General features: G+C 37.8%; 2 protein-coding genes across 4 annotated transcripts; one reads left to right on the plus strand and one right to left on the minus strand.

The window, feature by feature from the left end:
• The first annotated feature begins 4,715 nt into the window (after window positions 1-4,715).
• TDO2 (tryptophan 2,3-dioxygenase) lies at window positions 4,716-23,737 on the plus strand. The gene is made up of 12 exons (XM_072773755.1): window positions 4,716-4,827; window positions 5,053-5,158; window positions 6,457-6,547; window positions 8,464-8,534; window positions 9,878-10,005; window positions 11,663-11,849; window positions 13,121-13,228; window positions 16,265-16,376; window positions 17,637-17,694; window positions 19,104-19,183; window positions 20,236-20,326; window positions 22,486-23,737. The coding sequence occupies exons 1-12, from the start codon at window positions 4,793-4,795 to the stop codon at window positions 22,637-22,639; spliced, it is 1,221 nt and encodes a 406-aa protein (XP_072629856.1). The 5' UTR covers window positions 4,716-4,792; the 3' UTR covers window positions 22,640-23,737.
• Window positions 23,738-25,877: 2,140 nt separating this feature from the next.
• Window positions 25,878-49,585, minus strand: CTSO (cathepsin O). Of its 3 annotated transcripts, none has more exons than XM_072773756.1 (8): window positions 49,442-49,585; window positions 41,127-41,235; window positions 40,405-40,544; window positions 37,834-38,001; window positions 36,537-36,658; window positions 30,405-30,568; window positions 29,722-29,814; window positions 25,878-27,484 (listed from the first exon to the last, which is right to left on the minus strand). In XM_072773756.1, exons 1-8 carry the CDS (start codon window positions 49,571-49,573, stop codon window positions 27,450-27,452), a joined length of 963 nt encoding a protein of 320 aa, XP_072629857.1. In that variant the 5' UTR covers window positions 49,574-49,585; the 3' UTR covers window positions 25,878-27,449. The 3 variants fall into 3 exon arrangements, with proteins under 3 accessions (XP_072629857.1, XP_072629859.1, XP_072629860.1); XM_072773758.1 differs by having other exon boundaries at window positions 40,495-40,544; window positions 49,442-49,583; XM_072773759.1 differs by lacking the exon at window positions 29,722-29,814 and having other exon boundaries at window positions 49,442-49,583.
• Between the last annotated feature and the right edge of the window lie 22,504 nt (window positions 49,586-72,089).

Below are 72,089 nucleotides of genomic sequence, written 5' to 3' on the forward strand. Positions count from 1 at the left end.
TGTGGGAGGAGAACTTTCCCTGGTTTGTGCCAGGGAAAGTTTGGGTTTGTCCTTTCCAGAGGAAGCAGAGGGTTGCCCCACTTCTGTCTATTGCAGAGCCCCGGTGTGGAGGGCCTTCACCCTATTGAGTGTGTACCCACTCCGCCTCTCCCAGATGCAAGTGGGAGGTTGCTGCATTCCGGTCCTTTGCAGGGACCCAGCACAGATAGGGGTGCCCAATTCCTCTGAGGTTTGTGGTTTCTGGCCCACCAAGTGGAGCCTTCTCCCAGGCTTGCTGATCTAAACCCATTTCCTCAATCCAGTGCTTGGTAACTTTGCTGGTTCAGGTGCCCCTGTTCTTTCTGTGCCTCCAGGAATATTGAGACCTCATTGTCCCTCCTGCATTTCTACCCTATTTCACCACTGAACACTTTTTAAGTAGGGAAGACTCTCTCAGGAGCAGATTGTAAAGGTCCTTATTTGGAGTTCCGGGGTTGTATCACTTTTCTGCAGCTGGCTTACAATGGCTCCTTCCCCTCGATGTTTATCTTCCTATATATCCTCCATTTCTCTTCTCCACACTCCTGCCTTCCAGGAAGTGGTCACTTTTCTATTTGTAGCATTCCAGTTATTGTTTATATCTCAGGTTGAATTCATAGGTGTTCAGGATGGTTTGAAAGTTACCCAGCTAAGCTGGGGCGACCAGATGAAACGAGCACCCCTATTCCTCTGCCATCTTGCCTAATCCTTCTATTAACTTTTATAATGAAAAACATTAATTTTGTGACAAATTTTAAATGACAATATATCAAATTTGACCTGGGGGCAAGAATAAATGTTAAAATGTCAATTGGAGTTTTATAGCAAATTACATCAATAATGGACAAAAGCAGTTTTTATGATCTTGTATTTGAAACCTGCTACGATTTACATTGGATATATTAAAGGAATTATTTTTTCTAATATCCATGGTTTTTAAGAAATGATGAAATAAAATATGAGTTTATCACTTAGTTTTTGGCTCCTTTCTGATACTTTTGCTGTGTGAGACATAAGAGTTATATTTACACAATGGCTTAAAGCCGCCTTACATAGACACATCTCCCAATAAATTTTTCCCTTGGAAACTCGTCATCTTAAATCCATACAAGGGAACAAAATAATCTCTTAATTGATCCATAATTAGTATCATGAGTATCCCTTTCCTTGAAATCAGTGTCCTAATAGTTTCTTGTCTGCTTTTTCTTGGGTCTTTCATAACAAAAACTGAGCAAATATTACTTATGGATGACCATTCCCCAGTTTTACCAGCTTTACTTTGAAAAGCTTCTACTGTATAAGTAAGTTCAAATCCTAGCTAAGGGATTTAACTTTCTTTAGATTGCCATCTTGAGAATCAAACAAAACATTAATGACAACAACAGAATAACATCAACAACAAATGACTATTTTATATATCAAATGGTATTTCCCTATATCAACCAAATGAATGGATTTTTGAATGGCTGATATGTTCACAGAACCTCCTTTGCTGAGAAAGGAAAAATATTTTGAAAAACAAAAAAGCAGCTATTTAGTTCCTAAATGTATTAGATCTCATGATAAGTAAGAGATCTGTATATTAGTTTGGCTTTCTCCAAAGCAGAGCCTGAGACAAGGACTTGAGTAGAGGGAACTTATCTGGGAGACATTCCCAGGAATAATAGTGGGAGAGCAGGGGGTGTGAGATAGGAAGGGAAAGAAAAAAAAACCAAAGGATTCATTAATGAGGTCAATCCTGTGATTAATAGCATTAATAACTGGGATTAATAACTGGGATACCTCCAGTATATTTGGAGAAGGGTGCAGAGTGCCTTCAGAACTATCCTTGAAAAATAAGATGCTGGAGCATTTATCCATGAGAACTCCCTTCTTGACTTAGTGTTTCTGTGTCTGCCACAACCTTTAACTGTTGACTAAGAAAAATGTGAACAGTTGGGTTATAGAGCAGGGGTGGAAGTTTCAAGAATTCTAAGCTTTGAAGGTTATGGGAAAGAAGATAATGTTACATTCTACAACTGGTTATTTGTAGCCTTTTTTTTTGAAACCAATATCATGATGGTTGAAGGAATAAAGAAAATTCCTATTCACTTTCAAAGTTTATCCCAACACCTGATAGTGCTAATTCTTGTCTTTGTTTCATCTCCCAGACTCACTTCTCTATATTCTAATCTTAAAAATCACAAGGAAAGAACCAGAGATGTAGTCTTTGGTTTTAGTAGTCTTATTTATTTTTTATATTCTTTTATGACATATATGAGAAAAAAAGTCCTTTTTTAAGAGAGAGACATACAGGGGAGGGAGTGAGAGAGAGGGAGAGAGAGAGTCTTAAAAAAGCTCCATGGAGCCCAGCTGGGGTACAATTCCATGACCCTGAGATCATGATCTGAGCCAAAATCAAGAGTTGGATGCTTAACCAACTGAGCCACCGAGGTGCCTCTCAGGTTTTTGGTATTCTTACTTCTAAAACAGATTCAGTGGTTTCTAGAGTTTCTCCTAGGTCTAGAATTGGTCTTGATTTGTATCTTCTAAGTAGACTTATCAGTCAATCCTATCTTTAGCATATTCTTTCTGTAATTAATGTATACACAGAATTAAATGTATATGGATATACAATGGGTTTAGAAGTCACCACAAATCATTGTCTTATACTCATGTTCTCCTCTATTTACTTGGTATAATGCCTGAGGCTCTCATCCTTAAATTTGATTCTTTAAGTGAAAGTGTGTTTCTAGGCATGTTGCCTCATGTTGAGGCATTGCTATTATATTTACTGTCCTGGCTAAAGGCAATAAGTTTTTCTTAGATTAGTTCATAATTTCTCTAATGCACTAAATTTAACTTTGAAAAATCAGTTCCTGTGTTGCTAAGGTTAACCACTGAAATGAAACTACTTAGAAAATCTAAATGGAGTCCTATTTCTGAAGGAGAAGGAGAAAGAAAAGGAGGAGGAGGAGGAGGAGGAGGAGGAGAAGAAGAAGAAGAAGAAGAAGAAGAAGAAGAAGAAGAAGAAGAAGAAGAAGATGACTATGTTGCTTCAAAATACCTAATTTTTCCAATTTGTATTGAAAAGAACATTTCCTCATTTTTTTTTCACTAGTATATTCATCAATAAGGGAAGAACACTTCTTAGCCCAAAAATCTTACAGGCAGTAGAGTAAATTATATAGCTGTATTCTTTGTAAACACTACTTAGTTGAACAACCATGTGGGAAAAAAGGAGCTAGTAATCATCTGGTCCCAAACACCATGGGTGAGAGCAATAAGGACAAGTGACTCTGCCTCGCTTGCAAACCCCCTTACTCATTGCATGAGCAATGCCAGAGTCACCAGTAAAAACCCAAAGGGAATACAAGGGGTCTAGGGTATGGTTTTGATGATTTCCCAGTTCTCTTATAACATGGCACTTCCATGTTGTCTATCTTTCTGTAAAATTGCATTAAACATGATAATTTGGGATCCCTGGGTGGCGCAGCGGTTTGGCGCCTGCCTTTGGCCCAGGGCGCGATCCTGGAGACCCGGGATTGAATCCCACATCTGGCTCCCGGTGCATGGAGCCTGCTTCTCCCTCTGCCTGTGTCTCTGCCTCTCTCTCTCTCTCTCTCTGTGACTATCATAAAAAAATAAAAAAAAAAAATAAAAAAAATAAACATGATAATTTATTAAGAATCATAAAATCAGGATTTTATGTTGGATCAAACTAGTTATGACCTGTTTTGAACACTTTCATTTCTTTTGAGAGAGTAGTTGATACCGATAGAATTTAAATCACTTTTCCCTGTAGCACACAATTCCTCAGTGGTGGAGCCATGACTAGAAATGAAGTTTCTGACATCTAATTACTTTGGTAAATTAAACCTCAATTGACCTTTTTAGATAATTCAATTGATGAGAAATACTGACTCTACATGTAGTGGTTAGTGCGTAGCCGTGGTTGTACAAAGGACAGGGTGATGGAGCTCCTGGCCTGGTTCAATAGTTATCAAAGTAACAATTGAGAAGTTAAACTAATAAATAATGTGTTCTAGGAAAAATATTTTATCACTGACATTATTTGGAATTGTGGGCTCTTTATTATTATTTTTACATTCTGTACAAAGTACCCAGTGAGGATGATTCCCATTGTCCCATAATTGCTTACAGGTAAACAGTAAACTAATAATGTCCATTTAGGTTCCAATACAATACAGCAGGCCACCTGCTGCTAATTATTAGATGAGATTTAGACCAGAAAAACAGTAAAAACGAGATGGAAATGGGGTATGAGCATGTACCCTGCCTCTGTCACACTCAAGTTCAGCTTTTGGCTGAATAGTAGTAAGAATAGCCAAATCTGAGACTGAGAGAATAAATATTTGTTTTTTACAAGCTCATTATATTATATATCCTAACATTGTGCCAAATGTGTCCTTGGAATAAAATAATTAAATGTCATTTTTTTTCTTTTTTTTTTTTTTTTCTAGCCTCCATTGATTTTTTTTGACTTTTGTTGTTTTGGATATAAAAACAGAACTTAGCTAGTCAAATGATTTGGTCTGGCAGAAATCTTGCTTTTTTAGCAAACAAACAGTCCCCAACACAAATGCTCTCCAAAGTTTACTGAGTTCAGCTTCTGGACAGACTGAAATGAGAGCCTACCTCAGAGCACACAGAGAGGGCTGATTGGCTGGTTCAGGGAGGGCAGGATATATAAGAGGCAGCTGTAGAACATCTGGGAAGGTCAATGATATCCTCTGTCTAGAGTCCAACCTCAGCTCTCCTCAGTGCTCTCACCATGAGTGGGTGCCCATTTTTAGGCAACAACTTTGGGTGAGTATTTACCTCTATTTTAAGTATGGCCAAGCTCTTCTTAGAAATGCCAATTAAGAATGCTTTGATTCTGAGTTTTAAAAGCATTCAAAATTATCATCCCTATTCTTGCATTAAAAATCTCCTTTAAAATCAATTAGCCAGAGAATTTTGATCACTCGTCTTATTAGTTACTATGCTTTCTCAAGATCTCCTATTTTTTTTCCTCACTTACGTAACCTGTAGCTGTGCTTTTAAAAAATTATCTGTAGAAGACAATGAAGAAGACAAATCACAAACTGGTGTGAATAGAGCCAGCAAAGGAGGACTTATCTATGGAAACTACCTGCATGTAAGTGGTAGAGGCCTTGCAGTGTTTAGCTTCCACGGTTAGGAGCTAAATTCTGCGAAGTGACATTTTCGTGTTTTGGTTTGTTTGTATGTTTGTTTGTTTGTTTGTTTTCTCAGTCATCAAAAAGTTTTCTGGACATAAATATGCAAATGTATGCTTTTTCAACTTTTGTTAGAACAATTCAGGAGACTTGTATGTGAAAATTCACTTCTCTGACAGAGGTACAGTACACGGCAGAGTGCATAATCTAGAGCAGAAGAGTAGACATGAGAAGATGAAGTGTAGATAACTGGCAGGCATTGCACAACTTGTGTAAATAAGACATGGTCACTAAATCCCAGCCTAGATCATTGCAAATGTGTCCAGAAAAATGTATTTTTAAAATCGCTTATCATAAAGTAGAAATGTTGGAGATACAGGTTTTCTTGAAATTATTAGTAAATGAAAGAGGAATATTACAAGTGAAGTATTTGGAGATAATTCTGGGGTAAATTCCATTCTATTTGTCTTCTACATTTTTTAAGAAGTGAATTGTTTGAGCCTTTGATACTTTCAATGATGGGTTTCTAAGGATGAGCTGATAAAAAATGTTACGATCTTTTTAGAATAGGCTCTTTGGGTAGTAAAAGAGCGGGAGGTAAACAGTGAGCTAAATTACCAAGCTTTTATCACACTAGTTTCAAGAGATAGGAAGGATATGGTTACTCATTGAGTGCAATTGTATTTGTAATGATAGAATCCTACCCAATGTAAGTTCTTCTGGAAAGAATAAAAATCATAAATTTAACTCATTCTTTATGATTAAGACTCATGATTTGTTAAAAAGACATAGAATGCTTCCCGAGAATTTGGGTATTCTTTTTTTTTTAGCATTGTATTCTACTTCTTATTTATTTATTTTTTCTTTTTCTCTACTTCTTATTTAAATTGATAAAAAAAAAAGTTTTACAACTTCAAAATTAATCTTTCTTTTTAAAAATCTTTTTTTAGCTTTATTGAGACATAATTAATGTATAATAGTGTGTAAATTTAAGGTATATAACATGTTAATTTGACAAACTTCTATATTGCAAAATGATTACCACCATAACATTAGCTAACATCTGCATTATTTCACATAATTACCATTTCTTTTTTTTTGTGGTGAGGACACTTAAGACCTATTCTCTTAGCAACTTTCAAGTATATAATACAGTTGATTAACTATGATCACTATGCTATATATTAGATCCTCATTACTTATCCATCTTATACGTGGAAGTTTATACAAAATTAGTCTTTTTATTTTTTGTTTAAAGTTGGAAAAGGTTTTGAATGCACAGGAACTTCAAAGTGAAATAAAAGGAAATAAAATCCATGATGAACATCTTTTTATCATAACTCATCAAGGTAAGTTGCACAAAAGGTTGGATAGTCATTATTCCACAAGCATTTCCCAACAATAATGAGAGCCACAATTCTTTAAGATGGAGAAAGATGAAGGAATCACCTCCCTTAGAAATGCTTGAAAATATTTTGCTGCCAGATAAATTCTCATAAGGCATCCTTTTAGAATTTTGTAACAGTCTTTTTTATGTAACTTCATTGCTAACTGAATCATGTAGGACTTTAGCTTTTTCCTAAACCCAAGGGAACATTCTATATCTTGGAATTCACAAAGAATTTGCAAGATAAGATGTTACTGCTTTTCAACCTGGAACTTTAAAAAACTAATTTCAAGGGGTGCCTGGGTGATTCAGTTGGTTGAGTGACTGACTCTTGATTTCAGGGCAGGTCATGATCTTATCAGGGTTGTGGTTGAAGCCCCACATCAGGCTACTTACTCAGGGGGAGTCTGCTGGAGAGTCTCTATCCCCCTTTCTCTGCCCCTCCCCTTCACTCTCTCTTCCTCTCTCTGTAAAAATAATAAATAAATCTTAAAAATAAATAAAATAAAATAAAATAAAATAAAATAAAATAAAATAAAAAACTATTTTCAAGAAATAGACACTAAAATTTATTGTGACTTTACATAATCATAATCTGGTACAAAACAGAAATGTAAAATTTGTCTAAAGTGTGCGTTTATTCTCCTCAGGCTTCTTACCTCTGGACAGTGGTTTTTAACATAGGAATCTGTGACTTTGGGAGTTTAGAAAGTCCCTGAACTCATTGAAATTGTGCACAAAATTTCTTGAATATATGTCTTAAAGAGGTCTGTGATCTCAGAATATTAAAATTGACTCTAAGATTGTTGGTGCCGTAATATAGTCCTTTGTCTGACAAGGTCCAATGACTCATGCTAGTCAGTGGTCCATTTCTAGATGTGCTTTCTTTCCCTATCTGTTCTTCATGTCTTTTTCTCAAATGGTTGTTTGCTTCACTAACTGGTTAAAATGATCAACACCTTAGAGTAAAAAAATAAGATAGAAAATAATTGACTTGATATGTTACCTCTCCTGTTTTCATGCTTACATTTTTATTACATTTATTGTCTTAGCCAAGACAAAATTAATAGAAGTATCATGGCAGGGTAGCCCAGATTTGGAATCAGAAAACTGTTCAGAATCCCATCTGTACCATTACAAATTGTGTGACTTTGGTCAGGTTTTTTGACCAAGAATTCTATTTCTCCACCTGCAAAATGGAGACAATTATTTTATCTTCTTATTCATAGCGTCCTTGTGAAGATGAAATAAACTAATGTGCATTGAGCACTTACCCCAAGGTGTAGCATGTGATAAGCATACAAGAAATGGGAGCTATCATGATTTGGTAGGAAGACTTGTCCTTCCAGCCTTCAGTTATGATATGTGGTCAGTGGGGTTATGGAACTAGCCACACAAAGTTAAACTTGAAAAAAAGATATAGAAACTGAGAAATAAACATTTGATTTGCTTTTAGTCCAAATATGAAAATTAGATCCCTTGGAAGTCTTCTTAAATGTAATTTAAAATTATATTTGATTCCTCTACTTAGTACAGAAACATAACCTTACCCATACAATAGCACCAAATTAGAATGCACCAGGAATCTCTAAGATTTTTGATATTTTATGCTCATCTAATGACTACATTGGTTATTTAGTTCCTTTGTTCGTAAAATAATCACCTATTATTTATTTCATGCTAAGCACTGTGCTTGGTACTAAGAGAGGTAGATGATGAAGATTTAGACTCTTCACATAAATGTAAGACTATATTGGTATTTGTTGCTTTAAAATTACATTTTATTTTTTTCAATGTGTTAATCCTGTCTTTCAGAGAATTATGGTCAAAAAAAAGCTCCCATAACTTTACAATTGACAATGATTTTTCTCGTTGCAGCTTATGAACTCTGGTTTAAGCAAATCCTCTGGGAATTAGATTCTGTTCGAGAGATCTTTCAGAATGGCCATGTAAGTTAATTTTGTCACAATATTGGGTTTATACTTTTTTTGAGCACGTAGAAAAATATTGTTTATTAGAAAAACTTAACACCAAATGATGGAATTATTAATGGAAACATTTTAAAAACCTTTCTGAATGGACAAGAGTGGAATTATACTTTCAGTGCCGTTGCTATGGATTGCTTTAAGGTTCCTTTCAAATTTCAATTTCAGGCCTCTTGTTTAGAACTTTTTTTTTTTTTGCCCTTAAAGAAGTTGTTGTATATGACGGTAGATTGCCAAAATAGCTAATATAGATCCTTTAACTAACAAGTACCAGAATTGTGTTTCTTTCTTTTGTGTGTGTGTGTGTTTTCTTCAAAGATTTTTTCTAATGAATATTTGATATGGGATGATAGGAACAATGATGAGGAAAGTGAAAACAAGAAGAGAGAGGCGGGAGGAAGGGAGTAGTAGAAGAAAGAAAAAGAGGACACCTCAGTGGGTCAGCTGGTTAAGCTGCTTTTGGCTCAGGTCATGATCCCAGGGTCCTGGGATGGAGGTGGGAGAGGAGAGGCTCCCTACTTAGCGGGGAGTCTGCTTTTCCCCCAATGCACACCCCAATTCTCTCTCTCACTGTATCTTTCTCTTTCTCTCTCTCTCGAATAAATAAAATTTTGAAAAAAACTTAAAAGAAAAAGAAGAAGAAGGAAAAAGAAAAAAGAGAATAGGAAAGGAATACCGAGGGAAAGCCTGGGTAGGATCAAGAGTGGGCGGAGAGCAGGGTAGAGCTTGAGGTGATTGCAGAAGTCTGAATTACCCTCTCCACCCGGAGCTCTGCCCCCTGCTCCTCCTACACACCTTCCCCAAGCAGGACACAACCTAGTCCCTGCAGCCTCTGAGCCCCTGCTCCAAGACAACTCTGCGCACACAATACTCCTCTTATACATGTCAATACAATTCCCATTTATGTTAATGGACACTTAACATAAAAACAGGTGTTGTTTAGTCCTCAGCCAGAAGTTACTCTGTTTCCTTGACCTTTACTCCTTGAAGAAAACTAAGAGAGAAATTGACTTTGAAATCAGTGGCTGTTGGGTCTCAAAACTGACTTCTTAGTTACTTCCACATAATTTTCTATTTTTAAAGAAAAATGATTCCAAATTTGCAGACAGTCTTTGCACACAACTTCTAGTCGCTATTAATTCTATATATATATATATATATATATATATATATATATGGCAAATTTTAATCCCAATGTTCCTCTTTAAAACAGAGAAAGTTACTAGGAGTACATTATTGTTTGTAGTCCATTTTGTATTCCTAGAAATCAGGATTGATTACTCTGTGTTCCATTTCTTAACCATCAGGTCAGGGATGAAAGGAACATGCTCAAGGTTGTCACTCGGATGCACCGAGTGGCCGTGATCCTTAAACTACTGGTGCAGCAGTTTTCCGTTCTGGAAACGATGACAGCTTTGGACTTCAACGACTTCAGGTGTGTATCTGTGGCTTGTAAGAATGCGGTGGGATTTGCCTTTTCATTTGGGTGGGGTAGAAGGGGAACATGTGTGCTGAGTAAGGCTCCTGTCCTACCGACACTGAGTCACTACAAACATGTGGGAGTCTTGATCACAAAGCATTTGAAAAGTTTTAAAAAATATGCCCTCATTCACTTTTACAGATGAACCTAATATGATCAATTAACTTCAATTCATTGTTGTGTGTCTTGTTTTTATCTAAAAAGAATTTCACACTTGATTTTAGCCAAAAGGCAGAGAAGCCACTGAAAGGTATTTTGGACAGGCCATGTGGGCAGCTCAGTCAGTGAAGCATCTGCCTTCAGCTCAGGTCATGATCTTTGGGTCCTGGGATCAAGCACCACATTGCATCTGGATCCCCACTCAGTGGGGAGCCTGCTTCTCCCTCTCCCTCTGCCCCTCCCCCTGCGTGTGCTCTCTCTCTCTCTCTCTCAAATAAATAAAATCTTTTGAAAAAAGGAATTTTGGACAACTTATCAAAATGGCTAACATGACTGACACAATGCATATAACTACATTTTTAAAAATAGCAAAACTAAAAATACAAGAGAAACAAGAGTTGACAGGAAGCCTGTCAGCAAAAGTATCAGTTTAAGTTATGGATTGAACTATAAGCATCAGCTCTGCATTTCCAGGCAGCCAAAGCCATATATATTTTTTTAAAAAAAAGCTTTTTCATACTAAAATTGGAGAAGAGATTTTCTTAAGAACATCAGGTGCATTTAAGGATATCACAGGCAGCGTCTCCAACATGTGTGATGGTCAAGTAAAATTTCTTTGTGGTGGTTTTTAAAAATTGAAGTCTTACAATCAATTAGGTGAAGGAAGCTTAGAAGAATAGACGAGTTAGAAGGATGTAGGATGGGAATTATAACATTTTTTGATTGCCTATTTTGTGCAAGGTGATATCTCATTTGTTTTACTGGTAGTATCTCATTGGTGCTCATAATAATACTAGGTAGTGAGGTCAATGATGACATCCGAGAATACAGATTTTTTTTTTAAATTTTATTTATTCATTCATGAGAGACACAGGGAGAGAGAGAGGGAGAGACAGAGGGAGAAGCAGGCTCCATGCAGGGATCCCGACGTGGGACTCGATCCCGGGACTCCAGGATCACACCCTGGGCTGAAGGCAGGTGCTAAACCGCTGAGCCACCCATGGATCCCCCAAGAATACAAATTTTAGGAGGGATTGAATAATATGTATAAAGAATCTTTTCAGCACTAGAATAAGCAGTATTGCTCAATGTCCATGTGTCTTTATCTCAGGAAAAAAAATTGGTGTACAAACACATAAACATATGTGCATATACGTATGTGCGTGTATACGTATATATATGTACACACATGCATATATGCCATTGCCCAAACTATATAAACATTCCATCTTTAAATGTATTAATCGACAGCAACAATGATATTTAGACAGCTCATTGTTTTTCTTCAGCAAGGTCAAATCACAGGTCCAACTCTAGGCAGTTTTGCGTCAGTGTTCTTGGTAATACCTAAGAGAGTAAAACTGATGACCTCTCAAAATAGAAGAAATCAGTGTTTTGTAATGTCAGCTCCTCTCTTCTTTCTCTTCTCTTGCCTTCCTCCATTTGTCCTCAGAGAGTACTTATCTCCAGCATCAGGCTTCCAGAGTTTGCAATTCCGACTATTAGAAAACAAGATAGGTGTCCTTCAGAGTTTGAGGGTCCCTTACAACAGAAGACATTATCGTGATAACTTCAAAGGAGAAGATAATGAACTGCTGCTTAAGTCTGAGCAGGAGCAAACACTACTGCAACTGGTGGAGGTACGTATGCTCAAATACTATCCTGACATCTTATTAATTTAGCTTCTGTTAGGTCAAAATTTTAAAACTCAGCTGTTTTGTCACATTAATTGTAAGTAGGAACAGAGAGAATTTATAAAAATACTTAAACTCAACTAATTAAAATGTTTAAAATAAACGAACTCTCTTGAGAGTTTCAGAAATATTTATATAATCAATTATGTTCATATTTAATAACTTTCCCATGTTATAAGGCAATTCTTTTAAACAAGCCTACTAAACAACACTTAGCTGATTTTTAAGCTAAGTATAGTCATTTAGTGAGCTTTACTTTTAAAAATATAGTCCATAATTGAACAGTTCCACAAGTTAAGTATTTTTCTCAATTAAAGTAAATTACTAAGAGTAGAGTCTTCAGAATTTGTTCTTTTCATATCTTAATTCTCTATGAGTCTATACAAGGTCTTGAGGGACTACTGTTTCTCCATAAGTAAATTATTAAATCAAGGTTACATGGTTTTGATTTCCTTCATTATGGTTTTTCCCTTTGCAAATTAAAATTTTCTTTACTGACTTCTACTCTGCACACTAATGCCCTTGGTATTGTAAATGTGGATTTAGGTGAATATGCTATATATGATGCCAAATAATAGCTCATAAAGATGGGAGGGAAAGAATCACAAAGCTAATTTCAAAACCAAAAATAGGTTAAATGAGAATCCAAAGAGATGCATGAATTTTGTTTCATTTTTACATGAAAAAAAAATCTCTGTGTTAACTATACTGGAATCAAAGTAAAGTACATTAAAAAAAAAACCAATTCTTGTGGACTCTTAGAATAATCCAATAGATAGTTCATGCCAAAGTTGTTAAGTATACTATGCTCCTACATTTAGAAGAGAGCATATCATAAGCATGTCATAATTCCTTCAGCTCCTAAGCCATAATTTATTTTGAGAATAAACCAGAAGACTTCATTCAAACAACATTTAGATATGTGCATACATTTATAGAACAAAATTGGGATTTCTGTAATCCTATATTTCTTAATAAATAATGAGTAAATATTATTATATGATTGCTTTAAAGACTAAGAAATGAAATATAATGAATTACTGTTCTTTAAGTGAAGAAGTTGAAGGGAAAGGGAAAATATACATAAAAAACACTTATGACATATATTTCTCAAAATTAATAAAATTTCCTATTTCAAGTTCATAGATATTAGATACAATGTATTTTACATTATTTAAACTTCTACAATATATTTACTTAAAAAAATAATGCTTCAGGCATGGCTGGAAAGAACACCAGGTTTAGAGCCACATGGATTTAACTTCTGGGGAAAGCTTGAAAACAACATTGTCAAGGGCCTGGAAGAAGAATTCATAAGAATTCAGGTATTTATGATGCCATAAGTAGATATTTTATTTATTGGAAATTTTATTTAAGAAATCTCCAGCTTTCTCTTAAACTTCCATTTTTCTCATATTCTTTTTCTTTCACAAATGCATCTGCAAGAAATATATTACATGAATGATTTTATTTGTGTATAATACAAAATAAAGAGTTCATAATCGGCATGATTTTATTTTAGATAAATATATCAGATTAATAGACCTTTTTATTTCTATTGAAAATTTCATATCATGAGCAATTTTAGACAGAAGTAGGCTCACAAAAGACCAGTCAACCAAATATATTTAACCATATAATTTACCATGGGCTCATGTATATTTGTTGGACCCTTCCTGTTGCCTCTCGGTTAAAATTTCTTTCACTTAAGAAAGATACTGTTGATTCTTCATTTCCCTCATCCTCTCATCATAACTACATTTTTTCGAAAGAATTGTTTCAATTCTATATCTGAGGAGGCTGTATCAGGTTAGTTCTTAAAGCAGGGACTTTGAAGTCACACTGCATGGGTTCAAGTCTCACTTTCATCTCTTAATGACTGTGACATTGAACTTTTCTGTTATGTAACCTCCCTCTGCTTTGCTTTCACCAATGGTAAAATAGAAAATAAGAGTATTTTCCTCGTAGGATTATTATGAGCATTAAGTTAGATTAATATCTGTACAGTATTTAGCACATAGTTAGCATAATTATTTATTTCTCATCAAATCCTCAACCCAAATCAGTCTGTCTTCTTGTCCCATCATTCATAGGAGGCCTCCAGGTATATAAATCCAATGGATTCATTTTAATTTATTTTACTTCATCTCCTAGTGGCATTCAATAATAATGGCTCCTTATTCTTTCTTGAAAAAAATTCCCCTTGGATTTAATATATGACATTGTCTTCCTTTAGATCACTGGCCCTTATTGTCTTGATTTGTCCCTTTTTTACTGGCTCATTTTTCTTCTCAGACCAATAAGTGGTAGGATTTTGCAATGCATTGTCTTAGACACTTTGTATTCTCTCTCTGCACTCTTTCACCACATGAACTCATTTATACCTAATGTTTTAATATCTACTTATATACCAATAACTCCCAAACATTCATCTCCAGCATAAATAACTCTTTAAGTTTCAAATTACTTATCTCACACCCTACTTTATAATTTCCCCCTGGTCCTCTCAAAAACATAATGATAAAACCAAGCTTTCCTTTTCCTTTCCTCCTCATATCAACTCAATCTTCTACAAATTGAAGAAATTTTTTTCTTATAAACCATCTAGTTTGTCAAGTTTGAAATGTACAACTGATCCTTGGCGCTTCCCTCTTCTTCAATCACTTCTTCAACTTATCACCAAATCCTACCAATTTTACTTTCTAAATAGGTGTCAGATATCTCCATTTTATCTACCACCCTCAATCACATGAAAACTACTCTTGTTTTTCACCTGGACTCATAATTTCTCTCAACTATTCTACTTCTCCCCAATATGATTCCATTCCAATTTATCCTGCATACTGCAATTTGAGCAATCTTCTTAAAATGCAGATCTGATCACATTTTGTTTTTGCATAAAACCTGTTTTTCTCCCAATTGTTTTTAAAATTAAGATAAAAACCTTTAACATAGTCTTCAAGGTGATTCATCATCTCATGTGGTCCAACCATATTGAATTTCTTTATAGTAAATTTAATTCTTTGAATTTATCACCACGGAGTCTTTTTATATGTTATTCTCTGGGCTTAGAATATTCTTCCCCAGGTACTCCTTCCATTCTTCAAGTCTTGGCTCCAGGAGAACTTCAAAAATATCTCCCCCTGGGACATCTGGGTGATTTAGTCCATTGAGCGTTGGACTCTTGATTTTGGCTCAGGTCATAATATCAGGGTCCTGGGATCATGCTTCATGTTCAGAGGGAAGTTTGCTTGAGATCCCTCCCTCTGCCTCGCTTTCCCTTCCCCCCAACTCCGTTCACATGCATGCACTCATTCTTTCTGTAAAATAAATAAATAAATCCTAAAAAAAAGGATCTCCCCTGACCTCCTCACTACTGTTAAGTTCTCATGGCATTATATATTCTGCTCCTATATTCTACTGTCCACACTTGCAGTATAATTTATATATATATATATATATATAATTGCCTAGGTAATTATTTGTTTGATGTCTTTTTCCCACCAGATGGTATACTTACTGCATGAGTTCAGGGAACTCAATTTTTGCTCACAATTTTATCTCTATCACCTTAGCGTGACATTTACTAAATAATGAATAATTAATTGACAATAATGTGCATACAAGTTCTTACCACATGAGTGATTGTTCAAACTGAAATAATTGACTTAACTGATTTTTGCTTCAGCTCAATTAATTGAATTGTAAGTAAAGCATTTGTAGTAGGCAGAAGTATAAGAATTTCCTTAAATGGTTCAACAGATTTCAAATGAATAATATCTGAGTGTGGAAAATATCTAAGAAATTATAGAATATAAATATATACTGAATATATATATATATACTGAATATGAATATATTCTATATAATATAAATATATATAGAATATAAATATATAAAATATATAAAATATATAAATATATATAGAATATAAATTCTATACTGAATATAGAATTTTAATAGAGTTAATAGTTTTTCTGGCTGGAAATTCTTAACCTTTCCTACGTGAAATTACTTTCCTTCCTGTCTTAAAAAATTACTGTCTAAAATTAGATTATTGGCCACTTGTAAGTTGTCTCCAGTTTTGCCCCTCTGAGTCCATTTCTCATGATATTTATGAAAATAACATTTGAGATTAACAAATCATGTAAACTTAAATAAAAGGATAGAACCAGGGAGTGTGAGGAAGACTCATCTCATAAGCCATAATTTCCAAGTTATATTATTAGATGAGAAGGCAAATATTCCTTCAGAAACTATACCCTTTCTGCTCCTGTGAGTCTATTTCTCACAAGAGATGTTTTCCAAAATTAGAATCTGTGATCTCTCTTGAGAATATTAATGCAATATTTTTCCCAAAGGCTAAAGAAGAGTCAGAGGAAAAAGAGGAACAGATGGCTGAATTTCAGAAACAAAAAGAAGTGTTACTCTCCTTATTTGATGAGAAACGTCATGAACATCTCTATAGTAAAGGTGAGTATTTTATTCTGAGTCCTTTCCCCGTAATTTATGACTGTGAGATTAAAATACCAAATCTTATGTGGGAGAAATAAAATGAAACTTTATATCGTGCTCACAGAAACATGAATAAGGTTAATTTTTTCTGCTATAACTTTATATGGTAAGTTTGTGTGTCCAATATATCTCAAAGACATTAGTCAGAAGCTTTCATATGTATCAGACATACAGGATACCAGGAGAAATTGAATAGGAGTGCATTTTAGTTCACAGCCAAATAAAGACAGAAATGAAGATAAGCAGTGTAACTGTAAATAATACAGCAGTACAGAGCAGAGGAATAATTATTGTGAGGGCAAGGGTGGTTTGACAGAGGAAATCAGTTTCCCAAATAGACAGGGGAAAGCACATATTTAGATTTTCTGGCATAATTAATGTTGGGATATTATTTTCTGAAGCTCATTGACCAGTAATATCATCAATACCTTCATTATTTAACTCTTTTATGTGTTTGAAATTTTTGTTTTCTTTTGTATTTGGAACTTTTATTACAAATTACTTACAATTTTTTTGGAAATGAGTGGAATAGAAGGTAAAATTAATTTTTATAACATAAGTACAAGGCATAGCGGTATATGAAATTGCTATGAAATGCTACAAACTTAAAGGTTGTTCGTCTGTTTTCTATAAAATCCCTGTAAAGAATAGCAAAAATCTTGTTTTTCTGCAGATAGAAGAAAGCCTTTTAGTAGAGCACCCATAAAAGATTTTATTTTATTTTATTTTATTTTTTATAAGAGATTTTATATAATGGTTGTACTCCTTGAAGCCAAATGATTTCAAGTAATTTAGGTTATTTTGAGTGAATTAGAAAAAAAAAAAACTACTTTCAAATGAACCTCGGAATTAATCTTATTTTTTATAAAGTAAGTCATTATACTATTTGACTTAAATATATTTTAGTATAGAAGTTAAATATTTTCTATATCAAGCTTTCCTAACATGATACTTAAAGGTCATGAAAATTTAAAATGCATACATATATATTTTAAAGGCATATGTATTATATATATAAAGTGTGCATATATAAAATATGTATTACATATATATTTGAAATATATATTAATTTGCTTTGTAAAATCTAAGGAATAAAAAATTTAAACCAAACTACTGTTTTCTAAAAACATATGAAACTCAATTATTTAAGATCATGATGCCAAATTAATATGACTGCCTTAAATTCCTCATTATATTGAAACTCACTGTTTCTTGCAGGTGAAAGACGATTGTCATACAGAGCACTTCAGGGGGCCTTGATGATATATTTTTACAGGTAAAAGCAAAGAAGAGTAGAAGCAGAAGCTGAGGAGTGGGTACAGATAATATATCAAGTATAAAGCTTATGAATTGCAATCATAGTTTTAAGAAGTCATTTAGTTTTGGGAGAAATCTTAGAAAATAATTGTGACATTCATTAATTTGTATTCTAGATAGTAAGAATGTAACTTTACCCCTATAGTGGGTAAAAATATACATACCACACACCAATTAAACTTGCTTTTTATTGAATTCTACAATATTCTATATGACATGACATTTTCTAAATGGCCTAAGTTTAATCTACTCAGAAACTCAGTCATAAAATGTCTTCCATCATTAAACATTGTTGTAGAGTATTCCTGTTTTATGAAATTTTTAAAAAGTGATAAAGTGAAAGCAACTTTATAAACTGATTTCTCTTTATTCTGCAATTTCAAGTAAAATTGTCTTTACTGTCCAAAGTGTTTGGGGTGTCCCTTAAATGTCCATGTACTCCCACTCCATTGGTATGAAGGCCTTATCTTCATGTTTCATAAATTAAATGTGTCAGAACAATGGAGAGCACACTAGTAAACATTAAAGACAAAAACAAAAATAAAACCGCATTTATTGGACCTCTTATATTTGATTTTTTAATCTTCTCAAATTCATTCCTTCAGAAACATCAACAAAATTTTTTACTCTTTTCCTAAACTTCTACTAAATGTATGCCACTCAAGTTTATGTACCTGAAGCAGAAAATGTACTGAGTGTTGAATGACTAGATAAAGAAAGGGAAAAAAAATGTATTAGAGGAAATAAAAAAGCAGTTTTTGTTTTTGTGTTTTAATATTTTTGCCTAGAAGTTTTAATATAGTTTGCCTATAAGAAGCTGGTGAATCTGAAATAGAGTATTTGTCTACTTTTTGTTTCTTTAATTTTAAGGCTTTTTTTATTTTTTTTTTGAGAGAGAGCATGTGTGCACATGTGTGGGAACTGGGGGGAAGGGTAGAAGGAGAGGGAGAGAGAAAAATCTGAAGCCAACTTCACACTCAGCCTGGAGCCAGATGGGCACCCTGATCTCAGGATCCGGAGATCATGACCTGAGCTGAAACCAAGAATCCAAAGTTTAACCAACTGAGCCACCCTGGTGCTCCTATGTCTATCTTTTAATGAGTGTCAATGTTGAGTGTGATTCTGGCTGGTTACATGTATTACATGGAATATTCTAGACCCTTTAAACAAATACTATAAGCTGATTAGTAGTATCCTCATTTTTGAGACTAAGAAACTAAGACTGAGAGAGTAATTCAGAGCTGCTGCAGCTCTTAACAGGTGAAGTTGACATTTGTTTGGAGAGCCAACAGATTACAAAACTCATGCCCTTCTGAACACACTAGAGTTGCTTCAATAGATATATTTTTATTATTATTTCTTCTTTAGGGAAGAGCCTAGATTCCAGGTGCCTTTTCAGTTGCTGACTTCTCTCATGGACATAGACACACTCATGACTAAATGGAGATGTAAGTTTCCCCACACCTTCTTCTTTTTTTTTTTTTTTTAAGATTTATTTATTCATGGGAGACACAGACTGAAAGAGAGAAGCAGAGACACAAGCAGAGGGAGAAGCAGGCTCCTCACAGGGAGCCTGATGCGGGACTTGATCCCAGATCCCAGGATCACAAACTGAGCCGAAGGCAGACGCCCAACCACTGAGCCACCCAGGTGTCCCTTCCTCACACCTTCCAGCATGACCACCTCAACCCTGATAATTATTCCTTCTCATCCTATATCTTGAATCCTTTTCTCCATCTGTCTGCTCCCTTTCCTGCTATCTTTTCTTTCCTCCTTTGTGTGTGAATGAATTGTGTTTTTTGTTGTTGTTTCTTTTTTTTTTAAATCTGCCCAACAGTTATTCTCTCCCAGGGCCATTTACCCATTATACACAGCAAGCATAATACCAAGGGCCCAGACTATCTTTGGGGCTCCATGAAACTATTTAATAGTCAGAAGAAAAAAATAACTTCAGGTTAAATAGAATGTGTTAATATATAACCATATCTTATTCATCCTTATGCCAATACAATTTTAAAATATAATTTATATGTGTGTGTATTACTTGTGTGTATATATGTATATTATATATATTATGTATATATGTATATGTGTGTATATATATGTATATACATATATATGTCTGTGTAATATATATATATATATATATATATATATATATATATATATATATATATAAAATGGAGAAAGGGACCCATGAAGGCAAAGGTGGTGAGGGCTTGTGAAAGTCATAATTTGGCCCTACTCTTTCCTATTGTGTTCACAGGCTAGTCCATCATTATTTTGGATGGATTCATATGCATGTAGCCTGAGCCAAGTGGGGTGCCAGGCAACCTACTGGTCTCATCAGGCTCTCACCTGCAAACCTTCCATACGGCTAAATGATAAGGTGTGAACATTTTCTCAGGGAGCAATAATCATTACCAACCACTTGCTTTTAGAAAATTGTGGAACTAATGGCAGAAAAAGATCCATGGAGTTAATTTGTGTGTTTGCCTAGATAACCACGTGTGCATGGTGCACAGAATGCTGGGCAGCAAAGCTGGCACTGGTGGGTCCTCTGGCTATCATTATCTGCGCTCAACAGTGAGGTAAGTTGGGGGAAATTCACCTGTTTTTCTTGGTGGAAGTCACTGATTCTTGGTTCGTCTACATACACATACATTATCTAGGAAATGTGATTTATACTTGCTCTCATCCGAACTGCTAACAACACATTTATCCTGGTTAGATGAAGGCATTCCTATTAGAGAGGTCATTATAAAAATTCTTAGTTCTGGAACTTCATCATTTTGATCCTGAGATGAAATGAGGCATTATTTGTGGTGGCATGACCTATGAGGATATGAGGGAGTTCATCCAGGTAGGAACATTTTCAACTCATTCTGGCTCAAGTTTGGACTAGACTCAAACAATTATCATTTATTCGGTTAATGTCCTCTTGCCCAGGTGAATGACACAGCTGAAAAAATAGTTTCTTATTTCCTAGTATGACTCTGTGTTATAAATACTACTTCCATCTATTCCAGAGAGTGCCCAGGAAGGAAAGAGGTCAAGGAAAGGCACCAACATTTATTTAGCACCTAAAACACGCTAGAAAGATCTATAGGACATTTGTGTTTTTAATGTATTTAATGTTCCCAACATTATAGATGGATATAAAGATAGATACATACATAGGAAAATGGGAAAACTTAAAAGGCCCCGTAAGAAAGGAGAATCAGCTCAAGAATAAATTAGATACTCACATTTATTTTTATTCTTTTTGTTTTGAACATTTAATTTTATTTATTTTTTATTGGAATTCAATTTGCCAACATATGACATAACACCCAGTGCTCATCCCATCAAGTGCCCCCCTCAGTGCCCATCACCCAGTCCACCCCCACCCCCTGCCCACCTCCCTTTCCACCACCCCTTGTTAGTTTCCCAGAGTTAGGAGTCTCTCATGTTCTGTCTCCCTTTTTGATATTTCCCACTCATTTTTTTCTCCTTTCCCCTTTATTCCCTTTCACTATTTTTTATATTCCCCAAATGAATAAGACCATATAATGTTTGTCCTTCTCCGATTGACTTCTTTCACTCAGCATAATACCCTCCAGTTCCATCCACATCAAAGCAAATGGCAGGTATTTGTCGTTTCTAATGGCTGAGTAATATTCCATTGTATACATATTCACATTTAGTCTCCAAAATTCTTCATATTGTATATGGTTTCCATCCCTACTCTTATTATTAGATTGACAATTATAAGACACACAGGTTCAATTTTTCATCTTTCTTATAAATTTTCACTTTACTTAGAAACACACTCTATACTACTTATAAAATTCATTGATTTGAATTTTCATAGTCATCACATATTTTCTCTTTCCCTGGGGAATACATTCTGTAAACATGAAACAGTAAATGATTGTCTGTACCACATGACCCTACACATCAGTGGATGGTGGTAATAATGAACACAAATAGCATTTCTAGTGTGCCATTATCTCATTAAGTCTTTACAAAGGCCTGGTCGGGAGAAGGGGCTCTAGTTTTTATTTTACAGAGTTAGAAACCAAGACACTGAGGGTTAGACAACTCATCCAAGGTCACACAAGTTGCAAAGTAACAGAGAGCAGAAATGAACTCTAATTTGACCTCAAAAGCAAATGCTCGTCTGCTATAAAACAGAAACAATTCAAATAACTAACACACAAGATTGTAAATGTTAAAACAACCTTTATAGATATTTACTATGAATCTAAAAGTTGGCATTTTAATTTATTAATCCATCCATGTCAATTACTTGACAGCTACTTTGGAGGTGGGAAATATTTTCTAATGAACATTCAACTAAGAATTTTGTATGCTTTAATTTTTTTTAATTTTGCATACTATCTTTTAAAAGTCAGACACAAGAGTACACCTTCCCTTATCTTTATAAAGGTAGCATGACAATCATAAGACTCTAGGTTTTAATCTGAACCAGCCTGGTTAGGATCAAGGAAACACATAATACTATTTTATGAGCATGAACTTTGGATATGGAACGAAAAGAAGATGATCTTAAGAAGTTATATGCCTTAACTCCTTACTAATACATACATAATATACACAAAATGTAATATATAATGTATAAGGAAGCATAACATTAAATAATAATTATGACATAAAAATCTCCTGAGAAATGAAAATTTTTTGATAAACAATTTTAAACATTTCATGTCAATAAATATACACCATCTGTATATTTATGTTTTTCCAGTGACAGATACAAGGTATTTGTAGATTTATTTAATCTTTCAACATATCTGGTTCCCCGACACTGGATACCGAAGATGAACCCAATTATTCATAAATTCCTTTACACGGCTGAATACTGTGACAGCTCTTACTTCAGCAGTGAAGAATCAGATTAAAACCATCTGCAAAAATCTATGAAGACATCGATTACTCAATCTGTGTTTTTTAAAATTTTCTATGAATTTCATGATATACAAAGAGTCCTAATGTAATATATGTATATACTATAGGTAAGCCCTGTGGTCCTTTGATTCAATCCTGTAAATAATTTTATTAACTCATTTTTGTGATAAGACTAAACATTAAGATGAGAAGTTAATTCAATTGAATTGTACCATTGTACATAGAAGGTTTTCCTATTAAAAACTCTGTCCTTTGATATTTACCTTAATATAACCATTTAACAGGTTCGTCTCATTTCATACTTTAATGAGCTTGTAAACTTCAGCTATTTCAAATATTTTCTGCAATAAAATGTGTCATTCTGTACAAAGATCTACACAATCAAAATATTTAAGAAATAATAAGAATTAGCCTTTTTTCCACATACTATTTTGGAAACATTGCTTGTGTTTATTGGGACTCTTGATGACCAATGACAGGAATCTATCTGAAGCTTGCCTAGAAGGAAGGACATGCTGGACAAGTCTACTAGCTCAAAGAATTGAGAGGAGCCTGGGCATGGGTCCAGTTCCTGGAGTACTATGAGGATCCGCTAAGAAGGACACTTTGAGGGCCCTTTGCGTCTCACCACTTTTTTCTGTAGGTGTTGGCTTTATCTTCCCAGCTCTCCCTCAGGCAAGGTCTCAGCTTCCAACACCTCCTGACCAGAAAGGCAAAGGTGCTCTTCCCAGCTCCGGGAGGCAGAGTCAATGCAGGATTGAGGTTATAATGAGTGATAGTTCCCTCAACTGAAGAATGTTGTTTCAGAAGACAGAAGGAGAAACACACTACATAGTGATTTAGCTCATTTCTAATAACAAGTATTAGACTAAGAGTTTAGATCAGACAGGAGTTTTATTCTTCTTTTTCTAGATCAGCATGGAAATTGGCAATACTTAAGATTTATTTTATGGAGGGAGGGCAAAATACTATCAAAGGAATCTAAATGTAGATCAACCTTGACCTGGAACGATTATCTGTAAGTGAGCAGCAAATTCTTCATGGAATTGAACTATTCTTTGGTCTCAATTATAAGTTTTTTCTTATAAAGATCATGTTGTCTAGTTTATCTCTAGACAGTTACATCTAACTGCTTTTACCTATAAGGCCCTTTCATGTGTGTGTGCCTGCGTGTGTGTGTGTGTGCGCACACATGTACGTAGTACCTGATGGTGGCTAAGCTAAAAAATATAGAGACAAGTAGCATCGTGGCTAAAGGCAATGGCTTCGAAATCAGTGCACATGGGAGCAAATTCTGGCATTGCCATTTATTAACTACCCATTCCAGTACAAACTCAATTTTAAGCCCCAGTTTACTATCTATATGGTGGGGATAAAACTACTTATGTTAAGGGGCGCCTGGATGGCTCAGTCAGTTAAGCATCTGACTTGTGCTGCGGTCATAATTTCAGGGTCCTGGTATCAAGCCCCACATTCAGCTCTCAGCTTGATGGGGAGTCTGCTTGTCCCTCTTCCTTTGCCTCTGCTCCTTCCTCAACTCGTGCTCTGTCTCTCTCTCAAATAAATAAATAAATAAAATCTTTAAAAAAAATACTTATCTCGATCTTTATTCTTCTCATGAAGTAATGAAAAAAATATGCTAATAGATGTTCTGTCACCAAGATATTTTGGAATCTTAGAATAAATGCTATTTGTCAGGCTTTATTCTTGTAACAGACTAAATGATCTCACTTAGCTCTTTTATTTTCTGGTATGATTAAACTATGTAGTTGTAAGAGTTTTTTCCAAGGGATTTATCAGTAACTCTAATGTAAAAGTCAAAACAATTTGTAATGCCAGTTTCTATCCTTGCTCCCATTCAAACTTGCTAGTGTTAATGATCCACTTTAAATTATAATTCTCTAACGAGTTACAGAGTGTGTAAGCTTGCCTAATTTAGTATTCACTTTGAGATCTTTGTGAAATCACACACAGGAACATCTTGATGATTTTCATTATGTCCTAATTATTATGTGAAAATTTCATCGCTTTCCTTTTAGCCCCACTGGGTAAACTTGAAGTTGCTTCTTATGGCTGGAGCACAGCAAATGCCTATATAGAACAGCAGAGATCGAGGCAAAGAAGGTAGAAAAGGGGGTTCTTCATGAAAGGTCATTTAAAAAAGTTGGCATGTTATCTTTTAGGCATTGAGGAGCTCCTGAACTGTTTAAAGCAGGGAAATAACATAATGTCTTACAGAAATGCAATTCCAGGGGACACATAGTAAATGGATTATAACAACATCCATCAGAGTCATCTAGAGCACTTATAAAGACAAAGTGTGTCAGGGTGCCTGGGTGGCTCAGTTGGTTGAGCAGCTGATGCTTGGTTTCAGCTCAGGTCATAGTTTCATGGGTCCTGGGATGGAGCCCTCCATCAGGCTCCATGCTCAGCAGGGAATCTGCAAGATTCTCTCCCTTTGCCTCTCCTTCTACTCGTGCATGCAAATGCATGTTCTCTCTTTCTATAAATAAATAAATAAATAAATAAATAAATAAATAAATAAATAAATAAATAAATAAAGTGTTTCATGAGTCCTCAAGTGGCTTCTGGTCTGGGGACTATACTTTGAGAACCTCTGTATTAAGGGACATAGAGTTTAGTAAGTAGACTACTGACTAGTGGAGTTAAGATATAATTAAGTAATACGCATCTAGGAAAGGAAAGTAGAAACAGAGAGTGTAGGTGATTTTTTTATAGATTTTATTTATTTATTTGGAGAGAGAGAGTCAGAGACATAGGCAGAGGGAGAAGTAGGCTCCCTGTGGGGAGCCCAATGTGGAACTTGATCCTAGGACACCTGAAATCACGACCTGAGCCAAAGGCAGATGCTCAACCACTGATCCACCCAGGCGCCCCAAGAACATAGGTGAATAAGTGATGGGTTGCTAAGGTGTAGTTGACCTGATTCAATAATATTTCCCTCACTTTTATTGATCGGTTAATTACATAATGTTGATGCTGTTAACCAAAACAGAGACTCTAGGAGGTGTGCAAATTTTGTTGTTGTTGTTGTTGTTGTTAAAAGGAGGGAAGAGGAGATAATTTTGCAGACATTGAGGTCTATGGAGAAAACCAAAAATTGAATATATGGATTTGGAGCTGAGAAAACTCTTATGTGAATGTAAAGCACATCAACACTGTTCACAAAATGTAGGTCATACACTTATCAAGAGTCTTCTTCACCCAAAGTCAAATATAGGTGGTTTTATTATAAATGTCATCAAAATCCAGAATAGCTGAGAGGTATTAATCATTTTGTAATTAAAAAAAATCTTTAACATTTGAAAAAGAGTATCAGAAAAGCACTTATATTGTATAGAAGTCAGTAAATACAGAGATAAATACAACTAGAACAACCAGCACACAGTTCTTTTTTGACACACTTTGCTAATTAAAAAAGTAATCAGCATATCAATATTTTTCTTCCTGGAACATTTCTAAACCTGAGCCAACATGTATTCATTTGAGGTTGCATCTGGTTGGTACAAACCAAAGAAATACAGTCTTTTGTAATTGAGTTTTCTTTTTCTAATAAAGCAGATGGATAGATAAAGGTCAAAAGCGATGGGAAAAATGGAATGTCCTCATTTTTTTAGTGGTTGCTATTACATTTAAAATTTTGTTTTTGCTAAGATAGTCTACATTAGAAGGTAACCATAAATTGCAGAGAAGAAATGTTTACATATGCAATATTTGATATGATTTTCTTTTATTAATCCATTTAATACTTAATTGTACTTCTATTCAAACAGAAGATCAGCTCTTCTGCTCTGAGGTTCTTATATTGCCACATACCCACACATAATGACTTCTGCAAGAGAAAACAGAAACTTGCATCAAGAATCAGAACCAGGTGGAAGCCAGGGGGATGCATAAAAAAATGTGGTTAGAATGGGGAAAGCAGAAAAGTGGGAACAGAAAGGTGAGATCTTGATTTGATAAAGGTTTAGAGGCAAATGGAGCCAAATAAATAGTTATAAAATAGAATTGTAAAGTAAAAAATGAGACTTCTTTAGCCAGGGGAGCCAAACCACCAGGAAAATGTAGGAGTGTCACAGTAACGAACAAGAGAAAGAGAGTGGGGAAATGCATTGCTCTTTAATACAGGAAGAACAAGGAAGACTTAAGATCTGCTGAAAGTCTATCAACAAGGCGAATTTCCAAACAGCAATTTGTCTCTCATGCAATGCTACTAGAGTTTTTCCTGCCACAGAGTAGCCGTACTGGTCCTTTAATTTCAATCCACTTCTCTTAAAAAGGGATTTTGTCCTTTTTTTTTCTTTCTATATGACCTTTCTACTGTTTGAGAGGTAAACATTTTTTGTGGAGGTAAAGCAACTGGCATTTCAAAATCCTTAAGAAATTCCATCTCAGAGGGCTGTGAATATATTTGTGAGAAGCACACCTCATTTTTTAGGCTGCCTATTCTTGTATAGAAGTGTAAGTTAAGGCTGGTGATTATGTTTTACAAAGGAAAAGACATTCGTATTCCCTTTTTAACCTACTGGAAGTATATCATTAAAAATAAGCAAACAAAAACAACAATCAAACCAGATAAAAGCCTCTTCAAATTGAAGAGATTCCTAATGTGACCTTTATCCCAGAGTAAGAAACTGTTCTACAGATTCCTCCCAAGCCATGGAGCTGGTGGCCCAAAGAGAGCTGGTGGCCCAAAGATGAACAATGCTGAGAATGAAGTTCTTTGCTACAACTCATTATGAACCTTCATTTTTGTCGTTGTCCTTTGATCTGCCCAACATGTCACACAAATACAGCAGAAACAGAATCTGCAATACCTAGAAAAAAAGAAATTTTTAGCGCTGGTCTATTTCCTCCAGGAAATAATGTAATGGTTATAGCTATCTGTCAGTATAAGCATGGTAACTTCAAAAACAGATATTAGAAGAGATGGCTAATAGTTTTGCTTCAAGAAACTACTCAGGCACCTGGATGGCTCAATCAGTTAAGCAACTGACTTTTTGTTTTGGCCCAGGTCATGACCTCAGGGTTGTGAGACTGAGCCTTGAGCAGGGATCTGCTTGGTGTGGGGTCTGCTTGTCCCTCTTCCTCCTCCTTAGTCCTTCCCCCTCACTCTTAAGTGCTCTTCCCCTCTCTGTCTGTAAAATAAATAAATAAAATCTTTGAAAAAAAAAAAAAAGAAATGACAAAAAACCCAAAATGACTAAGTACCTAAATAGATGAATGTATCTGAAATCTTTATGGCACTCATATGTATTGCTTAGAGGAATACAGTAATTTATAGGATTGTTTTAAATACAATTTGAAATTTCAAACTCTAAGATTTAAACTTCAGCAAAATTTAAATAAATCACAAATGTACTATGCTTTCTTAGCACATAAGACCATAGATCTCAATATCATGGTGGAAGCAATAAATAGTCCATTTGAAGATTGGATGTCATTGTAATGAGCTATGTCTTTAAAATTTCTTGGGGCATGGGATGCTATCTGTGTTATACCATTGTCTCTAAGAGACCTGTGATCATTAGGTATGTAACTTTCACCAAATATTCATTTTCAGGAAGGATTTGGACCCCTGCATAATTACTAACTAGGCAGGCCCTTGAAGGATCAAGTTGGAACACAAGTAGAGAGGAGAAAGTATTTCAACTCCCTCTTAGTAGATGGGGGCTGAAGAAGAGGTGTGTGTGTGTGGCGGGGGCGGGGGGTGGTGGATACAGAGTCATAATTGAGGCAACTATGAACAAACATCAGAGCCTTGCCAGAGCCTTGAAAAAGCCACCCTTCGGCCCAGATCCAGGTACCACAACTTTGATAGGTAGAGATAATTTAAGTTTAGTAACCAAGGTCCATGAATAGCACCAGTAATTTATCTTCAAGTTCCAAAAATGTAAAAGTCCCCATGTTGCTAAAAAGTAGAAGCCTGATTGGCTTAATAGTGCTCTGGCTGGAAGATTTCTGTGATGTTCACTCTCCTTCATAAATAATTTAATTAAAAAAATTTACTGGGGTGATAGAACGGACCACTGATTAACTCTCATGGATCCTACATTATGGAACTATTGGCCAAGTGTCACCAGACTGAATCAACATTTAAACTCTCAAACTTTCCTATAACTCTCTTTTCTCAGTCTCACTCTCTGGAGGGCTCTACAGTTTTTAAGAAGTTATATACATGTTAGGAATCATTGTAATGAGAAATTAAATGATCACTTTAATATGCAATATAGTTGGGGTGGAACTTGATTCATAAACTGTGCTGATTTTCCAGATCAAAATTTTAGTATATAGCATACATTGTAGAACAGTTTAAAATACTTAACTAGCTATTTTAATTTGGCTTGTGGCTAACCAAAAACAAAGCTGTTATTCAGTAAAAAATGTATTATTTGGTATTCACATCAGCCCCTTAATTCCAGTATATTTTTTGCTTGAATCTGTAGGTGACAAGGGGCATATTAAATCAGAAACAATCATAGTGCTCAGATTTTCATACATTTTGCCACAAAGAAAAGTGCTTCTTGTTATCCTCGAGCAGGTATTACAATGCACAAATTGAGGAAAATTGATTCATCTATAAAAAAATAAATTTGGGGGGTGTCTGGCTGGCTCAGTTGGTGGGATGTGTAGCTCTTGATCTTAGGGTTGTGAGTTCAAACCTCACGTTGGGTGTGGAGCCTACTTAAAAAATAAATGAAATAAATAAACTTTGGAGATGTTTTTGGGAATTTCAGCCTCCTAAGTTGAGGGTTTATATGGTTTTTGAAATTACCTTTGGTAAATGAGTACTCTATTTTATCATATTTTGCACATATTTGCTTTCCCTGCAGTCCTTCTTCTTTTTCAAAATGTGAACATGTATGACGTGTGTCTCTAAAGAACACTATTTTATTTTCATCAATTGGCTAAAGAATGAAAATTATTCTGTAAAAGTGATCTGAGTACACTGGAAGCATACTATGGACTTAAATTATAAGCATACAGGCTCATAACTTTAATATTTTCAAATGGACATTTAGCCTGAAGTTTTAAACATAAATTCATGACTCACCACAAATATTGCCTCCCATTTTAACATGGGCATAGCCGTCTACTCCCCATGAACTTCCCCATGAGTTCCGCACAATCCAATATGGAGTACTTCCTACAAACATAAGACAGTAACAAGTCTTGAAAAATTCAGAGTTTTTTGTGAATGCATGTTTCTTTAAAGTTTAGTTCTTGTTTAGTAGCTCTGAGCAAAATATTAAAAATGTAACGTGATGCCTAAATAAACTAGCTAACTAAATGTGTGCTGTACTTAAGTGTCAGACTCCAATTAATGGAAAAATACGTTTGAATCGGAGCGCATGAAAGGAAGATACACACACAATTCCAGAGAATTAGGAAAAGGAAAAAAAAAAAAGAATTTTAGAGGTGCATGATAAAACAACAATTTCTTTTCTTTTTCCCCAACAGTTATTCTAAACATTCCAAGTGGAGAATGCACATTATTTAAATCATAAATTATCATTATTTTAACAAGGTTGTCCTCAAAATTGATTGGAGGGACCAATCAATTGACATTGACCCATGACATAACAGGATATTTATATATAGAAGTCTACTGAAAATCTGTAAAGGTCTTAGGAAGACTTAGACATAGAGGCACCAAATTTCAGCATTTTGAAGGATGTTGACCATTTGTCAGTCAGAGTTCAAGCTGGAAAGCAATCAAGCCTTATCAGCACTTACCTATTTTATCAAATCCAGTTATGAGAACTGCATGATTTGCTTCTCCACTAGAGCAGTGGTGCTGTATTATCCCTCCCAAATAGTCTTGCCAACTCACTGCATCTACTACCACTACCAATGGGCCAAAGGTAAGAAGTACTTTTGCCATTTCATCTTCTTGGTCACTATCGAAAGGGGAAATACATGGTTAAGGAGTTGTTTTTAAGGTAAAGATATTTTATAAAAATAATCTATTTAATCTGTGTATTGTTAGGAGTAGGTTTGGTTGCAATTACAGAAGACCTAAAAGATGGAGACTAGAATTCTGGGAGACTGGGTAGTCTAGGACTACTATGGATCTCCTAGATAGCAGGAAGCCAGAATTTTTCTATGTGCTTGTTCAATCATGTGAGGTTTCCATTGCCAAGGCCATTTAATGGTCCAAGGTGGCTGCTGGAGCTCTAGCCATTTAACACATATTTCAGAGAGTAAAAGAGAGAGGTGCTACATTCCCGTTGAGAAGACTTCCCAAAAGTAACACACACATTCTGCATATGTCTATATGGATCTCATTGGCTATGACTCAGTTATGGGGCTAAGTTTAGCTTCAAGGAAGATGGAAAATGGGGTTTTGTAGCTAGCTGGCAGTGCTCAGCTACTATAGGGGGATTCTTTTAATAAGGAAAGTAAGAAGACTGGATGCATGGAAATATATTTCTGCCATACCATGTGAGAATCCAGATTGACAAATTTATGTGAGAGAATGCCAAATGCAGAAACCATAGTGTAGGGTAACACAAAGGTGGCAAATGTAATTATATGACAGAAGCAATGTTAAGATGCCAGGAGAACTAGTACTAGATTGTGAAGTCTGTGAAAGACCCAGTTATTGCTCTCACACATGGACACCTACTGATAAAGTCTAATATTACACAACATTTGGCCATCATCGATCTTGGAAGTATGATTAAACCATTATTTACACTTTTAAAGGTCAACCTTATGAGTGAAGGACACTGAAACCAAGTTACTGATATTTCAAGCCATTAAGATAGCATGTGGTAGTTTATTGCTGCCGCAAGCCATGGGTAGATTAGTAGCTCCCAAAAGTAAATAATCCATCATCATATCCAGCTGGGGATCAGTTTCTATCAAGGGGCTATTTTGTCCACAAGTGGGGAAAAAAATGGAGTGGAAAAGAGAATTTATTCAGACAGAAACTACACATTCATTCTAAACATTTATATTACCTGTTAATGTGAAGATCCTTTTCTAGAGATCTATAAGCAGTCAATTCTAATTTTTGCTACTGTAATAATAACTTGTATTCATTAAGATTACCCTGAGACAGGCAAAATTACAAAATTCCTAAAAGGCAGCATAGTAGGATATAGGCTTTGAGGTTCTGCATACCTGGCTTCAAATTCCAGCTATAGACTAGAGACATTCTGGTCACACTGGAGAGTCCAGTGACTCAAGCAGGTAACTGACTGAAGTCACCTATGTTGTAAAATCAATATAAGGATAAAATTGTAGGCCTAAGTTTTATAGCAAGCCTAACACATAAATTATACTGTAAATTTGGGATCCCTGGGTGGCGCACCGGTTTGGCGCCTGCCTTTGGCCCAGGGCGCGATCCTGGAGACCCGGGATCGAGTCCCACGTCGGGCTCCCGGTGCATGGAGCCTGCTTCTCCCTCGACCTGTGTCTCTGCCTCTCTCTCTCTCTCTCTCTGTGACTATCATAAATAAATAAAAATTGAAAAAAATATTAAAAAAAATTATACTGTAAATTTAAAATAGTTTCCTTTCCTTATTTCTAAATTATCTAATAAGCGAATTTTGTTTACATAGGTTTTTAGTGTATAATGTATATTTTCTTGTATTCAAACTTTTGAACAATTGGTGTTCAAAATTTTGAATATTCTTGTTATCCAGATATGACAAACGGGATTCTCTCTGTAAAAGCGTGCACAAGTGCCTATATCTTTTTAAGATAATAAAAGATATACTGTAAATATATGACCTCAAAGGTCTAGGGGTAGGAACAGCATGATGGAAAGAGAATGATCAAGAAGGAAATATATCTTTTTAGAGTACAATTCTAAAAAATTAACATTGTAAGATCAAAGAAACAATTGAGTAATAGTTTCTGTTTTGAAGCAAGAGTAAGACAGTAACAAGCCTTGAAAAATTCAGAGTTTTTTGTGAATGCATGTTTCTTTAAAGTTTAGTTCTTGTTTAGTAGCTCTGAGCAAAATATTAAAAAAGTAACGTGATGCCTACATAAACTAGCTAACTAAATGTGAGCTGTACTTAGTGTCAGACTCCAATTAATGGAAAAATACGTTTGAATCGGAGCGCATGAAAGGAAGATACACACACAATTCCAGAGAATTAGGAAAAGGAAAAAAAAAAGAATTTTAGAGGTGCATGATAAAACAACAATTTCTTTTCTTTTTCCCCAACAATTATTCTAAACATTCAAGTGGAGAATGCACATTATTTAAATCATAAATTATCATTATTTTAACAAGGTTGTCCTCAAAATTGATTGGAGGGACCAATCAATTGACATTGACCCATGACATGACAGGATATTTATATATAGAAGTCTACTGAAAATAAAAGTATGGAATAGTATGAAATAGGAGGATATGCCATAGTCTGGACCAGCAAGCAAATGTTCCTTTTTGCCCCAGAACTGATTAGCATTGCTATCATTTGTGTTTTAGAAAGATGCTGGCTTTTAGTAAGTCCAAATATACTCCAAACAGCATCTTTTTTTCCATTATTAGCCCGATGTAGAATTACAATCGACCACTGAACTGGAGGTTATGAGTGCCCAACCCCTACACAGTTGAAAGTCCGAAAGTAACTTTTTGACTCCTCCCAAAACTTGTCTACTGTTAACCGGGAGACTGAGTGATAACATAAGCAATCCATTAACCCATTTTTCTATGTTATATGTACTTAATACTGTATTCGCACGATAAAGTTAGAGAAAGTTTTTATGAAAATCAGAAGGAAGAGAAAATACAATACTATACTGTACTTCTTAAAAAAAATCTGCTTCTAAGTGGAACATGTAGTTCAAACTTGTGTAGTTTGAAGGTCAAGTGTACTATCGAAATACATATTATTGATAATGGGTATATTACCAAATCTTTCTCTATGCTTATTATATTTATTTCACAGATAAGTAAGATACAAATCCTACATTCTTTAAAGAATTCTGAATTTTATTGTCATCAAGATTTAGTGATTAAGGTAGGTTGGTAGGTTACCAACCCTTCATGAGAATGTGGATTTCTATCTTCTCATTCCTAGAATTCAGGGTGTGGTACTGTGCTCTAGTTTTTCAATCCCTTGTTATATGGAGTTTCTCTGTTTAAATAGTCATCCTCATATTTAGTTTGAGTTTTGAAAGGTCTTTCCTGAGGTCTGATGAACAGGGCATGAAGAATCCTGGGTATACATGGTCATTTTACTTTAGGACTAGACTGTTTTTATGATTCAGTGGGGTTTTGCTCATTTGGTTGGTTGATTGGTTTCATTTTTAGATCTTTTCAGATTCTACAGAAGATTATTTTGAATCCAAGCCTGGATTCATCCTTGACTCACTTTTCTCTCATCCATATAATCCACATAATCCTTCAATATACTCTGTGGGGCTTTATATTCCACGAGGGGTATTAACCTATTATGTCTCAATCCTAAGACCATTCTTCTAGCGCTGCTCCAAGGTTATCACCTGATAACCTTTATTACCTCATCTCCTACTAGTCTTGTGCATCTTGGGACTACAGTCCCATTGGCTTCCTCATCATCCTTTAAATATGCCAAACATGTTTCTGCCTCAGAGCCTTTGCACTTCTGGCTCCTTCTGCTTGAAACAGTAATCTCCAAGATGTCTGCATGGTTACGTTCCCACACTTCTCCAGGTCTTTGCTCAAATGTCGTCTTCTCAAGGAGCCCCTCCCTTTCCCTCACTCTGGTATTTCCTCTTTTTCCCCACTGTTTTACTTAATTCTCTGTTATTATATCTAACATTCTGTACATATTTTTATGTTTTCTTTATTGACTGTCTCTATCACTAAAATATGCTCAGGGTTTTTTTTGTCTGTTTTGTTCACTGCCGAATCCCCAGAACCTGAAGCAGTGTTCAATGTATATTTAATGAAAGAGTAAATCAATGAAAGATCTTTCAGAGCCTAACACAATTAGCTCAGCACTGTATTATAAGAATCTTTATTATATTCAGTGTAAATGTAAAGGTTTTTTTTTATAGGGACCTCTTTCTTCTTAACCAAAGGGTTAGATAAAATACGCTTCAGGTCCAATGCCAGTCACTTTTATATTCTCTCTCTCTAATTCAGACTCATGCCTATTCTTCCTTTTTGTCTCATTTTTTTTTTCATTTTGCTACTCATGAGGGATTTCCTGAAGTTTTTAAGTGACATTTTGTAGGGTTAGTGGGGTTTTTTGTCTTTAAAAAAATTTAAGTGTCATTTTGAAAATCTAGTTCCTTCTTGTACACATGCTTCCCTTACACTCTCAAGGAATCGACAGCTTATAGAGACACACTTCCTCATTTTTGAAAGTGTGTTTCCCTCACAAAAGATATGGAACAATGCACTCAGTGACTCTATACATTTTATTATAGATTGTCTGTAGCCTGCCATCAGTGGAATTGAGGCTCTCTGGCGTGTGGTTCCTGGGGTCACCCCGAGAGCCCCTGAAGACAGGAGCTGTGCTGACAATCTGCCAGTTGTCTGGTACACTTAGGCATATTTAGAGGGGTTCCATTTTGTTCAATGATCTAATGTCACCCTTGATTTCCTTGAGCTCTCACAGGCAGGCACCATCTGGATCAAGACGTCCTTTAATGTTCAGTATCAGTATGTTTTAGGGTCGTCTGTCACCTTGGCTGAATATAATTTACATTCTGTTTTCTGTTTCAAAGAGTATACAAAGGTCCCTTTATATATATATATTTTAAATGAAAATGGAGTTCTTTGAATTTTCCTTTGTCCTATTATCCCTGAATACCTATTTTACACCATATCAAATGGTCACAATGGTTTTCTAGCTGGCTTTCAGTTCTTTATGTATTTTTTTTTAAACTACCACTTTTTTTTTAAGATTTTATTTATTCATGAGCGACACACACACACACAGAGGCAGAGACACAGGCATAGCGAGAAACAGGCTCCATGGAGGGAGCCCGACATGGGACTCGATCCCAAGTCTCCAGGATCACACCCTAGGCTGTAGGAGGCACTAAACCACTGCACCACCCGGGTTGCCCTCTCTATGCATTTTTTTTTTTTTTTTTTATTTATGATAGTCACAGAGAGAGAGAGAGAGGCAGAGACACAGGCAGAGGGAGATGCAGGCTCCATGCACCGGGAGCCCGATGTGGGATTCGATCCCGGGTCTCCAGGATCATGCCCTGGGCCAAAGGCAGGCGCCAAACCGCTGCGCCACCCAGGGATCCCCTCTCTATGCATTTTTAAAGCATTGTTTTAATGACTGTTTTCCCCTGAACCTATCCAAAGTTATCACGCCCTTCAGCTTCCAACACAAACCCCTTTCTTCTGCCTGTCCTTATCTACCCCTGTACTCCCATCGTGCCTATAGCGTGTGCCACAGAATCTATCTCCAGTAGAGCTAGGTAGATTATCAGTAGAGCAAGACTACTTGCTACTATTATGAAACTTTCAGTTTATGTTTTTCTTATAGCTGATGCCTTAAAAAAATGCAAGGGTGTTCAAAAACTACTTCTTGGTAAGTGGACTGCTTGATATTAATTGGAGAGTCTATACAAAGCGATTTTGGATCAATTCAACAGTGAGACAACTATACAAATGACAATTAGGATAACTCAATTTGTCAAAAGGAAGGTGTTAAATATAAACTATACCTTACACTGGATTAAAATGTGTTAATTCCATTATAAACACAAATGGAAAAATAAGTAGATCGTACTTAAGAAACAACATCCATAATACTCCATTAGTCTCTGTATCAAAAAGTAGGTCTCAAAACAATTACAAGTATGCAGTGATGCCTTCAATCCAGTTATTGATTCTGAATGGACAACTGATCAGAAATTAATACAGAGAAAGACACAATAGAATAAGACAATTACCTGAAGTCATATGCAGAATAACCTCTGATTGAAAATCCAGAATATGAATCAGAAAAGTAATGACACAGGCCATTCTGTGCTTTAAATGGGTACTCTGAATCTCTCACCAGTTTTACTTGTGTCTAAAAGAAAAAAACCATCCAAAGTATTCTCTAATTAAAATGCAGTTGTTTTAGAAATCAAATAGAACTTAACTATGATGCGTCAAAATAAGATTCAAGTTGGCCACATCCTCCTCATGTGGATACCCTTTAGGTTATTAAGATCTTAAATTCAACCTTTAGGTGTTTGTTATGGATATTCTAAGTAATTAAACTCAGCATCTTTCTCTTTTACTCTTGTTTTTCCTCTATCTTCCTACCTTAGAACTAACTTCCATTTGATATTAGTCATTGCTTTTCTCCTGAGGTTGCAATGGGGCAACTCAATTTTCCTTCCAGAGCTTCTGGCTTTGTCAGCCAGTTTTTGAGATGCATTCAGCATTGGCAATGGTCAATTCAAGCATTCTTCCCATCCAAGTCTCTATATGCTATTCATTTAGCACATGCCTCATATTTTTAGTTGTTGATAGACTATCCTCCTTTTCTGATCCTGGTCTTACAGAAGCCAGGGGATGCAGAACATGTACTCCTGGCATGTAGTAACTCAAAATATGGCAAACACTCAAGGAAAGAATATTCAAGTTTGGGAAATTCCAGCTTGACAACTTTTACAAAACATAGTAACATCCTCATTGGCTGGCTTCATGAAGTTGATACTGGATATAGGACCATGTCAGAGAGTGTCCTAAGAACATGGAGCACACGGTGGTGTATTGGATAAAGCCCTCCAGTGAGAGGCAGAAGACTTAAGACACAGTCCTGACTCAGCTACTGACTTGGCAACATGACCTCTCCTCTCAGGTCTGATTTCTTCATCTACATAAAGTGTTATTAAATTTGCTGATTTCTAAGGTTGCTTATAATCGCAATATTCAAAAATCCTATGGCAATAAGTAATCATATGTTCTCATCTTTCTGAGACGTTATACAATTCATATCTATGAAAAAAAAACATTTACCTGTTAATAAATGCTAAGGAAGAAATATATGTATTTTTCTGAAAACAAATCCAGGTAAGATTTTTCACACTTTGATCTCTCAATGGCTGACCTGCCTGAAAGCAATTCATTTTTAAATCTGATTAATTCAAGCTCTGGACATCTAAAATTTCTGAATTAAAAAACATTCTTTGGTATATGAGAGTAAACTATTTAAATTCTGAAACATAGAGTTTAAAAGGCTGAGATACTAGTTACCTTATTCAACCAGTTCAAAGCATTGAGAGTAGAGCCTCCACTGCAGCCGTAATTATTATATGAACAATCAATGACCTGCTGTACACTTATGTCTGCCAAAGGCTTCCCTTTTATTGCATATGCAGATTCCACAGCACCCACCACACTGAAGGCCCAGCATCCTCCACACTGTTTAAAAACAGAAATAGAAAAAAACAAAAAAAAAAAAACAAACAAAACAAAACAAAACAAAAAAAACAGAAATAGCATTGTATTTATCATCAAATAATGTTCAAACCAAGTTTGGCAACATCTCTAAATATTACAAGTTATCAAGTTTTAAGTGAGTACAATTTGGGGGCCTACAGAATATTAATGCCCATCTTGTAGATTTTCAAACTGGCAAAAGAAAAGAAAACCATAATTCTCTTTTAAGCACCAAAATATAATTATTAGAGATAAATTGATGATCACTATTGTCAATTAGATAATGCAAGGTAAAAGCGAATTTTAGCGATCGAGAGAACACTTGGATGATCTTTTAAAAGACTAATCAGTTCACTGAATGTGACTTCTGTTTTTATGAGGTGCTCCTATACCCACCCACTCTTCAATCCATCTTGTTTCTTCCCTGATACTTTGCCTCTATGGCATCCACTGTCTCCACCCTAAGGGGCAGAGGCAGTGATGTGGTGACATGGGATGAGGATGTATGTCGTCTATGCTCCACTCATTATTTGATGGACTGAATTACTTTTTAGGCTGTCAAGGTGCCAGTATGGGCATATCACAGATATACATAAAATGTCATAATGATAAAAACCCACACCGGTCACTCCTCATTCTAACGTTGGCTGGCAATCTTCCTGATTCTGGATTTATTAACTTGATTTTACTAGATAGACTAGAATGAAAGAATAAAAAGGCTGGTTCTGAAAAAAAGGGAGAAGATGGAGGAAATGAAATCAATGTTTTTGAATTGTCACACACAAGAAAGAGGACTTCATAGAAAAGGCAAAGGTAAGGGTAAGGTTAGGAGTTGGACATAACTGACTTCATCACTAGACAAGTGCTACGGAGTTAGGCAAAGAAAGGAAGGAGAACAATTAGTTGTCTTTGTGAAGTAGTGTCAAGCAAGTTTATGGCTTTAAGTGTCTTATGTCTATACCTCCAATTCCTATGGCATAGGAAGATACATGCTAAAGAACTCTATTTCTAGGTCTCTACCCCTTGGGAAAAGTGAATACAGGTTGCTAATACCTTATCTATAGCTAGCTTTAGTTTACCTCCCTGTGGCTGCCCCAGAAGGCAGTTTGTGCTCAAAAATATCTCTCCAGTATATTTCTTTAATTAAAGATTACTAATTGAATTGTATTCCTTTAATACAAGATAGATACTTTCTGGAAGGATTCAGTTTCTGGCTAATTCACACTTCATTATGAATTCAATAATAAAGCAAATGATTTGGTGGTAAAGTTTAAATCATAACAATAGATATTTTTAAAAGAATAAGAGAGGGCAGCCCGGGTGGCTTGGCAGATGAGTGTCGCCTTCAGTCCAGGGCGTGATCCCAGAGATCCGGGATTGAGTCCTACGTCAGGCTCCCTGCATGGAGCCTGCTTCTCCCTCTGCCTGTGTCTCTTCCTCTCTCTCTCTCTGTCTCTATGAATAAATAAAATGTTAAAAAAAAAGAATAAGAGATATACAATCTGAGAAGTAAAAATGTATCATTCCAACTAGACAGTGACTGAGAAACTGCTTGGTCTAAAACACTATACAGTGGGGGGGTGGGGGGGGTCCCTAGATGGCTCAGTGGTTTAGAGTCTGCCTTCGGCCCAGGGCCTGATCCTGGAGTCCTGAGATCGAATCCCACATCCAGGCATGAAGCCTGCTTCTCCCTCTGCCTGTGTTTCTGCCTCTCTCTCTCTCTCTCTCTCTCTCTCTCGCTTTCTCTCATGAAAAAGTAAATAAAATCTTAAAAAAAAAAACAAAAAACAAAACAAAACAAAAAAACAAACAAAAAAAACCACTATACACGGAGGCTGAGTGACCTACTGAGGTTTCCACTGCAGATAAATTGAGACTATGTTCCTGTGGTTAAGGGTCGATTTCCCCTGGTTGGCTGACATTTCCTATGCCAATGGGGTTGCAGAGGAGTAGGTTTATCTTCATTTATTTTTATTTTTATTTTTTTAAAGATTTTATTTATTCATCCATGAAAGACACAGAGAGAGACACACAGAGACACAGGCAGAGGGAGAAGTAGGCTCCATGCAGGGAGCCTGACGTGGGACTCGATCCAGGGTCTCCAGGATAACATCCTGGGCCGAAGTGGGCGCTAAACCACTGAGCACCTAGGCTGCCCCCCAGGTTTATCTTTAAAATAAAAGTTGGCCTTGATACCTGCTTCTCATTTCACCAGAGATTCTTCCTTCATTGTCATTTCTGGATGACTGGAGTGTGATTTTACCCAGAGAAATGATGGCTTTCATTGCAAGTTTGATTGTACTGGTCCTCAAAGGTGACTTCCCATGCATGCTAAGATGATTCAAAAAGAAAAAAAAAAAAAAAAAAAAAGGCCCTACAACTCACAGTCTGCTGGTTCCTCACTTGGGTTACAACACGTTTGTCCCGCCAGTCAAATCTTAATGGTAAAGACACATTGCGTATGGATGTTCGCACCTCTGCCGGGTACCTGGGCGATCTGGAAGGTTTGCTTCTTAAATAAATAGCTGAATAGAAACATGAGATAAAAAGACAGCCACAATTATTTTATAGGGAGGGCCTCCTGGGATTCTTTCTGGAGAAATTTTTCAAACACAAACAGTAGCTTTCCAGTAGAGCCGGCCATTTGTGATTTTCCTTTAGAACATGAAACGCAGACACTGGAAGCTACAAAGATAGGAATTTCTACAACAGGAATGGAACTGCCACATAAAATGACTTGTCTGATAGAACTCTGTCAATAGTAAAAATAAGTATAATTGACATCATTAGCTTTATCATCACCCATGGAACTGTGGATGTGCAGAATAGAAATGACACTAAAAAACTGCAGAAGGGATGAAACACTGGCCCTTACAGCCACATGGAAACATCTGTAATTACAACATTTAAATCTTAAGCAATAATTAGAAGACAGTAGCCAGGAGTCTATTTTTCTGTCAGCACCTGGCACATGCATAACATTCAGTATTTAATAAATGTTAAGTATGACTTCATTTACTACATTCGCAATTAAACAGTTCCTCAAAAATTAAGGAAACAAATTAAATTCAGAAAACCAAACAACTAATAGCAAAATCACACCATACCTTTAAACTCTTCAGGAGACAAATAAGAAAATTGATTTATTCCATAGACGGCACTTGAGTTTTCACGAGGGAATACAGAATTCAAGTATCGATGTCTATTAAGACTTTCCTGAAAAAAGAAAAAGGTTAATTCACATCACGTATATTAACTTTGCAGAGCAATGTATGTGTATCTAACTTGGACATATTTTTCAGGTATTAGAAGTCAAAACTTGATTTATTTCCTGCGGATCAGAATGAAAGATTGCATTAAGACCTCCAGATCAGATTTATAGACATTTGTATGAAAACTATTATCTGATTTCAGGTATATTTTTGAGGCAGGGAGAGGTATGTCTTAATGCATATATAATTCCTTTTCACTAAGCATGTTGAAAGCACAAACTATGTATTTGTTTAACATACTGGAAAAAATAAAATGAATTGCGAATAAACCCCAGATACTAGTAGAAACCGTCCCCAATAGACACTCTTTAGATTAAACAATTATGAAATCAAAGAGTGTGTCTTTATCTTTGTATTTCCAAGCACAATGTAACAGAGCACGAAAAAAATAAGTAAATAATAAATAAATATGATTCCATTGGAGCTTTACAGACCTCTCCATCTCATTAAGGGTAAAAAGGCTTTGTGAAAGATATATAATCCTGGAATGTTCCAGGAGGATAGATTGGCTTCTTTATCTGGAGAGAAAATATCACCATTTACAGATTTCTCAGCTCTGAATTTTGCGATAATTTATCTGAAGCTTGACTTTGATGAGAACTTCCCTCAATTTCCTAATGCTAACCAACTCTGCATGATAGATAAAACTTCAGGGGACTACTGTTTTGTAAGTTTCCAACTCTAGCTTGTAAATATTTGTTTATGCATTTTGTGTTTATTGTGTGTCTGTCTCAAAAACCTGTAAATAAAATGAGGGCCTCATCACTGTATCCCCACACTGAGTACATGCCTAGCACACAATGAGTGCTTACTTAATATTTGTTGTTGAATAAATACACAAGTGACATCTTATATACAACATGCCTTTAATAGCTTTAGGCTGTTTATTTTTAAGCAAACTATGACTGGAACTTATCATAATCTTATTTTGTCCTTATTGACCATGCCTGGAAGGATTGTTACTAAAATAATAAACAGTTGTTAAATTTTAGTTACTTAAAAATAATCCTGGTAAAGTGGAGTTCTGAATATAATTTAGTGAGGAGATTACAAACATAAAAATAGAACAGAAACACAAAGCAAATATCTTTTGCCATATTCCATGTGACAAATATGAGCCAGAGACTGCTAACTGCTAAGGAATTTAAAATGCATTCATTTTGTAAGTATTGGTTGAGTATCTTTGTGGGGTAAGAGTAACCAGGGAAGGCACTGAGAATGCACGACATTTGACTGCACAGGGAAGTATGCAGTAGCCATGAGAGTGGGCCTCAGAGACGTCCATCTGTCCATCTATAAGGAGCTTATGCGCTGTACGCTGAATTATCACAATTACACAAACAGAGGCCACGGTTACAAAGGCTGCATCTAGCCAATGACTGAGCCTTGAGGCTGGCCTATTTTAGGGAAACGTGGGACTCCCCTGAAAGCTGGCTGATGATTAACAAGTCCCTGATGGTTTCTCTGACCCTTCCTTGGGCTGCACTGCAGCATGTGGCACTTTCCCCAACCTTTCTTCACTTTCTCCTCCACTCAGGGTCAGTTACATTGCAACCAGACAGCTCTCCCTGACCCTCTCCTCATTTCTCTCAGTCATTGGTCTTGTGATAAAGAAATGAAAAAAACAAAAAGAAAAGAAAAAGAAATAAAAAAAAAAAAAAACAAAAAGAAAAGGATAAGACAAAATTACCAAGAATAAAAAAGGGCCATCACTACAGATGCTTCAGTCATTAGAAGAATATTTCAAAAACTGTAAGCCAGTAAGTTTGATAACGTGTATGAAATGGACAAACTCCTTGGAAGTCACCAATTACAAAAGCTGAATGTAAGAGAAATTGAAAACTCTAAGCCCAGATGTCTTGGTTGGTGAATTCTACACAATTAAAAAATAATAATACCAATCTTATACACATTCTTTGAGAAAACAAAAGATAAGGGAACACTTTACACCTTATTTTATAATTTATAAGGCCAGTATGACCCTGATTGCAAAACCAGACAAAGACATCTCAAGAAAATAGAACAACGCACCAATAGCCCTCATGGCTATAGATGCAAAATCCTTAAGAAAATATTAGAAAATTAAATCCAACAATATATAAAAAGGACAACACATCATGACCACGTAAGGTTCATTAAAAAATGTTACACTGGTTGAATTTTTGAAAATCAATCAGCATAATATACCACATTAGCAGAATTTTTAAAAAGGAAGGAAAATTGTAGGATATTTTCAGGTGATGCAGAAAATGCCCTTGACATAATTCAAAACTAATTCATTATAAAAATCCTCAGCAAACAGTGCATGACAGAAAATTTCTTCCATGTGACTGTGGGAATCTACGAAATACCTATATCAGCCAGAGGCCAACTTCTAAATGAATCGCATTGGTGAGTTTCCTATGTCTTTCCAGTGCAATGACTCCTGTCATCTCATGGCTGTCCACAGCCCACGCTGAGGCTACTTGATGTTTACAATGTGACTTCTTGCCAAAGACAAAGACCTCTAAACCCCAAAGTGCTCCACTTTGTCCTCTCCCTGACACTAATCTTCATCCTCCCTTTTTGGATTTTGCAAAACCACTAATAATATTAAAAGTGCTTTCCATGAGAATTGTGAACAAAGCTGAACAAAGCACAATTCCCTTGCACATTTGCCTACGCACACAGTAGATTTCTCCAATCTCTTCTCAATTTGCAATACATGGCTTAACCACATTGCCTTGCAATCTTTGGCTATATATTCAACCTCTTTGGTCTTTATTTTCTTCACTGACAAATGGGGCAATTCTGACCTGGAATAATGTGAGGATTAATTATGAGATTGTTTGGAAAACACAAATTACAGTGACTGACAGAAAGATATTAAATACTCCCATGCTGTATCTTTTTTTTCTCTTTTGAACACAGAGCATTTGGATATAGAAAATGTTGTTCAAAGACCATGCTTTCAGGTTTCCTTAATGTGGGGCTAATCTTTCTCATGGAATTAGAAGTGATCAATTACCTATTGAAAGAAACAGATAGCTTTCATAGTAAAATAATATTATCAGTATAACCAAGAATATCTATTCTATTTGCTGTAACAGTAGGACACATATCAAGTCCACCTAACAGAATGTCAAATCACTTAAATTTTAAAAAGCCCTGTGTCTCCTTTCTAGAATGAACTCCTCTTTCAAGTGACTTTTCCGGTCTACTTCAATTTCTTCCATGAGAGCAGATTTCATAGAAGCATCGCGAACTGTGATTCTATTGAGCCTCTGCGCCTCATCATGCTAACAACCTCTGTCCAGAATCAATCATCGGTAAATGATCAATCACCACATGTTCTTAACATAAGGCAATGAAGCATATCATAATGATATAATAGTATAATAAACTATACACACAGTACAATAAACGATCCTAAATCCATATAAAATATTAAAATGAAAGACTTGAGCCTTAATTTCACTCATGAAAGAAGAGAGTAAAGTATTGAGAAGTATACAGGAAACATCATTAGTAGTTTTGAAAGTCTCAGAAGTGTGAAAAACAGACAGATCATATGATGGTGACCTATTTTGCACTTAACAATATGTGGTGTGTGCTCCCTTACGATGAATCCATGCATTGGCGGGATGAGCTGTACATTGAAATCACTACAGAATCAAAAGGTACTTTGGAAGACCACCTTTTGTTTAGCACTCTAAACTCCTTCTCACTTCTGTTACTTAGACTTTTCCCTTAAAAGTCCTCATTTGCAGATTCTGAGGTTTGGTGTAGGATAAATCATATATTGTACAGATGGATTTAAATTGTTCTCCTTGCTGGTGCTTTAGTTTCTAGAAGTTGTAGTAAGCCCAGGGATAAACCAAAAGGTAAAATATTTGTATGCAGTGTTGGGGCATTGCTGAGAATTTCTCTCCAACTTGGGAGATGCAAATCTTAGATCAGTGTATCTCTTCTGAGGCAATCTCCCTCCTTCCTTCTCTTCCCTCCCAAAGACTTTTGGCAATCTGGAGACATTTTTGATAGTCGCTACTGGCACCTAGTGGGTAGAGGCCAAGGACACTGCCAATCACACTACAAGGCACAGGACAGCTCCCCACAACAAATAATTATCCGTTCTAAAATGTCAAGAGTGCAGTTGTTGAGAAGGCCTCTACTAGGAAAATAAAAATAAATACTTTGACAAAGTTTTACTGCTTTATTACAAAAGTTGCTTTACAAAAGCTGCCTACGCAAAGAATATTTTACATGTGTGTTGACATCTGTGTAAAAATAATATGCATGCATACTTATCATGCAAAGTAAAATGAAAAGAAATATGTAGTCGGTATTGTCTGTGTGCATGCATATAAAGACTGAGTTAAAAAGACACTCTTGAGAATTGGTGGAAGCAATTATTTTTCTAGTGTATTAGTCTACATTTTTCTATTTGTTCACTGAAATAGGCATTACAGTACAATGTTTAAATATGCAATATCCATTTGTTAGGTTATAATTTCTTAGAATGTGGCACATGTCTTTTTCCCCCACTGACGCAGAAAACCTAGACCAACTTCTTATATGTAGAGAATATCAAAATATTGGATAGAGAGATGGACAGCTGGACAAATGAATGAATAAATTCTGATCCAAGATTTCAAGTTCCTGATATATTTCCATTTTGGCAATGCATACATTAAGCTAGAATTACTGGAAGTGGTCACTTGAACAACAGTATCTTACATAAAATTCACCCATGTTAGGTAGAAAATGTGGTTTAAAGCATTCTTGTATAAGAGTTCACTTGGAGGACACAAACCAGATTTCAAGGGGTTGATTATGGCAAATACGTGACCCATTAGTTAGGATTGCTCGTTATAAAATGCTATGATCTTCAACTTACACAGAAACAACATGCCTACACGTATATATTATTTTATTTTATTATTTATTTATTTTATATCATTATGGCAAGAATTTTTAAGGTGACGATTCTGAAATTTTATGCACAAGTCACACATGTATCGGCATGTAAACACGATCCTGAAGTGAGCACATATGACTTTTATTAGTTCCACAATTGGGTCTGTGACTTTTCGAAGGCGTAAGAATACCAACTGATCTGTGGCAAAATGATGAGCATCAGTCAGTATCAGTGCACACCTCGGTTTCATCACAAAGAAGAGTAGGCTGGATCCTAGTTAGGTTCTTCTTGAGTGCCAGAAGTTCTAAAGCAGTGAAAGAACAGAGGTAGGGGTCACTATCCCTTGTCCCCTCATCAGTTATCCTGACAGGCATCCCACAACAAACCAAGGAGCAGCCTCGTCTTCACCCAACGATAATGTGAGGATAGCTTGTGGGCAAGTATCATAGATGTCATCTAACTTCCATTTAAGAAATAGTCCCAGGAATTTATGGATACACAAGGCAGGGATGACAAGACCCTTTCACCATTCTCTGAACCCACCACCATGAAAGACATGACTCATCAATTGGTCACTTTCTCCAAGAGTCAGAATTCATTCATTCATTTGTCTAGCTGTCCATCTCTCTATCCAACTACAATCCCTTAAATACTGTTCAATGCCATATTTCAGGCAGCCACTACTAATCCATCACTTTGCAAACATGATGTGATCTATTTGTTATCCCTAAATAAGAAACAAAGATCCAAAGACTATAGCTCTATACAAATCTATAGATTTGTTCACTTTTTATGCTATCTATAGATTCTGGCCCAACACAGAGCACTTTATGATTCTATTTTAATTTTTAAACTTTATTTTTTTAAAAAAATGTAAAATATTTATTTACATATTTATTTGAGAGAGAGAGAGAGAGAAAACTCTGGAGAGCAGGGGAAGGGGCAAAGGGAGAGGGAGAAAATCTCCTGCCGACTCCCTGCTGAGTGCTGAGCACTGAACAAGGGCCCTTATGTGAGGCTGGATCCCATGACCCTGAGATCATGACCTGAGCTGAAACCAAGAGTCAGTCAGTCAACCGACTGAGCCACCTAGGTGCCCCTATTTTTTAAAACTTTGACTTCATTGTGAAGCAAGGACATTTTCTAGATTCTGCACACAATTTACCTGATGGGTGAACAGTGGGGAATCTCCCCCAATTCATAATTTGACATAATCTTACAGAAGCAAAGCGTTGTGGAGTTATACTGAGTTGAGTTACCACATCCTTCAGTCTACCCTGCTAGGCCACATGCTCCTGGCTGCCAAGGAAGCAAGGCCTTTTCTTTCTTTGCCTGCGTCCAGCCCTCTACTCTAGGTCCAGACATCTAGATTCTAACACCAAGAGGTGTTCCCGGGCAGCCCGGGTGGCTCAGCCGTTTAGCACCACCTTCGGCCCAGGGCCTGATCCTGGAGACCTAGGGATCAAGTCCCACGTCAGGCTCCCTACATGGAGCCTGCTTGTCTCTCTGCCTGTGTCTCTGCCTCTCTCTGTCTCTCTGTCTCTCATGAATAAATAAATAAAATCTTAAAAAAAAAAAAGAAGTGTTCCCACTTTCCAGCAATGTGTTCTGAAGTCTAAACACTCTCGTTTCTGGGCATCCATTTCATGAAGGAAACTCCCACTGGAAGCAATTGCTTTGGAAACTTTTCCAGGCTTTTTCAACTCAAGTTTTTTAAATGTACTAAAAACCTTCATAACTGCCTTCCTCCACTTAAACTCCATCTCCAGGTATGGATCCTTATCTTTCTCCTGAGAAGAGTTGCATTTTTATAATAGACATTTGCCTCCTGGATATAGGGCTCTTTCACAGGACCAATAGGAATAACTATGTAAGTAAATACACATGCTTATAAATGTCAAAAAAATACATTTATGACTTGGGCCTTCTTGTGCTTCCAAACCTGCGACATGATTTTCTTGAGGAGTACAGCAGTCCCTCTATGTATTCAGTCCATGAATACGTGATCACTATAGATAAGATTGACTATTTTCTCCCTGCAGGGTTTGGGTCACCACCATAGCCACCAAACTCAGGACAGGGGTAGAACACAGGACAGAAAGTTTGTAGCAATTGTACTGGTGCTTCTGGTTCAAAGAAGCTAGAATGTAGCTCAAGAGCAATAAAGCAGAGACAAAAGTACACATCTTGGTTTGGGCAAAAAACAAGAATGGGCAGAACCAGGTTAAGATTGGGACTTCCTACACACTGGAATTTTCTAGAGGAGAGAGGAAGAGCAGAAGAGCACAGCTATAGAACCCCAGGAGGGGCGCCTGGGTGGCTCAAGGTTGAGCATCTGCCTTCGGCTCAGGGTGTGATCCCAGGGTCCTGGGATCGAGTCCAGCGTCAGACTCCTCCTAGGGGACCTGTTTCTCCCTCTGCCTGTGTCTCTCTGTGACTCTCATGAATACATAAATTAAATCTAAAAAAAAAAAAAAAAAATAGAATGCCAGGAGAAATCCCAAGACTAAAGCAGCAAGAAGCCAAAACTTAGTTCCAGAAAGCAGTATTACTAAATGCTTACTTCTTTTGGATTTAGAATGAATCAGTTTTCTCTTGTCATCAAATGATGACATCTTCCCTGATTAAAATAAATTGTCAAGCGGTATCAGATACACAGAACCCAGTGACGCAAACCCTAAATGGGTAACTCAAGGTCACGGGAAACCCTGCTTATCCTCCGCTAACTTGGCGCATTCCAGTTTTAACGCCGGGGTCATTAGATTTTACACGCTCATAAAGATCCTCGAAAATAACGTGGAAAAGAAACACAATGTTCCCTTTTCTCAAAATCCGCGTGCACCACCACGAAGAATGTTCGGGTGAGGAGCCCCGGCTCGGCAAGACCAAAGGGCAGGACAGCGCCCCCCGGCGGCAGAGGAGGAGCCGGCAGGTTCCCGCCCGGAGTAGGTTCTCGCGACCTCAAGGAGACCCGGCCCGGGGACCTGCCAAAAGGGGAGCCCGGGGAAAGCACCCCTTGCAGCGGATGAGAATACGCTGGACGGGTCCGTGGATTCCTCAGGGCGCGGGGTTCACGGCCCGGGCGGCACTCCGGGGGCCCCGGGCCCGGGGCAGCTGCCACGCGGAGAACGGAGGGAGAAGGGGCCGGCGAACCGCGGCCCGGGCCCCGGGTGGAGGCGGCTCGCGGCGGCCCAGCCCCACCCCCACCCCCCCCCCCCCGACCAGGAAACACACGGGGCGGCGCGATCGGTACCCGGAAGGCGGCCGCCGGCGGCTCGCGGCTCCGCGCCTCGGTCGCCGTGAAGGTGGCGCGGGGCTGCGCGGGGCCGGCGCAGCAGCAGCAGCAGCAAAGCAGCCAGAGGCGCCGCAGCGCCCGCAGCTCCATCCGCGCGCCCTGCGCCCCCGGCCCCCGCCCCGGGCCCCGCCCCCCCTCTGCGCCCCCGGCCCCGCCCCCCCTCTGCGCCCCCGGCCCGCCCCCTGCCCGCAGGCCCTACCCCCGGCCCTGCCCCTCCCCCCCCGCTGCGTTCCCCCTGCACGCCCCCCGCAGCTCCATCCGCGCGCCCTGCGCCCCCAGCCCCACCCCCCCGCCCCCCGCTCTGCGCCCCCGACCCGCCCCTGCCCGCAGGCCCTGCCCCCGGCCCTGCCTCTCCCCGCCCCCTCCCCTCCCGCTGCGCCCGCCCCCCCCTCCACGCCCCCTGCAGCTCCATCCGCGCGCCCTGCGCCCCCAGCCCGCCCCATGCTCCGCCCCTGGCCCCGCCCCCGCTCTGACCCCGCCCCCGCTCCCCCTTTGGCCCCGCCCCTTTGCCCCTGGCCCCGCCCCCCGCTCCCCGGGCCGCTTCCTCTTTCGCCCGCTGGCTCCTCCCGGTCGGGGTTTGCGTGGCGGGAGCCGGGGGCGGGCTGCGGGGCGCTGGGAGCTCGGCCGCCCGGTTGCCCCAGCGCCCGGCCCGTGGGGTCGCTGGGTGGCGACTCAGGCGGCCCTCGCCCTTTTCTTTTTTTAAAAATATTTTATGTATTTATTCATGAGAGACACAGAGAGAGAGGCAGAGACCCAGGCAGAGGGAGAAGCGGGCTCCATGCAGGAGAAGCCCCACGTGGGACTCGATCCCGGGACCCCGGGACCCCGCCCGGCCGTTCCCGCTGGAGCCCGGACCCGGGCCTCCCCCTCCCCTGCCGCGGTGCAGGCCACTGTGCCACCTGCGCTTCGGGACGAAGTCCCTTTCTTCTCTCTTTTCTCTTTTTTTTCTTTCTTCTTCCCTTTCTTCCTTTTATCTCAAATTGAAAGATTCGGGCGGTGTTTGAATGCACCTTGGTCTGGTTCCTGTTGTCCCCACCGCGACGGTCTCCCAACACGAAGGCCCGATGCGGGTGTGCGCGAGCTGCCGCAGGCCTCACCCCCGGGCAGAGGTCTCTAAGTCCGAGCCGGGCCCCACAGCCCCCGAAAGGGCGCACAGCCCCTGCCTCGGTTACAGGGTGGCCGCTGGGGACTCCGCGCTGCTGTGGGCTCTGTAGTGATGCTTAGATACAGTGAGGCACCTGAACACTTTGCAGGACGCCGGGCATAGCAAGTGTTCGGTTTTAGCTATTGTGTGTTTAAGGTAGCTTTCTCCTCTTCGTTTTCTTTTTTCTTTATTTTTTTTTAAGATTTTATTTATTTATTCACGAGAAACACAGAGAGAGGCAGAGACACAGGCAGAGGGAGAAGCAGGCTCCCTGCAGGGAGCCCGACTGGGACTCGAACCCAGGTCTCTAGGATCACGCCCTGAGTGCAAGGCAAGCGCCAAACCGCTGAACCACTCAGGCGTCCCTCCCCTTCTTTTTCTTATTCCAAACGCTTTCCACCTTCTCAGCTTTGTTCGTAACAACCCATTCTTCATGCTTTCCTCTTGTTTTTATTTAATTTTTTTCAAACCACAGCACTTCATATTAACCCGATCCTGGAGAAGGGACTGCAGAAGGAACAAAAGTAATGTTCAAGTCAGTTAGCATCCCAATCTGGCACCATCTCAGATGAGGGATTTTTTTTTTTTTTTTTTTTTTTTTTTTGGTGGAAAGGGAAAAAGAAATCCAAGAAATCCTCTTGAAGGATCCTCTTGAAGAAAAGCAACCTCTTTCAAATGTCCACTATTGTGGTGTCCTGGATTACTCCTGGGGCAGCACACATCTGTCTCTCAAATCGAGAGTGCACAGGAAATGTAAACTCTGGTCCAATAAGTCTGGAGTGGGGCCTAATTCTGCTTTTCCAACAAGCTCCTCAGGCATGTTGCTGCCACTGCTGGCACCGGCCACACTTGGAGTAGCAAGCACTGCACCACTGCTACTGTCTGTCCAGTTCTCAGGAGGAGGGCGGGGATGGGAGGAGGCCTGGGGGTACAGCTGTGAAATTTCTCTATGCTTCTGTGGCCATTCTGCCTCTGTTTGTGTCCTTGGGCAGTGAGTGGTAACTGAGTAAGTCTTCCTTGGGCCGCAGGACCAGCTATGTAATTTGCAGCACCCAGTATAAAGTGAAAATGAGGGTCCTTATTCATAAATTATTAGGAATTCCGAGACAGCAACAGCAGAGCATTAAACCAAGTAATGGGCCCTTCTAAGTACGAGGCCCTGTGTGACTGCACAGGTCCCACATCCATAAAGGTGGTGCTAATGGGCCTTTATATGAGAATCTTTTCTAAGCAAGGCTTCCAGAAGTCCTCAAAATCGATGTCATAGCCCTCTTAGACTTTCTAGAACCACCGTCTGATTTATGCCTTTAGTTTTTGTCTAGGTAAAGTGACTAATACTATTCTTTGATGCAAAATTGGTAATAAAAATAACATACATCTGTTTTGAGTATTAAAAGGAAAGACACGAGAGTCCTTTTATATGCACGCATGATGAGATATATTGCTCTTAGAATGTGTAATGGCAAAGATTTAATTTAGAAAATACGTTCACAAATCAATGCCCATCTCAGCCTCTTTAGTTCTTCTGCATCCGGTCCTTTCTTGTGAGTCACTCAAGCTAACGATTCTTATTTTGAAATGGAGGGTTGCTTTTAGATCATAGCTACCGTTTATTAACAACCAGTGAGTCAGAAAATTTAAGTATAGCGATAATTCTTAACCCAGGGTAGTTGGTACTATAAATGAGCTATTAGAACTAAATTTACTTCCTAAACTCACATCAACAAACATTTATTGAGCACCTATTAAGTGCCAGGCGTTGTTCTGGGTAATGAGGATATGTCAGTGCATGATTAAAGAGACAAAAATCCCCACCCCATAGAGCTGGCAGGCGGTGAGGGGAGATACACACAGAATCAGTGGAGCAAATTGAGGATATGCTCATGAGGATATGAGGATATCCCTCATTTTTGCTCACGTGATGGAGCAAAAATGAGGGATAAGGGAGAGTCAGGAGGGCGAAGGAATGGGGTTGCAATTTTAAGTTAGGTGCTTGAGGCAGATCTCGAGGTGGAGGAGACACTGATCAAAGAGACGAAGTAAGATACCCAGGTATTTGAGGGAAGAGAAATTAAGATAGAAGGGAGAGTCAGTGCAAAAGCCTTAAAGTGGAAGTATGCCTGGCATATTCCAGAAACATGAAAGGAAAGTGAGTGTGGATAGAGTGGAAAGAGGGGAAGAGTAGAGGATGAAATGAGAAGCTCACAGAGTATATAGGTGTTTGCAGGCTAGTTAAAGGGGAACCAAAAGTTCCTATTAAAAATTTTTTTAAAGTGATTCGAGAGGCTTTTATCTGGGAAAGGAAAGGTCACAAGTATCCACCTATTTTGGGAATAAACGTGAGAGGTATAAACCCTCTTATGAATTTGCGCAGTAGCACACGCAGCTTCCTTCACCTGTGTGGTGGTTCCCTGTTGCTGCATGACCGTGACTCCCAAACTTCGCAGCTTAAAAACACTGGCATTTATTATCCCACGTGGTTTCTGTGGGGCCACAATCTGGAACCAGCTTAGCTGGGTGTCCTGGTTCAGGCTCTCTCCTGAGCTTGCAGACAGAGTGGCTGTCGTCATCTGAAGGAGGATTTGATTTCAAGCTCACGTGGCTGTTGGCAGGAGTGTTTAGTTTTCAGGCCCCTGAACAAAGCCCTCAGATCCTTCCCACCTGGGCTCTTCAGAGGGCTGCTTGTGGTGTGACAGCTGTCTTCTTCCAAGTGAGGGCTTGGAGGCACAGAGTGGCCAAGGGAAGGAGGAAGATGAGAGCAGCAGGGGCCTCCCTACCCTAACCTGGGTAGGGCTCCTCCGTCCCTTCTGCTCCTGTTTTCACAGCCAAAGCCTGGTGCATTGTGGAAGTTGGGGTTCCCCCAGGTGTGAACACCAGAAGGTGGGGCTTCTTGGTGCTGCCTCCAAGGCCGGCCACCCAAGCCTCATCTTGACAAACATGGTGATTGTTTTGGCTGTGAAAATAATCCAGGCCTTCATCCGTTTTCACAAATGCTTCTCAACCTCTAGGATATTCAAATCATTTTCATTGTTGTTTCTTACCTGTCAAGAACCTTCTGGATTTTCTCCAGTTTTTAGACATTCTACTTCGTTTTTAAATGGCTTTGTCATGGAAGTTATTTTGTTTGTTTTCATCCTTACTATTGTGATTCACCAAGCATGTACCAAGCACTTTTTAAAGTCCTCCTAACATATACTTGCAGTAGATAGTATTATCATTTTTATAGATGGGGAAACTGAGGCACAGAAAAGCTAAGATACTGGCTCACGGTTATGCATCTAGTAACCGGTGTATCTAGCATTGGAGTTTGTGTCGTCTGGCACTAGTTTATGCCATGCAGCCTCTCCCGTTCCTCATCATCATATCCATAGACTTCATGGAATCCTGCACCTTCTCAGATGAACATTATTAAGTGGTTATCAGTGAAAAAAAATGTGTTATCAGTGGTCACTCTAATTGAGCGAGATACTGTAACTTCAGGTAATCAGCTACAGATTTTCAAATAATTTGAAACCTAACCTGAGAGAGATGTTAGTATTAAATCGGGGAAATAATTGAATGGGTGTTAATTTTAGAACAAGGTAGTCCTTTGGTGAAGGTTTTCATGATACGAGGATTTTGCATTTCTGTAGACTTCACCACTGCAGGGGTTCGGATAATGAATATGCTGATGAGGAAGTTGGTCCCTTACCTCTAATACTTACAGGTGCACAAGGTGGGAATTCTTACCCTCAGTTCACACATGGGACAAGTGACTTGTAAAGCAATTAAAGAATTTATTTAGCTCCTCAGTGGTCAGTAGCCATAGTGAGATGTAAATCGAGCTGTCAGACTTCAGAGCTCCTGCACAGTTTTTCAGCTACACCAGGCTGCTCTCGGTTATACCGAAGCATATTTCTTTTCTTCTTCTTATTTTTATTTTGTGTTGGCTTTTCTTTAGTAATCAGATCTTTCACAGTGACCTATGAGCTTTCTATGTTCTGATATAAATTATAGAAAGACATGGCACCCAATAATGTACTTGGGTCATTGCATTACTTCTGTGTTGAATGGTTGTTTTTTTTCCTTTTTAATTTTTCTCCCTATGTTATGGGAAAGGATATTATTTCTCCAGTCCACTAATTAGCTAGTGTATGGATTGAAAGATTTGATTATCTTCAGTCTTGGACTTTACAGTGAAAATCTTACCAATGCCACAAAGTCTCACTTACATGCCCTTGCCACTTGTAGTTGTTGGTTCGGTTTATACAATCAACTTTATACAGTCATTGCAGTTGTCCGTAACCTCTAGTATTGGCAGCGTGTCAGAGGGACTATAAATTCTGCATAAGAAGATGTGTTACATAAATTTCCAGATACGAGACTTTCAAATTTCCTTTCTGGCCAAAAAAAGAAGAAATGCTGTCTGAACAGCCACCGCTAATGGGCAGGATTTGTCGGGCTTTAGAAGGAGCTCATTCTGGTTTCTCAGCTGGAGGGGAAAGACTGTCACAGGGGCTGCCAAAAATGTGGTAAAACAAAGGAGAATGTGGGAACTCCACGGACCAGCTTCTAACGAGGAGGGAAAATACCATTAATGAAAAGCCATAATGCGTACCTTCTTTCTCCAAACAGTTAATGGAACAAAATGCCCTGAGAAACACCTGAAACCACAAGTGGTTTCTATAGAAACCTCAATCCATTTCTATTCTGCTGACATTTGAATAAATGTGAACAGAGGAATGCTTTAGCTCTGCTGCATTACTGCACTGTGGAGACGGAGCTAATGGGTTAGCTTAGAACCATGATTAACTACCCAGAGCCAAAGAGTGTCGGTTCTCTCTGCATCGGCTGACTGTTCGATAGTCCTAAGTATTTCAGAAAAATCTGGGATTCACAGGTAAAAGCAAGACATTTTGGATGGCAATAATATCTTGCAGGAGCCTAAAACTCCCTTTCTTTCTACATTATTAAATGTAATGATTTTAAATAGCAGAAATTTGTCATGTTCACGATCGAAGACAATAATTCCGGTATCCTTTATTCTGAGTATGTCGTTAATACTAATGCACATTCGGTTTTATTAGCTCTCCATTCCCCTTAAGCAAGTGGATCCTGAGAGAAGTGCATACCTTTTGGCTTCTATTGCCTATACAAAAACCATGTTGTTCCAAAAATGAGATGGAAGAAAAAAGGAGGACTTACAGGAAGGGGACAAGCATATAGGAATATCAGTCTTTAGGTGAAAATTGTGTAAGTGAGGGTGATTCATCCTGACTGTAAATCTAGCCCTACACTTAACAATTATAAAAAACTCTGTCTCTCAGGCAGCATATGAAAAAGATACCTACTTGCCTCCAAACTGCACACACAATTAGCTGCGGAATGACTTAGCTTTGTTGCTTTGAAGGATTATTTGGTTCCTTTTTTATTTCTTTTTTCAATAATTTGTTTTGTTTTTAAGGATTTTATATATTCATTTGAGAGAGAGAGCACAAGCAGAGGGAGGGGGAGAGGGGGAGAGAGAAGCAGACTCCCTACTGTGCCAGAAGCCAGACGTGGGGCTTGATCCCAGAAGCCCGAGATCATGAGCTGAGCTCAAGGCAGACGCTTAACCATCTGAGCCACCCAGGCGTCCCAAGGGTTATTTAGTTTCAATACTTTTCAATTGATCATAATTTTTCCAAATTAATAAACTTTGTGCTTTAGACAAGTTTCGGGTTTGGAGCAAAATGAGCAGAAAGTATAGAGAGTTCCCATACAATACTTGTCCCCACACATGAACGACCTTCCACGTTATCAACATCCCCCATCATAGGGGTACATCTGTTCCAATCAGTTACTTACAGTGATGCATCATTATTTCCCATTGGGGTTCACTCTTGCTGTTCAACATTCTGTGGGGTTTGACAAATGTGTAATGACGTGTATCCACTGCTATAGCATCAACAGGATAGTTCAACTGCCCTAAAATTCTGCATCCCTCCCTCCCCTGACCCTTAGCAACCAAGAATCTTTTTACTCTCTCCACAAGTTTGCCTATTCCAGAATGTCATATACTTGGAATCATTTAGTATGCAGCCTTTTCAGATTGGCTTAAATTTATCTGAGCAATATCCTTTTAACTTCCTTCCATATCTTTTCATGGATTGATAAGTCATTTCTTTTTAGTGCTGAAATTATTCCATTATTTAGATATACCACAATTTATTTATTCGCTCGCCTGCTGAAAGATATCTTGGTTGCTTCCAAGATTTGTCAATTTATAAAGCTTCTGTAAATGTCCGTGTGTAAGTTTTGTGTGTGCGTAAGTTTTCAATTCTATTTGAGTAAATACTAAGGAATACAATTGCTGTATGTACACTATGATGAAAGTATATAGTAGTTTTATAAGAATTGTCAAACTGTCCTTCAAAGTGGCTGTACCATTTGCATTACTACCATTCATGAATGCAAGTTCATTTTGCTCTACATCTTTAGACATCATATCCCATCACATTTAATAATGTCAGTGTCTTGGATTTTAGCCATTTTAATATGCATATAATAGTATTTCATTGTTTTAATTTGCAATTCATTAATGACATATAGTATTGAACTCTTTTTGTGTGCTTACTTGCTGTCTATATATCTTCTTTGGTAAAGTATCTTTTAAGCTCTTTGGCCCATTTTTTAATGGGGTTGTCCGTTTTCTTATTGCTGAATTTTAAGAGTTTATATATTTTGAACAACAGCCCTTTATCAGATGTGTCCTTTGCGAATAATTTCTTCAAATCTGTGTCTTGTCTTTCATTCTCCTGACATTGCCTCTCACAGAGCAGAACTTTTTAATTCTAATAAAACTCACCTTATGACTTATTTCTTTCATAGGTTGTGCCTTTGGCATTGTCTTTAAAAGATTCATTACCATACCCAGGTCGTCTAGGTTTTCTCCTATGTTACCCTCTAAGAGTTTTATAATTTTGCTTTGAGTTAACTTTTGTGAAAGGTATAATAAAATCTATGTCTAGGTTCACTTCCTTGTATGTGGATGTTTAGTTGTTCTAGCACCACTGGTTGTAGAAACCAATTGTATTGCCTTTGCTCCTTTGTCAAATATTAGTGGATTATATTTATATGGGTCTATTTCTGGGGTTTCTACTCCATTTCACCAACATTACACTGTATTGATTACTGCAGCTTTTATGAGTTGGTTAGTGTCAGTCCTCATGCTTTGCTCTTCTGCTTCAATATCAGTGTCTCTTCTGAATCTTTTGCCTTTCCTCATAAACTTTAGACACAGTTTGTCGATTTTGATTGACATTGTATTGAATTCACAGATTAAATTAGAACTAACATCTTGACAATATTGATTTTTCCTATCTATGAACATGGACTATCTTTCCTTTTGTTTAGTTTTTTATATCTTCCATTAGAGTTTTGTACCTTTCTTTATATAGATTTTGTACATGTTTTGTTAGATTTATTCCTAAGTGTTTGGGGGGGCGGGTGCTAACATAAATGATATTGTGCCTTTAATTTCAAATTCCAATTGTTCATTGCTAGTATATAGGAAAGGAACTGACTTTAGTATATTAATATTATATTTTGCAGCCTTGCTACGATCATTTATTAGTTCCAGGGTTTTGTTTTGTTTTGTTTTGTTTTTGGTTGATTCTTTTAGATTTTCTACCCTGACAAATTTATCATCTGTGAACAAAGACAGTTTATTTTCTCCCTCCTAATATGTAAAGCTTTTATTTCCTTTTCTTGTCTTATTGTATTAGCTAGGATTTTAAGTGTGATGTTGAAAAGCAGTGGTGAGAGGGAACCTCTGCTTCCTTCCGGATTATCACCATTTTAAATACCATATTTGTGCATCACAAAATCTTCAAGGTAATACTTGGGTGAAGACCCTATGTGAGTGACATAGTTTAGTGAATAAAGCATTGTCTTCAATTTGAATAAAAATGGATTATTTTTAAAAATATTTATTTATTTATTTATTCATTAGAGACACAAAGAGAGAGAAACAGACATAGGCAGAAGGAGAAGCAGGCTCCGTGCAGAGAGCCTGATGTGGGACTCGATCCCGGATCCCAGCATCACGACAGGAACCAAAGGCAGGTGCCCAACCGCTGAGCCACCCAGGCATCCCAAAATGGATTCTTATATTTGTGTATTCTCTGTGTGACCTTAAGAAATTATTTATCTGTCTTGAGCCTTGATTACGTTATACATACATTGGAAATAATTTCTAGTTCTGGTGTTGTTATGAGGATTAGAGGTAATAGATAAAGAGTACTTGGGTCAGAGAAGTTGATTCATAGGAGTTGTAATTATTTGGCTATAATGTTTTCCTTTCAGACAAGATTTCCAACCAATTTATAGACTTGTAGACTTTATTCTCTTCACTGTTAAGTCCTTAGACAAAAATACTTTCATATGTGAAGATTATAGCTCTTCCTTGTCTTTTTTGCATCTTAATGATCTTCTTTACTGATGTCAGCACTGTTTTTCATAGTCTTATAGTATTAGAGCTAGCTATTGTTATTATCAGGGAAATAAGGTAATTTCCTAATAGCTATAACTTGTGTGGGTTTCATTCCCCAGGAAACTTGGGGAATTTTTGTTTAACTGGGTATTTTTTTAATTTAAAGATATTTAAGGAAATAGGGTTCTTGTAGTTTGGACTAGAAAATAGAGGTAACATGACAGCAGAGCGTGCTTTCTGCATGGAATTTGGTGAGAGAGGATGTCACATGAAACTGAATCCATAGCTCTCTGTGTCTGGGTGATGCATTAAAAGGATCTGATGGCGGTACTATCTTTAAGTTATTAGAGGAAGAGATAAGACTATTTATTAACCTCAAGTCTCATGGGGGTGGTTGAGAAATAGCTGAGTAAGTTAAATAAAGCCTAACCAAATACAAGCCCTCCTCCTATTGGGTTTTCTGAAACTTAACCCATAGAGCCAAGAAGTGATTGTGACATTGTTAAACAAAGTGGGTCAAAGATGAATGTGGCCTAAGACTTTTTAGAATCACTAGGACAATGGAATGTAGAAGCTGGCAGAGCATATGCAAATCCTAGAGCCTGGTCCCTTTAATTTGCAGAGTAGATGGTTCCCAATGAGATGAAGAAAACCTAAAGTCACACAGCTAGCCCTCAGAGAGCCAGAGATTAGCGAGGTAGCCTGCTATTACACTTCTAACGTCTTATGCTGACACTTTGAGTGGATACATTCTCCCACTTTTAAAATTAAACGTGGCCCTCTTTTCTTTTCTGCAACTAGAAACACAGCCCCTGCTGATTGCCTTATGAAGTTTTTCAATACAATCGTAAACCTGGGGAAAAAAAATCTTCTTCCATTACAAAATTTTTAACAGATCTTTTTGCACTCACCTTGATAGCATTTGAACTATTGAGAAAATGAGTACTCATCGGTTGGTATAAAATATTTAATCTCTTTATTGATTCACATCACGTTAATAGCGAATATTAATTATCAAATAAAGAAGTGTTATACTCTTAGCAATAGAATGCATAATTCAAATAATATTCTTTGAGCTCTTCTTTTCATATCAAACATTGTATTTTGTAGTTTTCATATATATTATCACATTTTCAGGGACTCTGTCCAATTCCTTAGGGATGTCTCCTAGAACAAAGGAATTTCAGGGAATGAGCTCTCATAAATATGTAATGGTTGGTTGAGAATATAGCTGTCAAAGAGTTAGGGCTATGGCATCAGACAACTTGGATTGATACTGGTCTTTCCATTTATTTATTGTGATATCCTGACACTTGATCCAATTGTGTTTTATTTTCTGCATCTAAAAAATGATACATTTAAAAAAGAACCTATTGGGATGCCTGGGTGGCTCGGTGGTTGAGCATTTGCCTTCTGCTCAGGTCATGATCCTGGGGTCCTGGGATGGACCTGCATGGAACCTGCTTCTCCCTCTGCCTGTGTCTCTGCCTCTCTCTCTCTTTCTGTATCTCTCATGAATAAATAAATAAAATCTTTAAAAAACCCCCACCTTATCTTTGAATAATTAAGTGGAATAAGATATGTAAAATATGTGTAGGGCCCGATATTTAGGTAGTGCTCATTAATGTTAACTAATATTAGTATTTATGTTATTATTCGTACATGAAAACTTTGCATCACTGTGAATGCGTAAAACCTTGACACTTTTAATGGATACGTGATTCAGCATGATTTTGTTACTGACCATTTATGAATTTTTATTAAAACTAAACAAAACAAATATATTTCCTGGCTTCAGTAACTATGTATTATTTCAGGTCTGACCACATGAGGGCAGCATGGTACCTTTTAAAACAAGGAGGTAGCTTGGCTAGAGGAGAAAAAAAAAATCAAATATTAAAGCTTCAGAAATCATAGATACAAAATTAAGCCTGGAAGACGCTTTAATGATTCTCTAATCCAGATTTCCATTTTACTGTTGAAAAGGAATTGAATTGCAGCGAGGCCAGTTAGCAAGTCCCCCATCACACAATTGATGTCTCCTGATGGTGGAGCCGAGAACTGGTCCATTGCATGATTAGTGGCAACAATAACAGAATTATCAGAGCACCTGGGTTCTCTAAGAGACTCCTTATTATGTACTAATATTGTGTGTGACAATGGTTTAAAGGAAATCGAATAGTTCTGATAATGAATTCGCCACAGGGATGTTCCTTTCCGGGGAAATAGAAAAATGAAAAGATGGGATTTTATTTCTGGAAGACGTAAGTGTGAACTTGAAGGCGGAGGATTGAACTGTATGACTTCTCAAGGTTGTCATTAATATTTTGCTCACAACTGCGTGTTTGTGAGTTGCCTTGAAACCGCAGCACTGTCTCTAAGCAGCAGGAGCTAGCAAGGCAATGACCAGTTTTGTCTGGTCATTTTCTCCATTTTTTAACCTTCTTTTTCTCTGCACCCCGACCCCCAGCCATATAGTCATGCACATGCTACACATACACAACCAGTAACATGCAACCCCCCACCCCCAGTGTCACCACCACCACCACAAAAAGCTAACCAGTGGCAGTAGCGCAGAGGGTACTTGGTGGGGAAAGGTGCTTTCACTTTGCATCCATAGTCATCACATGTACCGCTTTTCCAGACTTTTCCAATAAGCATCGGATAATCTGAGTGAATGGAAAATGCTTGCTGCACACTCCACTGTCCCTATTTCTCTCCACCTCCCTTATGTCTTTTCAATGTTTGAAACTCTTTCCTTCTCTGCTGCCATCACTATCACCCATTTTCATTACTCCATCAGCCTCACAAATTGGACACTATGATGGTTGATTTATTTGTCAACTTGACTAGGACACAGAGTTCCCAGTTATTGGGTCAGCCAGTGTTTGGGGTCTTTCCATGAGGGTGATGAGATTAGCATTTAAATCAGTAGACTGTTCAAAGTAGGCTGCCCTCTACAATGTGGGTGGGCCTCATCCAATCAGTTGAAGGCCGAACAAAGAAATAGACTAGCTAATTAGTCCCAAGTAATGGAGAATTCCTTCCACTAACTGCCTTCAAGCTGGGCTTTAGACTTGAAATATCAGCCCTTCCTGGGTCTTAAGCCTGCCAGCCTTCGAACTGGAACTTCACTATCAAGCTTTCCTGCCTCTTAGGCCTTCATACTTTTGACTGTGTACTTACTATCCTTGTTCTCCAGCCTGCTAACTCACTCTGCAAATCTTGGGATTTGCTAATCCCCATAATCACATGAGTAAATTTCTTATAATAAATCTCTTTATAAATAAATAAATAAATACACTTATTTGGCTCTCTTCAATCTATTTGCAATTAAAACAACAGTGTCATTGTACAGTATTTTACTAACATGAATAATTAATTAACTTAATAAATAACCTAATAAATATGAAATCCCTACATTATACTGGGCACTGACTTCAAGTCCTCAATGATCATCGAGGTGCTTGGCGTTTAGTGGGGATTGAATAAACATGTGTTAACAGATTGAATACATAAATTCTATTAGTTATCTTGTGATAGAATTTTTGTTTCTATCAGAGCTCTAGCATTTTCCCTTCCATTTGTATGTGATGAGATTAGCTTAGTACAAAGAAAGTGCTTATTTTTTTGTTGCTAGGATACTACTTTGTCCACCCACAAAGCTATGCTTATTATGGTTTTATGCTGAAGGACAAACAGATTCCAAGTCTGATTAACATAAAATAAAGAGGCTTAATATAACAATGTTAGTCGTCAGTCAATGTTAGATCATTAGATTTTTGTTTAATTTAATTTATTAATATCTATAATGGCAACTTGACAGTATAGATTCCTATCTTTACAGGTAAGAAAAATGAGATCCAGAAGAGTGTTTTGTTTGCTCAAGTTTGTGTAGTGTGTCAGTGAGAGAGCGATTACTATGAATAAGATCCCCAAACACCTGGTCCTTGCTGCTGCTTCATAGGCAAACTGCTTCTTTTTTTTTTTTTTTTTTTTTTTTTTAGGCAAACTGCTTCTTTATTGGCCTGTATATATGCTACACCCTGGAAACCACCATCATCTGTGTCAAAACTCTCAGTGACATGACCTTGCCCACCACACTGAGCCCACCAGCTACCATGCTCCCCCTTACTCACTGGGCAGCAGTGTCGTGCCTTGTCTTTACCTTGTATGTTGGATACCACAGGCTCCATTTGCACAGGAGACCCTTTCCCCTATTTTCCTCCAAGCTTGGAGATCTCTTCCCCAAGATGTCCACATAGCTGGAGACCCACATTGGTTATGTCTTTTTTCCTTTAGATTTCAGCTTACATATCTTTCCTGACCCCCTAAATCAAATAGCACACATACTGGGAGTCATTTCCTATTTCATTTCTCTGCTTATTTTCTCCATAAAACATTGAACTATCCAAAAATATATTTTTTCTTTTAAATTTATTTTGCTCTCTCTTATCTCTCTTCCTGGCAGATGATATCTAAAATCTCCTTGACAACAGAAGCCTTGTCTATACTGCTGGTTCCTATAGTCTGTGAAGTGTCCAATGCTCAATATATGGTAGATGGCCCACAAATATTCTCTAGAATGACTGACTCTTAAGTCGGTGAAGAAAAACAATATGAAAATGTAGTTTGTGAGAATAAGACTTTTACATCAGATGTTCATTGAAAAATATGGTCCAATAAATAATAAACTAAAGCATCAAATGTTAAGTGCTATCTAAATTAGCAGTTGCATCATTTAAATGCGTATTTGTTAAATTTGTGTGCAGTTTCTCAACTTTCAAATTGGAGGGACTACACATGTGTGAGACATTGGGATTAGTTTCGAATAGAAGATATATTTGGTTTTTTGGAAAGATGATTTATTTTAGAGAACATATATGCATGAGCCAGGGGAGGAGACAGGGGAGGGACAGATGGAGAGGGAGAGAGAGATAACCTCAAGGAGACTCCCCACTGAGCAAGAACACCAGTCCAGGGCTCAGTCCCAGGACCCTGACATCATGACCCTGAGATCAAAGAGTCGGATGCCCAACTGACTGAGCCACCCAGATGCCCCAAAGATATATGTCTTTAATTAACAAAGATAAAGTTGTGGCCTTGTCTCAGATACTTAGTATCAGATGAGTAGAATTCTGTGAAACTTTTAAGGCTCATGCTGTCATCGTTTGAATGAGTTTACCAAGAAATCAAAGACAGGGAGATATATAAAAGGTGAAAAAAAAAAAGGTGACTATAAGTCTTAATGACACAGGTAAGGATAAAAGCATAAATACCATATCTCATGGCTTCTCTGGTATTTAAGAAGCCCAATCTCTTATATTTGATCTTTGTTTTAAACAAAAACGAATATATAAATATGAATAAATGAATATATAAAATCGAATCACAAATTTTCTTTAAGTATTATTGATTAAGAAGTCCAACTTCATAATATCTTTCACTGCGTAATGACTTTCGTGTTTTGAGTATAAACATTCTCAATAAGAAGTTGGATATTTTCAAGAGACAGCATCCAGTCAGGAGTCATGGTTGCCAGGCTGTACCTGCCAGATGCTTCTGGTGAGGGGTTGGATGGTGGGAATACCTACCCAGGCTGAGTAACAATGAAGGATTTGGTAAGAGTGAGAATCTGCGGCAGAGGCCAGAGCTAAACCCAGAAGAAAAGCTGTTGTCCGGGGAATCATGGCCGAAATACTAAACCAAAAGAAGGGGAAAAGAATGTGCTATAAACTGAGCCGGAAAAGCTTCCCCATCAGGGCCTGAGATGACTGAATAGGTATGGAGCTGACTCCGGGGTGGGTATGAGCTTGAGTCATCCTTACTAAGGAGTTTAAATTGCTACATCCTGACTTCTTTTGCAATTGTGATTTTCTTAGTGGACTATTTGGAAGATAGTACTGGACACCAGGCTTTATTATCTATCTCTTTTCTTACATTACTGGGGTGGATTGTCTTATGCGTCCATAGTTCTTCCTCTCTCACCTGCTGTGCTATCACTCACCTGTGGATGGAGTATATTTCCTTACCATATTGACTTTGAGTTTGTCCAAGTGACACATACTTTAACTAATGGAATGTTGAACAGCAATGATCATGCGCCTTTTCCCAACTTGTGCCTTAGTGGCAAGGTTCACCCAATACCCTTGGAATAGCTGTCCTTTGCCATAATGGGAACATTTCTCAGGGAGCTATTTCTTCTTCAGCCTGGATCCTGAAAGGACAACTCAGACCAACCCGATGCCTGTGATTCCGCCTAGCTAAGGAAAGACGAGACAAGCCCAGCTGAGAGCAGCCAAATGAGAGATCATCTACCAACATGTGAATATGGGAAAAAAATGATGGTTTTTGTAAGTCATGGAAATTTAGTGGATGTTTGTTATGCAGCATATTTACAGCAAAAACCGAATTAACCCACGGATAAAATATAGCCAACTAAAATAGTGAATTTACAGAAGAGAGGATAAAATGATTAATTAAAAAATGCTTCTAGGAATCGAAACATCATATCCAATGTAATTGAGAAGATAATCACTATTTTAAATAGCCTGCTAGATTCTAAGATGAATCCAATAATTTATCTATTACAATGTCTAAAAGTAACTTAGGTTCAATATGGTAACTCTGGTCTTTGAGTTGCTGTTACCTCCTTCTTCGTGCCAGAAAGCAGTCCTCGTTTAGATTCTATTTTAGGGAAGGACAAATAATAAACTTGCATGAGGACCCTGGTATCTATCCATTATGATTTTCTGAATTGGATTTTTCTGGGGAGCTCTTCAGAGGAACACTGTATTACCAGTTTGACTAAACCATGTATCGCATGGACACACCAACGGGTGGACTTGCTGATTCCTCTCAAGTGGAAAGTCTATGGCTATTTCTTCTGTATTATAACAAAATGGTCCTACATCATTTTGCACCCTATTCTTCTTTCTTAAACTGTGTCTATTGCAAACAAGTAAAGAGTTGCAATAATATTCTCATCTCTGAAAGTGTGTGTGCTACAAATACAAGATATGTCTGCTATATTTGTTTATACTTTTAAATTAGCATATTTATTCATATATATATATAGATGCTCTTTTAAATTTTCCTATTTAATTTTAAACACGGTGAAGCTAGAGACTATTGCTTTCTTTAAAGTCACCCATAGAGCATACTAGGACGTTCTGTGAAAAGTGAGCACTCAGTAGTTATTAGTTATTGCTAGTTACCTCTGTTCTCCACCTCACTTTGTTACAACAGACCTGGCCACAACTCTATGACTAAGTGAATCCCATCTTTGGTCCAGCTAATAATCATCCTTTTGGAGAAGAAGTGAACATTGGTAATTGAAACAAGTAGTAAATATGCATCACACATTGAAGGGAAGCTCTAGTTAGCACATGAATTTAAAAAATCATGATTTCAATTGAATACTAAATAATTTTGCTATTCTGAACATTTTAAAAATCCAGTTTCCAAGACATTTTTAGTGATTGGCTTAATATACCATCATTCACACATCAGTAATTGATGGTTTTATTTATTTATTTTTTAAAGCAAAAGTAACCAAACCTGGGAAATTTTATTAACTTTAAACCATTTAAATTAACATAAGTATATTTTCAAGGATATTTTGGGAAGCAATACTTTTAAAATTTACTCCAGCTATAACTTTGAAAAACTGGTTTGAGGCTTTTCGAAGTTGTAAACTATAGGGTTTATGAGGCAATATCAATTAAAGAGGTGGAAGAATGATGGCACTAATTTCTTTTTTTTTTTAAATAGCTTTTATGATATATTTTGGAATTTCTTGGAAGAAAAAAAGTACCTTCAGCTCAAATGTGTCATTTTCTAGAAGTGTAGTCTTTCAACTATCAGATTACAGATGACACATTTGAAAACTCTAAATGATGTTAATGTATCTTTTTCCAAAAAGAAGAAAGCTTCTTTTTTTTTTGAAAGCTTCTAAAATTATGGAAAAAAATGTTTATTTTCTATAGTAATTGCAATATGCTTAAGTGCCCCTTTTATTTTCTGTCCCATAGATTTCTATAATATTTACCTATTACCTATATATTCCCTCACAAGACAAAGGTAACACACTAACCATTTAGAACTTTGTGGTTATTGAAAACTCTTTCCATTATTTTTTTATCTTTAATAGTCATATTACAATGTTGTAGAAAGATTTCCTTATATATTCAGATAAAGCAACAAATAGTGTAACAGAATGCCTACTAGAAATTATCAAGTGTGGGGCTCCTGAGTGGCTCAGTTGGTTAAACATTTGCCTTCTGCTCAGGTTACTGGCCTGAGGTCCTGGGATCAAGCCCCACATAGGGCTTCCTGCTGAGCAAGGAGTTGGCTTCCCCCATACCTCTCCTCTCCCTTTGCCCCTCTCTGCTCAGCTCATGGTCTCTTTCTCTCATGTACTCTCTCCCTTGTGCTCTCTCTCAAAAAGAGAGAGAGAGAAACTACCAAGTAAATAATGATGACTTCTTTCTTCTGTAAATTACCTTGGAGGTGATGGCCACCCTGTCCAATCTCAGTGAACTAAGTATTTGGTAGTTCAGTCTCTTACTCCAATGGATATTGAAAATTTCCCAGAGAGACTTAAAAGTTATGTAGAATCAATGAGAAAAATACACAATAGTTTTTAAAAATCACCCTAGAGAAGACAGAGGACCCAGTATCCTCATTAAAAGGATGGAATAAAATGAAAGTTCTCATTGGCATTTCCAATCCTATCTGGTTCCCACATGTGATAGATGTTGAGTCTAAGGCCAGTGGGTGTGTCATGGGACCCACCAAGGTAGTGATGAGATGAACTTGCCTTAAAAGTGGTAATGGCCAGGGAACCTGTTGAGGGTGTGGGGTATCTAGTTCTGCACAAGCAAAATGAAGGCTGAGCTTGCAGAGAGAAGTAACTGGCCACAGCTGAGCTCGGCACTGATAGGCCTCCTGTTAGCTACAGATTCAGCCGCAGATGCTAATTAGAATACCCAGGGATGAAACCAGGTGCTATGTGCACCCCAAGAAAGATCAGGCTGGCCACTGTACAGGAAATACTGGCATGGACTTTGCGGATAGTGTATAGATCTGAGAACCCAACCCCATCTTCCCCAAGGTCCCCTGAGTTTCCTTGAACTCACACATCAAACACTATCTCAGAGAGGAACGTGAAGGAGAGGTGGAGAACAGAACTCACAGGCTGAATTTTTCCTACTCACTTGCGTGGGAGTGTGTGGGGAACACTAGACCAGTCGTAAAGTTGAGTCAGAGTCAGTTTGTGATAACACTATAGACAGAAAAGCAAATGAAAACCAAACAGTCATGTTTCTTGCCATGTATTCAACTTTATTATTTCTTAGATTTTTCTTTGCCATTCTTTTCATTTGTGATGACATTGCGATCCAATATTATGAACACTTTTCCCTTTATCCTCAAATGGGTGGCCTATATCCATAGCTGAAAACTAACAGAAGCATATTCCTTACATTTTAAAGAGAACTAACACTGTAGCCAGAATCCTGCAGAATCAGTGCCATGAAAAGGAGAAGCCCCAGCCTTCTAAGACTGAGGTGATGCCCAGATGGGAAGAAAAAGTCTAGCCTCCTGGGGAATGTCGTATTAGTGATGAATACTGAGTCCTTCCCTTCCCAGCTAAGGAAGAGGGACACCAGCCCCAATTCCCATGTTTATTGACAGCAGGAGGGTTAAGGGGAAGGCATAAAAGATAGAAGGCTTCTCTGCAAAAATGGAAAACCGGGAAGGCTGGCATTCTGATCTGCAGTTGGATACCTGCTTACACAACACATCTGCCTCTCTACCAGATGCCCACCTGATCAGGGCCAAAGGTGACCTGGGAGAGAAAGAGTAAGCCAGAGAGAGAGAAAAGAAATGGAGCAGGCTGGGGCCACCAGTTTAGGATGACAAGAATGTGTGTTTTTCATGGGCCAAATGGAAATCTCTAGAAGGAGTTGAGCGGAGCACTTTCTGGCATGTTTACTGCATACAAGGATCCTAGTAGGGGTGGGTTCAAGGTGGACCATCAGGGGCTGGAGCTGGAGAAGGTACTAGAGACCAGAGACGAAACCCAGACCAGTTTCTCATTTCAGGGACTGTGGGCTAGGGGGCTCTGGAGCACCTTCCAAAGACCTCACATGGGTGCTCAAGGAGCAGGCCAACCCTGGGATGCCTTCCTCACAGAAAGCACTGCCAGCCAATCAGCATTAGCTAGAGGAGCAACAGCAACCCACCATGGAAAGACTGCAGCTGATCCCTGTTCGAGTGACACCTGCCCTGTTCCCCCCATCCGTTCTGGTCACGATGAGCCAGGACATAAAGTTTACAAGGGCAAGGGGGAGGGCAGTAAAATTGCCAACCATTTCTCTTTTCTTAGACAATTTCCCCTGCATAGCCAGATACAGCACACGGGAAAGCATTGGATTCTATATGACTGGAATTGTACCTTGTATGGCTTAACTTCTGGTAAGGAAAAATATCTCAAAAGTCACAAAATCTTCCTGGGATGCCATTCAAGCCTGAGAAAGGGGGTTCAAGCGAACATGACCAAAAGTAGTACCTAGAAAAAAAAATAATAAAGCGATTTTATGTTTCTAGGCTAAATTAACTGATCTATGATGAATGAGCTATTATGAATTTAGATCAAAGTAACAGAGACTATTTCATGAGGAAAGCAGAAAGAAAACTACCATTTATTGAGCACACATTAACAGGTGGGTTGCTTGTGAAGAGTCCACATCTCTTAATTATTCTTACAAGGAGTTGCCTACCGTTTTCTCCTTTAAATAGTGAAACCCAAGCTGACAAACATTAAAGGACTTACCCAGGGACACACAGCAAATAAATGGTGGATCTGGGGTTAAATTTAGGTAAATATGTTTTTCATGCTGGTATTTATTTCTACTCTTCTTCGCTGCTAACTGAGGAACTGCTAGACATGACTCACATTAAAACTTCCTTAGCGTCTACCTTCTTATTTTTGTCTGATCTAGTACAAAAGTCATTCTTTGAGGGATCGTATACCTGACCTGGATTTGTCAAGAGTATACAATGAGTCTTTGTCAGTTCTAACACTAATTCCCCATTAAGAATATGTAGAGTCTTGCTTTTATTGTGAATTTCCTTTGTTTGGGTGGTGTACTTTGGTGCCATGGAGATGATATTCACAGACAGATGTTAACACGTCATTATAAACACTGCCTGTTCTTGCTCTCTGCTGAAAACGAAGAGCTCTGTTAGCACTTCATGGCACATCGCCATCTGGATTTGACTCAAATCTTCTCTCTTGACACATTTTCACTTTGAATGACCCGGGGGTTTGGTTGTTGTTGTTTGTTCTGGTTTGGATTTCTGAGGTCACATTGCAGTTTCCAACCTGAAGAGTAAATGGTGGGGAAAGAAGAGGCAGGATGCAGGGTGAGGCAGAGGAGATGGCCCTTTAACAAAATGTTTGATGCTGGAGATTTTAATAGAGTAAGTCTGAAGGCAAGCACTGACTGAGTGATTTACTCAGATTTTCCCATCTTAAAAATTCCAAGGTCCTAAAATCTCAGATGAATTTTTCTGATACTCATCCTTTCCTTTGGCTTCCTTGCATTAGATAATTTCCCAATTTATCCCTGTGCTCAGTATTTGATTAAATCTGACCAGTACATTCACTTTTGGCCTAGGTCTACATAAAGTCCTTAGTTTTATCATTAGAGCTAGGACTGAATTACATCAAATGCCTCTTTTTTAATCCTGATTTTAATACCTTCCTCCTTGGAACCACTCAGGGACATTTCTTCTTACACTGCAGATATTCAGCAGTTACATAGTGTAAGACCTCATAGACTTTCAGTCTTAATGTTGATAACCATTTGGAGCTTGTTTTTTTTTTTTTTTTTTCAATTGCTTATCTGTAGTGATTTAAATAACTTCGTATTCATTTCCACCAGTAAATAGTCTTACGGCAGTGGGCAAAGCATTAGTCTGTCATCAACACACAGAGATTTCTAGGTGTAGGGGGATAAATTAATAAAACAAAAGAAAATACCTATGCAGACTTTATTAATAATATATCATAAATTTAAAGGCTTAATTAACTGAAATGTCTGCACTGGAGACAGAAAAGAAAAAAGTAAGCAAAAGCTCTAATTATATCTGGAAGTTTTCAGATACAGCTTTGAAGATGTATTTCCTACATGTGTATGTCCTACATTTTGAGCTCTGCTTTCACAGTTGTACTCATGGTTGGCTAATTTAAGGACCAGATGAGTGAGTTTATTGAGGCATAATCGCATCCATCCTCATTAAATTTGTGAGACTATATACTTCTTATAACATGCATCAGCACTTTTTTGTTGTTGTTGTTTTCTAGTCTGTTTTTATAAAGCGTAAGGGCAGATCACACAAACCCTGCTTTGTTGACAAAGGTGAGGATGTTCTAAAATCATGCTGTTGATCAGAGGACCATCCAAAAGGAAATAGCTCAAAATATTTAACTGACAGATGCTGGGCAAATGGAAGGTGACTTTATGTCATCAGTGGAAAAGCTACACAGAGATAGTTTGTATAAAAGTTGAACTTAAGAACATTTCAGTCCAAGTTCTACAAGTGCATTTCACCACACGTGGTCTAGGTTTTGCTGTGTGTCCAGAGGGAAAAATAGTTCCAAAGATCCCACCTAGTTTATCTTGAGTGACCCTGCTGTCAATTCTAAGGGCTGCGTGCAGCACTGTTCCTGACATAATGTCTGTAGAAGGTGAAGTTGAGAAGGTCACAGGCTATAGCCAACATGGACTAGTATGGATTGAGAGGGAATGGAAAGCAGGGCTTGGTTGATGCAGAGTATGTTCGATGAAAGCTGCTTAAGAGCAGCTATTCTAAATTCACTTCCCCAGTTAAGTGACCATGTGAATTGGGTGATTATATTATCTTTACCACCTATTCACTCTTTTGAAATTATCTATTTGCTCTTTTGTGAAGCAATCACCTGGATTCACTTTATAAAATGA

The sequence above is a fragment of the Canis lupus genome, chromosome 13 (genome assembly GCF_048164855.1).
Source record: "Canis lupus baileyi chromosome 13, mCanLup2.hap1, whole genome shotgun sequence".
Taxonomy (NCBI): Eukaryota; Metazoa; Chordata; class Mammalia; order Carnivora; family Canidae; genus Canis; species Canis lupus.

Bases quoted from the DNA above. Each gene is read 5' to 3' on its own strand.
- TDO2 (XM_072773755.1), top strand. From the start codon at position 4,793: ATGAGTGGGTGCCCATTTTTAGGCAACAACTTTGG. The intron at 6,548-8,463 runs GTAAGTTGCACA...TTCTCGTTGCAG, and splicing joins TTTTATCATAACTCATCAAG to CTTATGAACTCTGGTTTAAG. The intron at 10,006-11,662 runs GTGTGTATCTGT...ATTTGTCCTCAG, and splicing joins TTGGACTTCAACGACTTCAG to AGAGTACTTATCTCCAGCAT.
- CTSO (XM_072773756.1), bottom strand. From the start codon at position 49,573: ATGGAGCTGCGGGCGCTGCGGCGCCTCTGGCTGCTTTGCTGCTGCTGC. The intron at 30,569-36,536 runs GTAATTGTCTTA...CCCTTTCGATAG, and splicing joins TATTCTGCATATGACTTCAG to TGACCAAGAAGATGAAATGG. The intron at 29,815-30,404 runs GTAAGTGCTGAT...TTATGTTTGTAG, and splicing joins AACTGGATTTGATAAAATAG to GAAGTACTCCATATTGGATT.